The 71,591-nt window shown below is 46.5% G+C and overlaps 1 protein-coding gene across 3 annotated transcripts; it reads right to left on the bottom strand.

Annotated features, from left to right (window-relative positions):
• Window positions 1-30,569: 30,569 nt before the first annotated feature.
• Window positions 30,570-58,371, bottom strand: LOC146355938 (uncharacterized). 3 transcript variants are annotated; one of them, XM_084830772.1, is made up of 7 exons: window positions 58,159-58,371; window positions 53,241-53,339; window positions 43,379-43,893; window positions 43,061-43,181; window positions 42,809-42,879; window positions 42,351-42,477; window positions 30,570-40,406 (listed from the first exon to the last, which is right to left on the bottom strand). In XM_084830772.1, exons 3-7 carry the CDS (start codon window positions 43,790-43,792, stop codon window positions 38,947-38,949), a joined length of 2,193 nt encoding a protein of 730 aa, XP_084686898.1. In that variant the 5' UTR covers window positions 43,793-43,893; window positions 53,241-53,339; window positions 58,159-58,371; the 3' UTR covers window positions 30,570-38,946. The 3 variants fall into 3 exon arrangements, with proteins under 3 accessions (XP_084686898.1, XP_084686897.1, XP_084686899.1); XM_084830771.1 differs by lacking the exons at window positions 53,241-53,339; window positions 58,159-58,371 and adding an exon at window positions 47,391-47,451; XM_084830773.1 differs by lacking the exons at window positions 53,241-53,339; window positions 58,159-58,371 and adding an exon at window positions 46,669-47,336.
• Between the last annotated feature and the right edge of the window lie 13,220 nt (window positions 58,372-71,591).

Here is a 71,591-nt window from a genome sequence, read left to right as displayed (position 1 = left end):
TTAAAAGACGCTTGCTCCTTGGGAGGAAAGCTATGGCCAACCTAGACAGCATAGTCAGAAGCAAAGACATCACCTTGCCGACAAAGGTCCACATAATCAAAGGTTTTCCCAGTAGTAATGTATGGCTGTGAGAGCTGGACTATAAGGAAGGCTGAGCGCCGAAGAATGGATGCTTTCGAAGTGTGGTGCTGGAGAAGACTCTTACGAGTCCCCTGGACTGCAAGGAGGTCAGATCAGTCCATCCTAAAGGAAATCAACCCTGACTGCTCATTGGAAGGACAGATACTGAAGCTGAAGCTCAAATATTTTGGCCACCTAATGCAAAGAGAAAACTCTCTGGAAAAGACCCTGATGCTGGGAAAGACTGAAGGCAAAAGGAGAAGGGGATGGCAGAGGATGAGATGGTTAGATAGCATCACCGATGCAATGAATATGAACTTGAGCACGCTCCGGGAGAGAGTGGAGGACAGGAAGGCCTGGCGTGCTATGGTCCATGGGGTCACGAAGAGTCGGACATGACTTAACGACTGAACAACAACAGATGAATTCGAACCTCGCTGATTCTTCCATCCCTTGTTGTTGTTGTTGTTCAGTCGTTCAGTCGTGTCCGACTCTTCGTGACCCCATGGACCATAGCACGCCAGGCCTTCCTGTCCTGCGCTCTCTCCCGGAGCGTGCTCAAGTTCATATTCATTGCATCCGTGATGCTATTCTTCCATCCCTATTTGAGCCTAAAACTGGTGCCTTACTTTTAATTTTTTCCTCCTCCCTCCCTATCGGTTTACCTTTTGTATCATGTCTTCTGTATTGTAAGCTTCAGGGCAGGGACTGTCTCATTATTTCTCTTTGTAAGCTGCTCTGGGAGCCCTTTTTGGTTGAAGAGCCATGTTAAAATGCATAATGCATAAAAAAAAAATTGATGTACAAGAGGAAAGTCAGATACCAGATAGCAGTTATGGGCAGACATAGAAGCTGCTGTGTTAGAGAAAGATATCACATAATTCAAGAATCTGTTGGCATACCTGACTAATACAGTATCTGAAGGATTAGAGGCCCAAAGTATGACAGAAAGGCCACATTTCACAGAAGTCTTTAACTATAGAGACAAATTGGAGCCTGTAATATTTCCACAGATAGAAGTCTTTTGGCCCAGTGAACTCAGTATTGCCTACACCGGGAGAAGGCGGCCTTTTGGGGCCCATGGCCACATTTGGCCATTTGAGAGGCTATCCTGGGCATCACCAGAAAATGTGTGTCCTGCAGATGAAAACATCAGTCTGCAGCCACCCGCCATCTTCTTTTCCTGAGAATGTCTCTGAGTCCCACGTTTGGCCCAGGGAATTTGCAGGGGAAGAGAATGGGGGCTGCCAGAGGCCCACACTTACCTTGGAAGTGATCCCAGCTGCTGCTAAGAAATTTTGTTATTAAAGAAAGGAAAAGAAAAAGTAGGAGACGTAAGGCACCGCAGCAGGAACCAGGAAAGCTGTCTAAGGGTGTACAGGGGCCAAGGGTGCCACATCCTGCCTACCCCTGGTCTACACTGACTGCCAGTGATTCTCCAGGATTTCAGGCAAGAGCTTTTCCCCATCCTAGCTGGAGATGCAGCAGATGGAAGCTGGGGCCTCCTTGCAGCAAATTGTGTGCTCTGCCACTCAACTAAGACCCTTTCTTGCCCACCTGCTCTACTAGCTCAGGTCATCATCCATCCTCCATCCTTTGTGACCGGAGGTTCCTATCAGTGCCTTGACTCCTGAGATGTGAATCTTGGATTTCGGTGCTCAGCTCCACGCAGTCCCAAGGGCAGGTCCTGATAACAAAGTCAAATGGATCTACTTGACGGTGCAGTGGTGGCCAGGGAGGAGGCATTCTTCACGGCCAGGAGTGCCACATGGGAGGCAGGATAATGTCTTCTCAGCTGTGTTCCGCCGCATTTTTCCAGTTCTCGTGCCACTGGAGCTCTAGCTGCTATCCAGTCTGCTCCGTACCCTGAAGCTCTCATGAAACCCAGGTATCTGTCTGAGCTCCACAGCCCCAGAGAGGATGCTTAGGCACAACCGTGAGAACAGGGCCTCAACAAGGGCACCTGCTGGGCCCAACCAACACCCGCCTTAAGTATTCAGGAATCCCTTGGATTCCACAGGTCTTCAAGGGACGACCCAATGCCCCCTGCAGGATGTTATAACTGCAGACAAACCAGTCATTTCAACCAGCAGTGCCTTAGTGGTCACCCGCGCACTGCTAGAATCAGGTGCCAAGCTCTCCCTTTCCTAGCCATCACTCTGGGCTAATGCACTTTGGCACAAGCCCAGACTCCATCTTGGGAAAAGGTGCTCAGATTTGAACAGGTCAAAGGTCAGAACCTGACGACTAAAGTCAAGTCCAACTGGCCCACAGAGAAACAAAGAGAGATGCAAATCTGTTTTTCTTCCTCCAGAGTGCCAAGGGAGCCCAGCGCTCTGGGCCTGTGGTAATTTCGCTCCCCTGGAATTATCAAAATGACAGTAATTCTCGAGGAATCCCCCACGGATTTCCACCCAGCAGGACAATAACGAAGACAGCCTGAAGAAGACGTGCGATATATAGATGTGCCCTGAGCCGCTCTGTGTGGCACTTGGGTGGTGTCTGATCATTTGGTGTCTGTTCATCTCTTGCTAAGATCTGATTCCCCTGCTGGGGCCTGCAAAGTTGTCTTTCTTTCAGGGTGTCTTTGTCTCTGTCTTAGAAGGGAAAGTATCTCTGGGCTGCTGATGGTTTGGCTGTTTTCATTGTCGCTTTGGCTGCTGCCTCAAGCTTCCCAGGGGATGCTGAGGACCATGTGCCCCGGGACCAGGCCTTTTGTCAGGCACAGAGACTATTACAGGCCTGGAGACCTCATTGTTGGTGGGAATTTACCACTTGGCACCTATTACTATGCAAAGTCAGAAGACTTCCATATATTACCTCCATTCGTGATTGGTCCTATGCCAGCGTAAGTTTCCACAAGAGGAATCTGCGATAGGGGCTTGCCTGCTTTCCTCCCAGATTAGAAAGCTCCTTCCAGGGTGCTGACTGACACTTTCTTGGTTTCTTGGTTTGAGAGACGAGGCTCAGAGTCTTGCCAGGATTGGCTTTGACCCATAATGACAGTGAGAGACTTGAGGGTTCTTCTCATTCTGAGCAGTTTTGTGGAAGGACATAGGAAGAGCTAACCGGTACTTTGGTTTCACGTTGACAATCTGGTGATGACCAAAAAATGCTTCCCCTTCCAGCCTGTCCCTGCCCCAGGCAAAAGTCGTCTAAGACAGTGAAGGGGCAGAAGTTAGATTTGGATCTCCTGGTAGATCTCTGCAGTGGATCTGCAAGCATTTCTGACTCCCAGTTGTGAAATGACAGCAGCAACAAACGGCTCCCTCCTACCCTAAATTATACAGCTGAAATGAAGAAAACTTGGGGGTAACCTGGAGTGGGGTTTTGTGTCTAAGGCCTGTGGGTTCTGTTTAGTTCTGGTGCTCAACACAGACTTCTGAGCTCAGAATATTTTAATTCAAAGCTCATGTCTTTATTTCAAAGTGCAGGGTCCTGTTTGGGGGGGTCTCAGGGTGCTTGCAAAAAAAGAAGTAAATTCTGCAGGCTTGAAGTCCACCCACTCCTGATCTGGCTCCCACCCTGGTGAGTCTAGATGTTGTTTGGACCACAACACCCATCACCCTTGGGCAAATGCTGGGGATAACAGGAGTTTATCTGGGGACCCAAGGTTGGGAAACACAGAAAACATCCCCGTGGATGGATGCTGCACGAGTTGCGCAAGGTGCAGATGAGATTGTGTACATACACTCCTTGTGTGGTTTTTGCAGCAGCCGAAATAAGGGCACTGATAAAATAACACTGAAATGATTCAGGTGTTTAGTGAAAGGCATAACCGTCTGGCTAAAAATAAAGATACCAGTCCGCATTTCTGTGTGTAAAGGGATGCTTTAAATAGGAGCGCCGGGAGATGCCTCGTACTGAGTCCAACCATCAGTCCTCTCTAGCAGAGGCTCTCCAGGGTGAATAGAAGAGAAGAGAAGAGAAGAGAAGAGAAGAGAAGAGAAGAGAAGAGAAGAGAAGAGAAGAGAAGAGAAGAGTAGGGCTGGAAGGGGCCTACAAGGCCATCGAGTCCAACCCCCTGCTCAGTGCAGGAATCCAAGTCAGAGCATCCCTGACAGATGGCTGCCCAGCCTCGTCTTGAAATGGGGTCTCTCTCTCTCTCTCTCTCTCTCTCTCCCAGGGTTGCCTGTATGTGCCCAGGAGTGATCCTGGGACCAGCTGCATTCGAAGGATATACTCTGTCGTTGAATCATGGCCCTTCCTCTAAAAACAATAAGCCTTTCCAGCCCCCATGGTTCTGAATAAAGCGCTGACTGAAGTCATAAGCTGCTTCATGCCTGTGGTTTGCTTTGGTGCATTAGGTCAACATTGCCTGCGCTGGTTGGCCACTGGTTTACGTCTGCTTTAAAAAGGGTTAGATTCTTGGAGGACAGGTCTATTGGCCGTTTTTAACCATGGAGGCTAAACAGAGATCCAATTCTGAGAGGCGGTCGACTGCTGAATGGGAGTTGTTATATGGGGCAGAAGAAGAAGAAAGGAGGGGTGCTGCCTTCATCTCCTTCTTGTGGGGCTCCCAGGAAGCATCTTGTCTGAGCACAGTCAGAAAGAGCGACTTCCAGTTGGAGATGGCATCGTGATCAGCTTTTCGCTGCATCTCTCCCGAGTTTCAGCTTTAAACGTACCTCTTTGAGACTGTCGTGTTATCTGGGTATTTGCAATTAAACTTGCTTAAGCTTTTGTTTTCTGATTCTGCACTTATATTTGCTTGTTGTGCTTTTGGAGGTGAGAGGGGGATTGCAGCATCGAGAGGGAAGAAAAGCTTGGGAACACCGCCTACCCCTCCAACTGCCCCTCCCCCTGCAAAGGTTTCCAAAGAAGTGATTGAGGGAGAGGAGGTGCTCATTTTGATTAAAAAAAAAAATGTCCTCACAGTTATCTTTGCAGTCAAAGAAGCTCGAACAGCTGAAACAGCTGAACATGATTCAGGATTCCATCACTGCTCTTCAAGGGTCTGTGGACTCGATGAATATTTGTCTTCAAAAGATGGAGCCAAAAGTTAATGCACTTGAAGACCAGGTCACGAAACTGCCATGGATGCCTCTCACAGTGTACTGTCTGCTCAAATTTCTCAACTGGAGGCCTTTGCTCGGAGAGTTAATCTGCGTATTCTTGACCTCAGAGAGCTGGCTACAGATCTCTGTCTTGCTGAGTTCATGGATAAATGTCTGTGTGAGTTATTGGCTTCAGGATTCCATCACTACTCTTCAAGGGTCTGTGGACTCGAGTCCACAGACCCTTGAAGAGTAGTGATGGAATCCTGAAGCCAATAACTCACACAGACATTTATCCATGAACTCAAATTTCTCAACTGGAGGCCTTTGCTCGGAGAGTTAATCTGCGTATTCTTCACCTCAGAGAGCTGGCTACAGATCTCTGTCTTGCTGAGTTCATGGATAAATGTCTGTGTGAGTTATTGGCTTTGCCTTCTGATTTTTCACTTGATATTGAGCGTGCCTATCATGTTCCCGGTTCTACACCAGGCTCTAGAGCAGGGCCAATTATTGTTCAATTTCTATGGGCCTCCACTAAAGAACATCTGTTGCACATAGCGAGAGAGAGAGGAGAGCTTCAGTGGGGGGCCAGCCAATGACAAGATTATGCTCTTTCCTGATTATACTAAAGAAATTGCTGATAGAAGAAGACAATTTACCAAGGCGAGGAATTTGGTAAAGCAAATTAATTTGCAATACTGCATCAAATATCCTGCCACATTTTGCTTTTTTTTTTTTGAAGGCCAGATGAAGACGTTTTTAAGTTCAGATGTTGCAGAATCATTTCTCACTGGCATTAAAATTAAAATGAAAAATCCATCTTCTTCAGCTTCTTGAGTTGGACTCCAGCCATTTTCTATTTTTTCTCCCTCTGGCCGCTCTCAGGATTAAGTTTTGTCTGGGTTCTATAGTTGATAAGAAGTCTGGGTGACATGCCAGATCAAATACATTGCATACTGCTGCCCCCCCCTTTTCTTCTTCTTCTTCTCCTTTTGTATATGTATAACCATGTATATATAATTTCTGTTTTTGAGTGTGTTAATTTAAACATTTTGAGTAAATACAGGTTATATGTCACTCCTATATTAAATTTAGCTTAATAAGGTTATGTAGGTACATACGTGTGTGTGTGTGTGCATACACATATATGTTTGTGTGTATGTATATGTGTGTATGCATACACACACACATACACACACACACACACACACACACATATATATATATATATATATATATGAATATATATCCAGATAAAATATTAGTTAAAATAGTTGGCTTTTTCTATTTTTTTATTATTATTATTGCTGCTACTACTATTTCTTGTTGGTTAAATATGCATGTTTGTAATTTTGCTATGTATTCACTACATGGGAGGGGACTAGATGAGCCCTGTGGTTGCATGTCGGTCCAAACGGAAGGCAAAAGTTTTTATTTTTTGTTTTTGTTTTTGCTAAGGTTTTTTTGTTTTGGTCTGTTAGGGGTTTTTTTTGGCACTTTTTATGGTATGTGGGCACAAATTGGATTATTTGAGTTTTGTTTTTATTTTTATTTTCTTAATTTTCAACTATTGCTCATATTTCTGAATAATTTTAATTCTGAATAATTATTTCTCAGTTTCTACATAACAAGAACTACTTTGATGATGTCTGAAATGCTTAATCCTAAATGTAAACTAAGGATGTATTTGTTATAGCAATTATGGTATATAAATTTAGTAATTGTTTGTAAATTTGGAAAGATGTGTTTGGGCAGAGGGGCAAATAATTTGCTTTCATTTTTTCAATGTTTAAAGGGGCTGCCAAATGTAAACAAACAGAACAGAGTTCTTACTAAGTCAAAAGAGCTTAATGTTGACATGGCTTTCTTACAAGAAACACATTTGATGGCTGCAGATCAACAGATATTGAAAAAGGACTGGGTTGGTGAGGCCTATGTCACCGATACTTCAACATGGTGCAAAGGGGATGCGATTTTAATTCATAAGCGATTTCCTATTTCAGTTCAACAGGTGATTTTTGATACTAAGGGGAATTTTTTGATCTTGATAGGAAGGTATGTGGGTAAAGTAATTGTTATGATCCATGTATATGGGCCAAATATTGATTCTCCGGCTAAGCTTCATGATTGTTTTGCTAAACTGGTTGATATTACCCATGATTATTTGATTGTGGGTGGGGATTTGAATGAGGTCTTAGATCCTTTGTTAGATAGAAGAGCACCTTCTCCTAAAACTCAGTCCGCTGTGAGATTGGCACTCCAGGCATATATGATGGAATATGGTTTAATTGATGCTTGAAGAATTTTACACCCTGCAGGTAGAGAGTATACTTTATTTCACAATTGCTTTAGATTAAACTATTTTTTTTATTTGTAAAACTTTAGTATGTAAAATCAAAGACTGCAAGATTGACACGTTGGTAGTATCAGATCATTCCCCAGTATGTTTGGAACTGCAATTTTCTGGTACTCCTAGGGCCCTTGGTATGTTTCTCTTCTTTATTATGAGAAGTTTAAAACCCAGATGTTAGCTGAACTAATAGAGAATTTCAATACTAATGAGGGTACAGCAGGTTCATGCACCATTGAATGGGAGGCTAGTAAAGCTTTTGTAAGGGGCTGAATTATCTCTTCTGCTTCTTATCAAAAGAAGCTTAAAAGAACTCAACAGACACACTTAAATAAGAAGGTGAAATCTCTTATAAGTCAGTTTGCCACTTCCCCCACAGCACAACTTTATCAAGAGCTACAGAATACTAAGCATGAGTTGAATAATATTCTTTCACAACAGGCGGAATTTGCTCTGACCTGTCTACGACAGAAGTAGTGGGAAAATGGTGAACGTCCTAGTAAAATCCTTGCACATCGTCTTAAACAGCACCAACATCAAAATGTTATTTTAGCTATTAAAGATGAGAGTGACAAAGTATATACTTCTCCTACAGACATAAACTCACATTTTAAAAAGTTTTATTCTGATCTGTATAGTATTGGTAATAATCAAGGCAAGATATGGACCCTTTTTTTTTCAGATTAATCTTCCACATTTAGATTCTTCACAACAATAGCTCCTTTTAGCTCCTCTGCGTTTAGAGGAAATTATGACTGCAATAATGAAAATGAATACTGGGAAATCACCCAGACTGGATGGGTGGTACCATTACCATTCAGTTACCATTCCCAACTGAATGGTATAAAACATTCTCTAGTATTTTAGCCCCCAAGTTGTATTGCCTGTATAACCATATTTTCGAAGCGGGCTCCCTTTCTTCATTGTTAAATGATGCCTATATTACTGTGATTCCTAAGCCAGGCAAGGACCATTCCTATTGTGTTAACTATAGACTTATATAATTAATTAATGTAGATATCAAAATATTAACAGCAAACTTGGCTGATAGATTACAAGTCATGGCCGTATTGGTTAGACCAGACCAGGTGGGATTTATTAAAATAGACAAGGGGCTGATAATTTATTTATTATTTATTTATTTATTGCATTTATACCCCGCCTTTCTCCCTCTCGCAAGGAACTCAAGGCGGCTTACATTATCCTCCTCCTCACCGTTGTATCCTCACAACAACAACCCTGTGAGGTAGGTTGGGCTGAGAGTCTGTGACTGGCCCAAAGTCACCCAGTGAGCTTCCATGGCCAAGTGGGGACTAGAACCCGGATCTCCCGGCTCCCAGTCCGTCACTCTCACCACTACACTACACTGGCTCTCTTAGATTAATAATAATAATAATAATCTTAATAATAATAAGATCTTAATAATCTTAGATTAGTTGTTTGCTAATCTGGTTGCTTTAAACTCTGGTTGCTTTAAACTCTGGTTGCTTTAAACTCTGAAAGAACTGACCAGGTAGCCATCATTTCCTTGGATGCAGAAAAGGCCTTCAACAAAATTTGTTGGAAATTTATTTTTATGACATTGACTAATTTGGTTTTCCTATAGAATTTTTGAAATGGGTTAAAACTTTATATTCAGCTCCTAGAGTTATGATTAATGGTTTATTCTCAGCTTTTTTGTTTTTACTTGGACGGGGTACCAGACAAAGTTGTCCACTTATTATTTATTTATTTATTTATTTATTTCATTTCTATACCGCCCAATAGCCGAAGCTCTCTGGGTGGTTCACAAAAATTAAAACCAAACAACACACAATAAAACAATTTAAAATATATAGACCATTAAAACCACAATATAACAATACAACCACAATAAAACCTAGCAGCAGTACAGGAGTTTAAAATACAGATTTAAAACAGCAAAGATAAAAATTTAGAAAGCTAAAATGCCTGGGAAAATAAAAAGGTCTTCACCTGGCGCCGAAAGGCAAAAGGAGTACAATGTAGGCGCCAGGCGAACCTCACTAGGGAGCTCATTCCAGAGCCGGGGTGCCACAACAGAAAAAGCCCTCCTCCTAGTAGCCACCCGCCTCACTTCCTTTGGCAGGGGCTCACGGAGAAGGGCCACTGATGATGATCTTAAGGTCCGGGCAGGCACATATGGGAGGAGGCGATCCTTCAGGTAACCTGGCCCCAAGCACTTTCCCCATTGATAATTAATTTATGTTTGGAACTCCTGTAGTGTGCTGTTAGACAAAATAAAAGTATTCATGGATTTGTCCATTTTGGCTTAGAATTCAAAATTAGCATTTATGCTGACGACCTTTTGTTGTTTATCTTGAGACTCCAGTCGTTGGTTCCAGCTTTGATGAAATTGATTAATACCTTTGGTGAATTGTCCGGCTATTCAATTAATTGGTCAAAGTCGGAAATAATGCTGATTGGAGATAGGGTATACTCTAGTGTATTGGCCAATTGGCAATTTCGACGGTGCCCAGAGTTCACTACTTACTTGGGAATTATTAGTCCTAGGGATATATCTCAAATGATTAGGTTAAATTTAAACAAGTTGATTAAAGATATTTCATGAGATATAGATAGATGGGCATCTTTAAAGCTGAGTTTATGGGGTAAGGTGGATACACTTAAGATGAATGCCATACCTCAAATTATTTATGTTGTATGTGGGATCCCTATACTTATACCTGGCAAATATTTCCAAAAACTTAATGTTTTGTTTCGTAAATTCTTTTGGGGTTCCTCTCCACCAAGAATATCTTTAAAAAGGATGCAACTTCCAATTAATGAAGGTGGGTTCGGTTCTCCGGATCTAGCTATGTACCATCGGGCCTATTTGCTGACCTCTACTAAATTTTGATCTTTTCCACTCAGATTTGATCTTCCACTTTGGTCAGTGTTGGAATCTTCTTGTCTGAAGCCTCTCTTTGAATGGATGGCATTAGGTTCTCGGCATATTAACGTAGACAGAGCTCCTCCCACAATGTTGGCAGTTAGGGAAGTCCGGCGTATAATGTCACGTCAATTACAGTTTGATCCATTTCCCATGATTTTATGGGAAAATCCAGATTTAAGAATTGGCAAGATAATGTTTTTATGGAGGACCTGGACAAGTAAAACTATCATTACCCTGGATCAATTAGTGGGGGTTGATGATGAGTTTTTGTTATTTTCAACTTTGCGAGAGCAGTTTGATCAGCAGAATGGCAGTACTTGCAACTGAAACATTTGTTGGTATCTAGATTCGGTCCTGCTGCTTTTAGTGCCCCGGAGTCTCCTTCGCTATTGGAAATACTTATTGAAGCTGATCAGATATATCAACCTACGATTAATGTTTACAAACATTTATTATCAATGAATAAATATGATACAAGTGGTATACAGCAGAAAGGGAACAAGGAATTGGAATGTCCTATTTTGTTTAATCAATGGACTGCCATCTTGGCATCTGTATCGGACATTTCAGTGGATCTTTGGTTATGCCTCATTCAGCAAAAACTTTTGTTTCAGGTCTACTGGATGCCACAATGTCTTTTTAATAAAGGCTTGTCAAATTCGGCTAATTGTTGGAGGTGTAATGTAGTCAGCGCTTCTCTTATACATATATTTTGGAAATGCCCAATGGTTGCCTCCTTTGGGGAGGAAGTTATTATGCAGATAAATTTTGTACTGGAAAACTTTAATATTTATTGATGTAAATGTTCTTTTAAATTACTTACATGCTTCTTGGAATGTAACACATGTTCAGTGTAAATGGATTTTTCATGCCCTTTTGGTTGCTAAAAGACTGATACTACGATAATGGAAGGATAAAAGCTCACCGCCTATAACACAATGGACCGAAGACTTAACAACACTAGCAACATTTGAAAGAGTGGTATATAGGCGTAACTTGCAATTGGACTTACATGTGGATATTTGGTCTGCTTTTACTGAAGTCTATGTAACCTATTTTTTTTCCTTTTTTTCCTTTTTCTTTCTTGAATACTGTAATATTTGAAACTGGGGATTTTAGAACATGTTGCTGTATTTTTATTTCTTTCTTTGGTTTTGTTATGTTTTTGATTTGTTTTGTTTTGTTAAAATCCACAATTAAAAATTGGGGGGGAAATGGGAGCTGAGTTAGATGGAGCCAACTTGGTCTGATCCAGGAGGGCTCTGCTGTTGCTCTTCATACTGTATTCTTTCTCAACAAGTTTATGGCTGAGTCTGGTTCAGTGGTGATTAGCCATTGTTAAGCCTGACAGAGCTGCCCTAAGGTTAGGACCCTGGCAAACGTAGGTTTTTTTTTTTAAATTCTCTTACTTTGACTTTATTATTGCATTTTGCTTTTACCTGTAAGCCGCCTTGGAAGCAGCTGTATCCTGAAGCATAAATAATGAAAAAAGAAAAAAAAACATTATAAATGTGCCAATTTAGATCTCTGATCCAGCATGGCTCTTCAGATGTACCTGTGAAATGCATCTAGCAAGACTTTGTGCCTCTGTTTGTCAATAGACTGATCTGAAATTGTCTATGAATCCTTTGTGGAGATGTCTTTGGTCAAGATGGTTTTGTCTGTGTTCAAAGAGGGTTGAAACAGATGGACATGTTAGCCCCCCCACTGCTCATCGGTTCCATTAGGACCCCTAACCCCTCCCAATGTCACTCTCATCCTTGCAGGACAATAGTCAGGGACTACCAGCACTTCCAGGCCTTGGCATTCGCCATCACTGAGATCAACAAGGATCCGACGCTCCTTCCCAACACAACGCTTGGCTTCCGCCTGTATGAACACAAGGACCTTGCCAGATGGATGCATTTCAACAGCCTCTGTCTGCTTTCCACTCGGGAGCGAATGTCCCTCAATTATAAATGTGACCAGCAAGATAAACTGCTCTCCATTATTGGGGGTCTTGACTCAAAATCTTCCAGGGAGATCGCATCCATAATTGGCATCTACAAGATTCCGCAGGTAAGGGGGCTCGTCTGGGGGTGAGTGTGGGGGACCTGCAGAGCTCAGGATCACGAAGACGGGCAGGGCGATCCCTGAAAGCCGATCTGCCCCTGCAGTGGGTATGTTGCCTCGATTCTGGACGGCGGGGGCCGGGGGCTCTGGCTAAGCTGCCGCACGCCCACCTCGGTGGAAGCCCACAATCCCAGGTGGCTGTCGTGTGACAAATCCCAGCCAGCGATGGGCCTGTTAGGTGGGAGAAGTTTTGTACTGGGAGAAATAACAAGGGATCTTGTGGCGAACACATGAGGTACACGAAATTCTTCATTGTTCTGGCTGCGATCAGCTAAGGTGCCCTGCCTCCGACAACAGTGTAATGTTGGCCTGTCTTATCTGTATTGGCTACAACATGTCTGTCCATGGCTACTGGCCCTAATGGCCATATGCTCCCACCAGCAGTATCATATGCATTGCTCCTATGCACACTAGTTGACGGGGAACACGTCGGGGAAGGTGCTATTGCACTCATGTCCTCCTTGTGCATTTCCCACAGACAGCTTGTTGGCCAGCGTGTGAGCAGCATGCCAGAATAGAGGGACCTTTGGTCAGGTCCAGCAGGGCTCTACTTATGTTCTTATTTGAATATAAAATAGCTTGTGTTTCAGCCACATGCCTTTGGATGTAAACAGAAAGGATTTGGAATGGGGGCACTTCGGAGGTTTCTTATTAAGCCCTACCAAGGTTGCGTCACCTTTTCCGTTTTGTCTGTCCTGATGCATTTCCACACTGAATGCAACCAGTTACACCAAACTACAGCATTTGGGCAAGGGCCTTGTGCCAGAAAGCCCCCGATAAGCATACAGAAGATCACATTTCGTGACTATAGACACAAGGGCCTCTCCATTGCGATGGCTAGAAACTGTGCCAGTGCTGACTGCATGGTACCCCTGACTTTTGGGGTGATATCCAAACGGTGGAGGGGGAGTATGAAATACATCACAGAGCTTCAATTTATATTTAGATACCCTTTTTCAAAATGGAACATCTTCCTCCTGGATAGCACTTCATGCATCCGACATCGGATATAGGGGTCTGAGTCCATGGAAGCTGATGCCATAAATGAGCTAGTCTTTAAAACGCCACATAATTCTGCTGCAACAGACTGACAGGGAATTCCTTCCTTCAGCTCGGTTACAGCTTTTTCAACCATGCTGAGGGAGAGAAAAGGGAAATGTCTTCCTTCTATAGGATCAACCCCAATGAAATGCCTCAGTATGTGGGCTTGGTCCGGCTACTCCTGCATTTCCACTGGAACTGGATTGGGCTGGTTGCTATAAGTGATGAGCGTGGTGAGAACTTCATCCAGACACTGACACCAATGCTCAAGGAGAATGACATCTGTGTGGCCATCACTGAAATGTTCAACCCAACAGACCCGCTTCATCGGCATCAAGTGAAAAGTGGCTCTGTTCCTAGTTCTTGGTTTGAGCCCCAGGTGATGGTTGTCTTTGCAGACAACACAGTCATGGGACAATTAATGCTGATGTTGGATATTTATGAAGAAAAGACCAAGACTCCATTTAGAAAGGTCTGGATCCTGACATCCCTCTGGGAATTTGCTCAAACGCGATCCCTCTTTGGCAGGCAATATCCTAAAACCATGCATGGTGCTTTGCACTTCAGCGACCGCAGAAGGGATGTGCCAGAATTCAAGCATTTTCTCTCAGCTTTAAATCCATACCAACCACAAGGAGACATCTTTCTCCGTTCCTGGTGGGAACGGGCATTTCGTTGTCAGTTTCTGATACCAGGCCAAACCTCTCCGAGTGGAAATGGGAATTGTACTGGGAAGGAGAATCTAGAGGACCTGCCAGGCTCTGTGTTCAAAATGACCATGTACCACCGCAGCCGCAGCGTCTACAACGGTGTCTATTCCATGGCACACGCGCTGCATGCTGTGTCCACATCTGGATCCAATAATGCAATAAGATGGGAAGGCAAGAGGCTTAGGAATCTTCAGCCGTGGCAGGTAACCTCCTCCTTCAAATTTGGCAATTGTATAAAAGGTACCCCTATGGTTTTGCAGTGGTCTGATCGTGAAAGCAGAGGGTGAGTCTGGGGAAAGAAAGTCCATTCTACGGCTGCTGAGGGAGCAATGCTATGGCCACTAGACACTGTCTAGAGGGCCACAGGATTTTTCGGTTCCCACAAACCACACTCCCCACCCCCGTCCCCTCCCCCTCACAGCCAGCACAGTTCTCTCTGAGCCGGCTGCTTCTCCGTGCTCCCAAACAGAGCACAGAGAGGGTGAAAAGGGGGCGGTCCCAGGGGTGGGGAGGGAAGGAGACCGCCCAAGCCTCTTTATGAGGCTTCCTATGCCCGCGCAGCCTCTCCCCCTCCTGCTACAACATCCCGGCTAGACGCACGAAATCACGTGTTTAGCTGAAAATACTGGGTGGCTGGAGCACAGAGAATCCCCCCTGAGCTCCAGCCGCTCTGCATAGGATAGTCAGCAGCCTCAGGGTTTGGAAGCTGGCAACTATCTTCATAGGGTTACGCCTTAAGAAAGACATTCCCCAGGGATATATACTTCCATGGCTGTCATTTCTCTTAAAGAGCATGAAAAGTAGATTCAGAACTAGAGGAGATTTATATTGCTTCTGTAAGACCTATGCATTTCTCACTGTGGATATTGAGGACAGAGAAATCAGGCAAGACTCTACCCCAAACACATCGTTCTAGTTTATAAAGCAGTATTTGTACCACTGAATGCTCAGAAGGAAACAGCAGGCAGATGTTGGTCTATTTCCTGCTATGAACAGACTCCCTCCAGCTCCCGCTCAAAGATATGAGGGTAGGTTATAGCAAGTAGACACCAGGAAAACATTCCCCAAACCACTGGGCAATCATATTTGAGCAGACAGTGCCCAAAGAAGATGCATCTTAAGTATTAAACTGAACAGCAGAGTCCCAGGGTGTGTGGGAGAAAGACCCTGTCTCCTCACTTGATGGCTGTCACAGTATGTTAGAAGACACCAGAACGGACTCCTGTTACACTGTTTTCTAAATCTGTCTTCCATTTCAGATTCTTGCCTCTTTGGCAAATGTCCGGTTTAACAACAGTGCTGGAGATGAAGTCTCTTTCAGTGCAAATCAGAGGAGATATGATATCCTGAACTGGATCTTCTTCCCAAATTACTCTTTTGTTCCTGTAAAAGTTGGAGACGTGGATCCTGGAGTTCCCCCTGGCCAGGACTTCACCATTCATTCTGAGTTAATTGTCTGGGCTGCAGAGGTCTGGCTGAAGTGAATGTTTTCAAGTCATGGGGAAACGAAAGGGCAGAACAGAAGCAGTCTTTCTAGATGAAGCCAAAGGCCTATTGAGTCCAGGCAGGGGTCAGAGCCAAGGGAAAGGAATGATCTTTGCATGCAAATGTCCCAGATGTGGTCCCCAGCACCGCCACGTAGGGATGGAAAAGGGTTCTGGGCCTCCAACCCTAGAAGGCCCGCCAGTCAGTGCAGACAACACTGGGCTGGGTGGACCAAAAGTCTGCCTCGGCAGAAGGCAGATTCCCAAGATCCTGTTTCTGTCTCAGAACGTATTTCATATCAGATTTGCACCCCAGTTGGGACATAAGGATTGTGGGAAGGAGGCACCTAGCTCAGATAGGGCTGCAGCATGAGTGCAGAATATCTGCACGACAGACTCCCTGGCCGAGGTGCTTGAGGTGGTCTCTGATATGTGTGCAGTCCCCTAACTTATTGCGGTTGGGGGACTTCAATGTACATTCAGAGGCTGTCCTCATGGGGGCACCTTGGGACTTCATGTCTTCCTGGGAGCTGCACCCTATTCCAACTGGGCCCACCCATGTCAGATTTGCACCCCAGTTAGGACATAAGGATTGCGGGAAGGAGGCACCTAACTCAAATAGGGCTGCAGCACGAGTGCAGGATATCTCCATGCAGAGAGAGGCAAGGAGCTCCATGCCTCTCTCTGCATGGAGGAGGGGAAAGAAGGTTGGGTGGGCTCCCTGATGTCATGGGAGGGGGAGGGAATTTGTGGTGGGGGCTGGTCCCCTTGGCATCATCAGGATACAGCAGCTTCCAACATTCCAATTTCTGTCTTGCATGAAAAACACATTCTATATGACCTCTTTGATGAAGTTTCTAACTAACTTGCAGACATCCAGAAGGTATTTGGCTCTCCTAATGGATGATTCTATACATCATACAATTGGAAGCTCTCTTGAGTAAATCTGATGAGTGCATTTTCTCTCACCTGGAGAGTTTGTCTGTTTATCTTTTCCATTTTAGAAGAAGCCCTTTGCGAGGTGTGTGGAGAGGTGCTCTCCAGGGCACCGGAAAAAAGTTCCAGAGGGGAAGCTGGTTTGCTGTTACAGATGTGATCGTTGTCCAGAAAGGACAGTTACTAACTGGACAGGTACATCAAACATTGGGAGGCATATAAAAGTGAAGAACATAGTGGCATAGGAGTTGAGTGGGGACAACGGAAAGATCATAGATAAGGAGAAGTGTCCACCATTTCCCCTATCAATATTTTCTCTTTAAATACCACTTTGGCTTGCATCTTTGTGGTTTACTTGTTTGCAAAGTATTCCCAATTTCCTGCAGAAATCTTTGGTTTAAATAGTATAATAATGACTCCCAGGAAATTACCATAACTCGCAAGTAAAGAATCTGTTGAGTTTTCTTCATATTTGAATTGACTCATATTTTCATGCAAAATTATTTAAATTTCCAACCTAGGTTGTTTTGGAATCAGAGCTGAAGTGATTTGGACAGATCAGTGGTCAGGGCATGTGGTTGGTCATCCTTGTAACCATCGCAGCACGGTACCCCATCGTCAAACAAATTGCCCTTTTCGTCCACAGTGATTGAAAAGGACTCTGCCCCGTGGGAGAGAGAGTGTAACCGGAGCTGGACTCAGGCTGTTTAAAAGTTCAATATATTTGAAAATATCTTTTAAAACTTAAGCAGGAAAACAGTGAATGCTCTTTCAGCTTGTTAAACAAATTAAAACATGCCACACAGAAAGTCTTAAGACATGAATGGTTTATGGAGAAAAGTAAATGCAAAAGAACATCACCTGCAGAAGTAGATTGTGCAACATGCAATGATTACAAAGAAAATACATCTGTACTTATGAACCACAGAGGTTACATACAAAGATCACTCTATGTAAAATAAACTATATAGTTTAACTTTTACTAAGGCCTATTAGAAAGCAATGTTAGGAAAACTATCAGAGTATCAAATGGAATAGCTGTGACATATAAAACTTATTGTGGGCCAATAAGTGCCTCTCACTCACTGGATCATCACCTTGCTGTGGTGAGTGGGTTTGTGTGTTCCAATGAACCCTGTGAGCGAAGCCGTTGGGAGTCATGTACTCCCAGCAGGGTCACCCATGGCGGTAAGGTCAAGGGGGAGGAACCAGACAAAGAACGATCCAAGAAAGTCCTCAACGGCAGAACAGGCAGACGATAACAAGGTGTATGTTACAACGGCTGAGAAGGCGGATGAAGGCTGCAGCAGATAAAGGACTACCAATTGTCATGTTATTCATGCCATTGGATTTAGAGCCTTTTTCTGTGAAGACTGTGTGTTGATCATTGTGCACTGATCTCCACACATAAAACAAATTCACGCACAGGCATCTTCCAATCCAAACCAAACCCAAACAACCAAAAGTCCCATGGTGATTGGCAACAGGGGCAGGACTGTGAAATCCGGAAGCCCCTAGTCATGGACCGGCACATGGGTGGTGGATACAGATTCAGTCGTCCTGACTCAAGGACCGAGGCAGTTGAGTAGTTTGGCAGCTGTATCCACGACTGAGCAGTCCTATTTAGGATCCACTCTGCTCATCCCGTATGGGGAGGGGGCCAGAAAAGGTGCCCTAAACATAGTCTGCCTCATCTTCTCCCTGACTGGATTACCGCGTCCAGCGGGGTCACCACTCAGCGGTCGCAAAAGACAAATGAACTTTGGAACATGGAATATATGGACACTGCTGGACAATACAGATAGTGAACGCCCTGGACGTAGGACTGCCATCCTTGCAAGGGAGCTGAGACGTTTTAACATTGACATAGCAGCACTCCAAGAAACTCAGAGCAGGAGAGGGACAGCTGAAGGAAGAAAAAGGAGGTTACACCTTCTTCTGGAAAGGACTGCCTGAACAGGAACGACGAATACATGGAGTAGGCTTTGCTATTATAAATGATCTTATGAAGCTCTTGCCAGAAGTTCCTACTGGCATTAACGAACGACTCTCAACCCTTCAAATAAAACTCGCCCAAAACCAGCAGGCATCTATTTTAAGTGCTTATGCACCAACATTAGATGCTGATGAAGACATCAAAGAAAAAATTTACTCCCAGCTGGACACCACCTTATCAGATATACCTAAGGAGGACAAAATTATCCTCCTGGGTGATTTCAATGCAAGAGTTGGGCGTGATTTTATTTGTGGTCGGGGACCATTGGGAAAGAAGGAGTTGGCAATAGCAACCAGAATGGAATTCTACTTCTGACTAAATGTGGAGAGCATAATCTTGTTATTACCAACACACTCTTTCGCCAGAAAAATAAATTTAAAACATCATGGAAGCACCCTCGGTCGAAGCACTGGCATCTCCTAGATTATGTGATTGTCTGCGCTAGAGATCACTGCGATGTACTCCTCACCAGAGCCATGACGAGTGCTGACGACTGCTGGACAGACCACCGATTAATTCATTCCACGATGGCCATTAAGATTGTCCCTGAACGTAGGCTCCAAGGAAGAAAACTAAGACGTAAAATCAACACGCAAGCCCTTCAAGATCCTATTAAGTGAGCCTGCTTTCAAACAACTCTTAAGGAACAGCTACCTATGGAAACCCCTGAAAATGTCAAGGAACACTGGAATCAACTGAAGACCTCCATTATCACAGCCTGTGAACAAACTATTGGATACCAAACTAAGAAACATCAGGATTGGTTCGATGAGAATGATAGGGAGATTGAACATATTATTGATAAGAAAAGGAAAGCCTTCCAAATATGGCAAAAATACATCAACTGTGCCGCTAAGAAAAACATCCATGCCAGTGCAAAGGCTGAGGTCCAAAGAAGAACTAGAGAACTTAAGAACACCTGGTGGATAAAGAAAGCTCAAGAAATCCAGCATTTTGCAGATGCCTATGATGTATGGAGCTTTTTTAATGCCACAAAGGCAATCTACAGACCAACAAATCATGGTACAAACCCCCTACACTTAATAGATGGTGCCAAATAGGGATGTACGAATCCCTTACCTGGCTCCGCACAGGGGCATCCGCGATGGGGGGGAGGCGGTCCGTCCCTCCCCCCGGAATCCTCGACGGGGGGGAGGCACTCCGTCCCTCCCCCTGGAATCCTGCCTGGCCAGCTCCGCTCCGCGGCCAAGCCGTGGAGCCACCGGCCGGCTCCGGCCACCCGCAGCCAGACATCCAGCCGCTGGGCAGCCCTGCAGGGACGCAAATGGCGGCTGTTGTAGCCGCCGCCATTTGCGTCCCTGTATTGAGCCGTGATAGGCTATGTAAATATTTATGTAGCCTATCACGGCAGGGGGAAAAACCCCAGCGTACGCAAATGGCGGTAGCCACTGCCATTTGGGTACACTGGGTTTTTTCCCCCCTGCCGTGATAGGCTATGTAAATACTTACGTAGCCTATCAAGGCAGGGGGGAAAAAACACACCAGCGTATGCAAATGGCGGTAGCCGCCACCATTTGCGTTCGCTGGGGTTTTCCTCCCCTGCTGTCATAGGCTACGTAAATACTTAGTAGCCTATCACGGCCTCCGCAGGGACGCAAATGGCATCCCTGCATTAGCCGTGATAGGCTACATAAGTATTTACGTAGCTTACCTGTCTCCTGAGAAACCTGTATGAGGGTCAAGAAGCAACAGTAAGAACCAGACATGGAACAACCGAGTGGTTCAAAATTGGGAAAGGAGTACGACAAGGCTGCATATTGTCACCCTGCTTATTTAACTTATATGCAGAGTACATCATGAGAAACGCCGGGTTGGATGAATCACAGGTCGGAATTAAGATTGCTGGGAGAATTATCAACAACCTCCGATATGCAGATGATACCACCCTAATGGCAGAAAGCGAAGAGGATCTCAAGAGCCTCTTGTTGAGGGTGAAAGAGCAGAGTGCAAAAGCTGGTTTGAAACTCAACATTAAGAAAACTAAGATCATGGCATCTGGCCCCATCACTTCCTGGCATATAGAAGGGGAAGAAATGGAAGCAGTGACAGATTTTACTTTCTTGGGCTCCAAGATCACCGCAGACGGTGACTGTAGCCATGAAATTAAAAGACGCTTGCTCCTTGGGAGGAAAGCTATGGCAAACCTAGACAGCATAGTAAGAAGCAGAGACATCACCTTGCCGACAAAGGTCCGTCTAATCAAAGCTATGGTTTTCCCAGTAGAAATGTATGGCTGTGAGAACTGGACTATAAGGAAGGCTGAGCGCCGAAGAATGGATGCTTTCGAAGTGTGGTGCTGGAGAAGACTCTTACGAGTCCCCTGGACTGCAAGGAGGTCAAATCAGTCCATCCTAAAGGAAATCAACCCTGAGTGCTCATTGGAAGGACAGATACTGAAGCTGAAGCTCAAATATTTTGGCCACCTAATGCGAAGAGAAAACTCTCTGGAAAAGACCCTGATGCTGGGAAAGACTGAAGGCAAAAGGAGAAGGGGACGGCAGAGGATGAGATGGCTAGATAGCATCACCGATGCAATGAATATGAACTTGAGCACACTCCAGGAGAGAGCGGAGGACAGGAAGGCCTGGCGTGCTATGGTCCATGGGGTCACGAAGAGTTGGACACGACTGAATGACTGAACAACAACAACAACAACAACATCAAGGCTATGAAGAGGAGGAAGCGAATGGCGGCCGCAGGATGGCCGCCATTCACAAAGCAGCGTGGACAGAAGCAGGTAAGTGCTCCGTTTTGTGCGCCTTTCGTGGGGTGGGGGTGGTGGGGACTTGGTCCCGCGCGCCTTTCGTGGGGTGGGGGGGCGGGGGCTTCATTCTGCAATGGATTTCGGGGGGCCGAATGCACTGGCATTCGGCCTCACTGAGATCCGTCGCGGAATTCTCTGACATGCCTAGTGCCAAACTCCTAAAGGACAAAGAGTCTATTGCACTGCGTTGGAAAGAGCATTACCACTATCTCCTTAACCTCAACTCTATTGTGACTGATGAGGTCTTCTTGTGAATCCCACAAAAACAAACCAGAGATGAGCTTGCAGTATCCCCTAGTTTGGAGGAAGTCAGTAAAGCCATCAACCAAATCAAAAATAACAAAGCTAGCGGACCCGATGGGATCCCTGTTGAAGTCTTTAAAGAAGGTGGGCCTGAAGCTACACGACAGCTTCACAAGCTCATTGAAAAAACCTGGATGAGGGAGGAGATCCCAGAAGACTTCAGGGATGCCATAATTATCACTCTCTTCAAAAAGGATGATAGAACAGATTGTGGAACCTATCGCGGCATCTCCCTTCTAGCTACGGCAGGCAAAATCCTGGCAAGGATCCTCGCAAACCGCCTTTTATCTATCTCAGAAGACATCCTCCCTGAATTCCAAAATGGCTTCCACCCCTCCAGGGGGACAGTGGATATGATCTTCACTGCACGACAGCTCCAAGAAAAATGCAGGGAGCAAAACCAACCTCTGTACATGGCGTTTATTGATCTGACTAAGGCTTTCAACACTGTAAACCAAACTGCTCTCTGGACCATCCTTCTGAAAACCGGATGCCCTAATAAATTTGTGAACATCTTGCGGCTCCTCCATGATGGCAACAATCTTGGATAACAATGGCTCTCAAACTGATCCATTCAAAGGGGGATCAGGCGTTAAACAGGGATGCCTCATTGCTCCAACCTTATTTGCTATCTTCATCACTATGATTCTACACCTTGTTGAAGGGAAACTTCCCACTGGTGTAAAAATCATATATCGAACAGATGGAAAACTTTTTAATCTCAGTAGGCTGAAAGCAAAAAGTAAAGTAATCACAACCTCTGTCATAGAACTTCAATATGCTGATGATAACGTAATCTGCGCACATTCAGAGGAAGATCTCCAAACTATCCTAGACATCTTCGCAGAAGCATATGAAAAGCTCGGCCTCTCGCTTAACATCAAAAAAACCAAAGTGCTTTACCAGCAAGCTCAAACCAACCCCTCTGTAGTGCCATCAATCCAGCTTAACGGTGTGATGCTGGAAAATGTCAATCACTTTTCTTATCTTGGCAGCCATCTCTCCACAAAAGCCGACGTAGACACGGAAATTTGGCATCACCTGAGCTCTGCGAGTGTAGCATTCTCCTGAATGAAGCGTAGAGTGTTCGAGGATCGGGACATTCGCAGGGAGACCAAAATGCTTGTTTACAAAGCCATTGTAGTACTGACCTTACTGTACGCCTGTGAAACATGGACTACCTATAAACGCCACCTCCAACTTCTCGAAAGATTTCATGAACGTCGCCTCCGAAAAATTCTGCAAATTACTTGGGAAGACAGACGGACTAACGTCAGCCTATTGGAAGTAGCAAAGACCACCAGTGTTGAAACAATGATTCTCCAACATCAACTGTGCTGGACCGGCCATGTTGTTTGAATGCCTGATCATCGTCTTCCAAAGCAGCTACTTTATTCCCAAATTATGAATGGAAAACAGAATATCGGTGGACAGCAAAAGAGATTTAAAGATGTTCTCAAAGCTAATCTAAAAAAATGTAACATAAGCATTGAGAAGTGGGAAGCTCTAACCCATGAGCGTTCCAACTGGAGGTCAGCCTATATTAAAGGCGCTATGGACTTTGAAGAAGCACGAGTACAGGGCGAAAGGGAGAAGCGAGCTCAGCGGAAGGCACGTCAAGCAAACCCTCACCGTGACCGCCTTCCACCTGGAAACCTATGTCCTCACTGTGGGAGGCTGTGTGGATCCAGAATTGGCCTTCACAGCCACCTGCAGACCCACTGCTAAGACTCTACCCCTGGAAGACAATCTTACTCGGTTACAAGTGATCGCCATGATGATTGTAGGCCGAACTAGCAGCACTTTGAATTGTTACTTAACTCCGCTTAAACTTCCACCAGTCCACACTAGTTAACCACAATGTCTGAAGCTTTCAACTATATAGCAGGATGGTCCAAACCTTTAGAAGGAAGGAAGGAAGGAAGGAAGGAAGGAAGGAAGGAAGGAAGGAAGGAAGGAAGGAAGGAAGGGGGGCATTAAAAAAGAATATGTAGTTATCTATCCCAAGCAGAGATCTGGAGAACAGGTTTTTGTGGACCCAAAGGAAGGCTGAAAGAGACCTCACCTAGGGGTCTCCCCAAAGTAGTCCCCCAACTCCAAAGTAAGCACCCCCTGGTTGCACTGAAACCACAGGCTTCCTCCCTCCACTTCCCATGTAGTGCTACAGCAGGCCAGCTGGGCTGCTTTCCTGAGCTTCACCATCCTTCTCAGCAGGAGATGTTTGATGGCTAGCCACACCTCAGCCACAATATGCGCTGCAGTGGCTCTTCTGATGCCAAACTGATGAGCAGCCTCCCTGTAGGTGCACACATTAGCCGGGCGCCACATACAGATTGCCATGCATTTCACCACCGGAAGTGGGTCCCTCATGTTGGTGATTTGCCTTTCCACAGTGCTGGCTAAAGAGCCCCTGCAATTCCAAAGAGGGTCCCCTGTGTCATCTGGAAATTTGCAATCTACTGCTCGTCATCCCAAATTTGGAGAACAAAATTCTCCCACTAACCCTGGAAATGCCGCCACCACCATTCTGTTTTGGGTCTGGCTGTGTGGAATGCAGCAGGGTTCCCCTTCCCATACAGCCATAAGGCTGCTCTCTTCCTATGCCTTCACATCATATCCCCCCTGAGTGCCTTCAAACGGGACTCCCAATCCTGTAAGAGCAGCAGAAGGGAGAGCATAGCCTGAATGTTGGACACCAGCATGCAGATTGCGGAGATGCACATCTGCAGGCATTGAGGATCCATGTTGGAAAAGCTGCTCTGCAAGTGAGCAGGACGTTTCCCCACAAATGTAACAGACCAGAAGCTACTTGTGCGGCGCGGGGGGGGGGGGGGGAGTTTGCTCCAGGAGCATCCATAGAAAGCAGTGATGTACTGGCAGTGTCTTCATTCTTCGGAACAATGCACTACAAGGAGTATGGCATTGCATTACATGGAAGTAGCACATTTGCCCATCTTTATATTATTGATGCACTATAGCGAAATTACATCGTAGCGTTCAGTATACGCCACCGAACGCAACTGACTCCCACATACGGGGAACCAAAATAGCGCTTTAAGCACACCTCCTTAAGTGCTATAAAAGGGAGACAGGCAGCCCCGAGAGCTAGACATGGCAACGCGCCCCCAACCCCCAGGAAAAAAAATACTCTCCAGCGCGGTTCAAGCAGCCCAAATATACAGGACTCAATGGGTCTGTACATTTGCTAAGGCGCTAATGCACCTTAGTGAAATTGTGTGATAGTGAGGACCCCAGAGAAGGAATCAAGCTGCCTATGTGAAATTGCGGTTTAGCGGCCATAGAAATCTATGGGATTTTCAGCTGTGATCACCATTGTGCTACTGCGGTATTACAACTTAGTTTTTTTCTTTAAAGGGTCCGGGAGGGTTGTAAACAGGTTGGGGAGGAAGGGGCACTAACACAGAGAAAGCAGAAGGGGCAGAACAAGGTGAGAGTGGGAGGGAGGGAACAGCCTCTCTAAACGATGATGGGACTCGACTCTACCCAGTAGCCACCCAAAACAATTTGCAGTAACCTGCGTATGACCTGCCTAGAGCCCCAGGCTAGTGCTTGGATAATCTGGGTGTTGGACCCCGTGTGCCCCCAAATGGAGCAGATTCAACTGCGGTAAAAAATGCAATGAAGTGGAGACTGACCCAAACCCATCGCCATGGAGATTCCCCACTGGAATCCAATGTGTAGAACTCAGTGAAGTCCAGATAGTAAAATAAATCCAGGTAGAAAGTGAAGAAAATGTTTTAAAATGAAAAAGGCGGTGAAATCTGAGGCTCTCCAGTGAGTAAAATAAAAAAGTAGAGGAAAACTGAATCAAGCTGCTAAAGAGCTAGGCATCTAGCCCCCCCAAATTAGCTCAGAAACTATGGCCAGCTGCAGCCTTAGAAACTGAAGAAGAGACAAGGTTAAAGTAAGAATTTCCATGTACTCTCAAAAAGCAGGTATGTGTGCAAACTATGGCCTAAAAGGGCCCCAAACTAGCAAACACCTATTATCAAAAACCCGAGCTATGCAAAACAGAAAAAAGAAAGAAAGAGTAGAAAAACAAAGTATTTTTCCTAGGGTTCAGTCACTTTTTGATTTACTGACTTCTCTAAACTATCCAGACTTTTGATTGACCTTTTCCTTTCTTTTCAGTTGTCAGCTAGAAATTTGATTCTGGGTTGGTGAAAGACATATTGAGTGGGGAGAAACCTGCAAAAGCAAGTCTTTTTTTTTTCATAGTTTTAGGCCGCCAATTTTAATCTTAGGCCTTATCAGGTTATACGGGAACATTCCAGACTCATGGAGCTGCTAGTTGTGAGGAGTAACAAACATTGTGACTTCTTTTCATACTGGTCCATTGTTCCACGACTTGATCACAGCTTTGTCAGCATAAGTGTCTGCATCTTAGACTCTATGCAGCAAAACTTTCTGCCCTCAAGGAAAGACAGGCCTGCTTGTGAACTAACTATTCCACGCCATGCCTTCCTTCTAATATCTGTGTGGCCAGCAACTGAACCCCAGAAAGGGAACTGAATAACAGTGATTTCTGTAACCTCTTCGCCAGCCTCTGCACCAACACATCTCCTCAGAGGGCAATGCATAATCTTAAAATGAAATGACAGATAGTAAGGCACTACAGGTGACAAATATTCTTCAACTCCCCCGCATTTCATCCCTAGTTACAGAATTTGTTCCTTGCAGAATACTGAACATGTATTCTGTTCAGGAGGCTGTCATGTGGGAGAGGGGTGGGGGGAGATATTGTGTATGTTTTCTGACTTATGGTTGCCGAAGCTTAAACATAAAATAATCAAACCTGTAAAATAAGCTACAGTATGGTATTTCCATCATTTTCTTTGAGGGCTGAACTGGCCACCACAAAAACAATGTCTGTGTCATGGCTGAGATACTTCAATAATTATTCCTCATTCCAGATGCAGATCGCTGCATCCCATGCCCAGAAGACCAACACGCAAACAAGAACCAAGACCGGTGTATCTCCAAGAAGATCCACTTCCTTTCCTATCAAGAGACACTGGGATTTGTTTTAGCTTCTGTGACTCTTTCCCTCTCTCTGATCACATCTCTAGTGCTGGCAATCATAATTAAATACCATGACACACCAATCGTCAAAGCCAACAATCGCGATCTCACCTATGTTCTCCTCATGGCCCTGTTGCTCTGCTTCCTCTGCTCCTTCCTGTTCATCGGTCAACCCACAAAGGTCACCTGTCTTCTCAGACAAGCTGCATTTGGCATCATCTTCTCTGTTGCTGTTTCTTCTGTGTTGGCAAAAACTGTCACAGTAGTTCTGGCCTTCATGGCCACCAAGCCAGGAAACATGGCAAGGAAATTGCTAGGGAGACAACTGACAAACTCCATTGTCCTGGCCTGTCCCTTTATCCAAGCTGTTATCTGTGCTGGCTGGCTGGTTACTTCTTCCCCTTTCCCAAACTTGGACTTCCATTCCCTGGCTGGAGAGATCATAGTGGAATGTAATGAGGGCTCAGTCACCATGTTTTACACTGTCCTGGGTTACATGGGTTTCCTGGCTCTGGTCAGCTTCATTGTGGCCTTCCTCGCGAGGAAATTGCCCAATAGCTTCAACGAAGCCAAGTTTATCACCTTCAGCATGCTGGTGTTTTGCAGTGTTTGGATCTCCTTTGTGCCCACCTACCTGAGCACTAAGGGGAAGTCCATGGTGGCTGTGGAGGTTTTCTCCATCCTGGCCTCCAGTTGTGGTCTCCTGGGTTGCATCTTTCTCCCCAAATGCTACATTATTATACTGAGGCCCAATCTCAATACCAGGGATCATCTCATAAGGAAAAACAACTAAGGCATCTAACACTTTGGACCATGCCCTGTTAGCCTAAATTCCTGTCATGTATATCTAGTTAGGAACACGCATAGAATTACTCAAGATTTAATGTGCTGAGGTATTTTTAAACAATACCTTTCACATGGAAGGTACCTTTCACACAGAACCTTTGCCCACAGAGGAGAAATGTGCTCTTTCCCAGGCAACTTGTAGTGGATTTAAAATGTTTGTCTGTATGGCAGTATAATCCACATCAAAATCCTGCATTGGCTGAAGTGTTCCCAAATTATGACCGTGCTCTATCAAGAATTAGTATTAAATGTGACACATGGCACTGCAATAAAATGTTGCAGTTTATCTTCACCTCATAAGGATTCAGGTTTCTTAGAAATCAACTCCCCTGTAAGGAAAGTGTTCTTCTCTCCCCCATGACAAACCAATTTTCTGTTTTTTTCTTCCATTTTAACTTCTATTTTTTTAATTGAAAATGTGGGGGTTCTTCTGCAAATGTGAGATTTCCCTCCAAGCAACCTCCCTCTTGCTTTTCTGGAGCCCTAATGCTGCTTGATTACTGTTGGAACTCACCACCTGAGCTCACTATTTTGTTGTTTATTCGTTCATTTGCCTCCGACTCTTCGTGACTATGACAGCAAATATATATATTATGCTAAATTATGGAAAATATCGCCTATGCCCATGTTTGCAGTGTAAAATTATGAGTATGCTATGCCAGAAAAATGGATAATTAGTTTGAAAGAAGGGACAACAATATAATAGGTTCCTGCAAAATTAGGGATCCTTTATTGAATGTTAGGGAATAACAATGCAATGATACCTATGTCTACCCCAAGGGAAGTCCCATTGAGCTCCGTGTGGCTGACTGGCAGGAAAGTGGGTACAGGATTGCAGCTGAAGTCTCATCCTTCAACTGCATACTTAATATGTTCCAATTACTGTGACTTGCATAAGATAAATCAAAGCTGGCAGAGGCAGTCTCAAGTGTGTTGCTGGAGGAACTCAGGATGGTGCTTCTGGGTGACTTCAACTTCCATGCTGAGGCTGTCTCTGGAGTTCCAGCTCGGGACTTCATGGCCTCCATGTCAACCATGGGGCTGTTTGGCTTGTCATCACCCCAACACATGAAGGGGTCCCACTCTTGATTTGGTTTTTGCTCCAAATTGTGAGTTGGGTGGTCTGAAGATTGGAGGGGTCCATGAAACCGCATTATCACGGTCAGGCCATTTTGTGGTGAGGTTTGAACACACAGTGCTCCTTCCGTCCTGCAGGGGTGGGGGACCCATTCGGATGGTCCACCAGAGGAGACTGATGGAGTCCAATGGATTTCTGAATGCTCTTGGGGACTTTCTAGTGGAGAGAGCTGGTGATCCAGCCGAGTAGAGCCCGCTCTGCTCCTTGGTATACTGGGAAGCTGAGGTCAATGGAACAGGCTGGACATTGGCTAGACTTATTTATTTATTTATTTCTATACCGCCCAATAGCCGAAGCTCTCTGGGCGGTTCACAAAAATTAAAACCAAACAACACACAATAAAACAATTTAAAATATATAGAACATTAAAACCACAATATAACAATACAACCACAATAAAACCTAGCAGCAGTGCAGGAGTTTAAAATACAGATTTAAAACAGCAAAGATAAAAATTTAGAAAGCTAAAATGCCTGGGAAAATAAAAAGGTCTTCACCTGGTGCCGAAAGGAATACAATGTAGGCGCCAGGCAAACCTCACTAGGGAGCTCATTCCAGAGCCGGGGTGCCACAGCAGAAAAAGCCCTCCTCCTAGTAGCCACCCGCCTTACTTCCTTTGGCAGGGGCTCACGGAGAAGGGCCGCTGTTGATGATCTTAAGGTCCGGGCAGGCACATATGGGAGGAGGCGATCCTTCAGGTAACCTGGCCCCAAGCCGTTAAGGGCTTTGAATGTTAACACCAGCACTTTGAATCGGGCCCGGAAATGGACTGGCAGCCAGTGCAGCTGGAAAAGTACTGGCGTAATATGAGCTCGCAGGCCAGTCCCTGTTAACAATCTTGCTGCCCTATTTTGGACCAGCTGAAGTTTCTGGACCGTTTTCAAAGGCAGCCCCACGTATAACGCATTGCAGTATATAGAGCGTGAATGACGTAAGACTCGAAGAGAAGATGACCGAGCCCGCTCTAGAGCACATAATCGTGCCTATTGCATGGCAGTGTGGGCAGCAAAGAAGGCTTATTTTGCTGCCTCCATTGCATCCTTGAGTAGCTGTCCAGTGGAACTCTTCCAGGTGGTCCAGGGGTTGTTAACGCCCACTCTGGACCCAATGGCGCTAGGCAACTACTGCCCAGGCGCAAATACCCCTTTCCAAGGGAAGGCACTTGAGAGGGTTGTGGCAGAGCAACTGCAGGCATTCTTGGAGGACACTGATATTCTAGACCCATTCCAGTCTGGGTTTTGATCTGGTTACGGGACTGAATCAGCCTTGGTCGACCTGCTGGATGAGCTTTATCGAGAGAGGGACATGGGGAGTGCAACCCTGTTAATTCTGCTCCATCTTTCATCAGCTTTTGATACCATCGACCATGGTGTTCTCCTGGATTGACTCTGTGGGGTGGGTATCGGAGGCACTGTGCTACAGTGGTTCTGGTCCTACCTACAGGGCCGACTTCAGAGAGTAACACTGGGTGACTATTCCTCGGCCCTTTGGCAATTGAGCCTGAGAGAGCGCCTTCTTTTCCAACCTGCCCGGTCACTGAGGTCATCGGAGGGCTTGCGCCTGGTGGTTCCACATGGACCTGTGGCCCAGTTGGAGTCCACCAGGAAGACAGCCTTCAGCATAGTGGCCCCCTTCCTGTGGAATTCCCTGCCTTTGGAAGTCAGGCAGGCACCAACTTTGTGTTGCTTTCGGCGCCTCCTGAAGACATTATTCTGAGAGGCTTTCCCGGAGTGACCAGCTGTGGTTTATTATGTTCAGTATCTGTTCTTCTAAAATGTTTTTATTATGGGGTTTTATTCTTTGATCTTGTTCACCACTCCGAAATCTTTGATGTGGAGCGGTATATAAATATTGATAAATAAATAAATAGCTACATAATGCTAACATTGCTTTGTTCATTATGCCTCTTTATTTTAATTGCCAGAAACTTCTTTCATGCCTCTGCTTTTTCTTCTTTTTTTCTATTTCTGCACTTCTGCCCCAGTGCCTTCAATTTTGACCTATTTCATCTGGCCACTAGACGATTGCAAAAAATGTAGAGACTACGACATGTCAGTAGTTGTACCTCCTCTGCTGTAAGACTTGCATTTTTAAATGCTGTCTTTGTACAGACCTTAAGCTGAGCCTGGCTAACCAAAAAGCAAACAAGCCAAAAACAAAGCCCAGACAACCGAACTTCAAGCCCCCATCAGCTACTTGGAAAGGCATGACAGGAACAGAGAAGCACATGCTGGACTTGACGCAGCAGGCTGTGACTGACGTTGTCTGCAGGAGTGGCCTTTTCAGGAACAAGGGAAGTGGCCTTATGCCAGGTCCAAAGGCTGGTCCTTCTTGTTCAGGTCTGACTATGCATGGACTGGCAGGGGCTCTCCCAGGTTTCAGATGTCTGTCTTTCACAGCCCTACCTGGAGATGCCAAGGAGTGAACCTTGGAGGTTCTGCATACAAAGCACGTGCTGTACAACTGAGCTTCCAAAAATAATGTAAGGTTCCAGTCCTTATGGAACTGAATGAAGGGCTGATTTGAATATGAACATAGGGAGATGCCTTATACTGAGTCAGAACTGGGTCTATCTAGCCGAGGATCCTCTACGCTGGACTGGCAGTGGCTCTCCTGGGTTCCACAGTCCATTCTGGAAATGCTGAGGATTGAACTTTGGACTTTTTGCTGGACCAGGCTTAGCTATGGGGAAACACAGACACAAATGCACACACACCTTAAAGTGGTTTTCACTCATCATAGCTCCCCAGCCCCTACAACAGTCCTTGTGAAACTTGGCATGTTTACTGCATGGAGACACTTTTATGATGTGCACCATTCTCCTAGAAATTACCCAAAAATTACAGGAGGAGGGAAGGGGAAGCAAATCGCTGTTCCCCTCTGGAAAAACAAAACCATTGAGGTCTGCCCTGCCATGTGAAATACTGCACTTCTTCTGCGACTTTGCAGGTTTCTCACGCAGGCCACCTCCATGCTGTCTTTGGTTTTCAGAAGAATTCCGTAAGGAACGCAGGGGTGGGGAGACATGTCCTCTATTTGGATGTCCTCAAAATGTAACGTCTGCTCTTGCACAAAACTCCTGGGACCCATTCATCTGAAACCTGACAGAGTGGGTCCCCACAACAGGGAAAACTATCCCTGAAAATATCACCCACTTCTCCCAAGAATAAAATTATTGGTAGTTTCTGTATACCAGAAAGACCCAAAATATAATGGGGTATAACACAAACAAAAAGCACGATGTCACAGATTTCCAAATCTCAAGCTTGGTACTCATGTTGAAGCAGAGTGTCAGGAGTGCCCCAGCTGCCTCTTGCAGTCCCCTCCAATAGCCAACTCAGGACACAGACGACGAGGATTCTTTCCGAGACTTTATTACTTTATGACTCTTTCAAATACTAACCGCTAGTGACTAAGCGAGGAACAGCACTGGGGAAAGATAGCAGAGTAGCCTAAGCTCCAGGTAAGGCAGTTGGTCCCCGTTTGAAGGGAAACCACGGGAAGACCCTGAACTTACGGGCTAGGGAGAGATCCTCCCTCTTTCCCTTGGGTCCTCGGGACGCGACCGTTGTTTGCGCGCCAAACGAGTGCTACACCTCCTTTCCGCGCCCTCCATCTGTCGCCGCTCCCTGCGTCTGTGCCAAGCGTCCAGCAAGCCCCCCTCCAGCGCTCTCTCACTGCCAGGGTCACTATCTATCCCAGGAATGCTGGCAGGAGGAATCTGCCAGCTGCTGTGCTTGTGAGAGATGAGCAAGCTCCTCTCCCATGGATTGCTGTTCCCCCTCAGAATCAGAACTGCTCTGGGGCTCTATGGGCTCAGTTTCCACCCTGACACAGAGAGCCTCTGAATCAGAACAAGCAGGATCAACATAATATTACATAAGCAGTTGCTACAAGGGGGGGGGGGGAGACCTCCAAACTAGTAGTGTGTAGTGTCTCAAGCCTACCAGGACCCGTTCCCTGAAAGGGTATGCAAAAAAAGCTAATTGGGACACACACACATGAAATAGGATGTATTGAACAGGTAGGAAGCAAAACTTACTTTCAAACAAATAAGCAATGTAAAGACTCCAAACAATAAAATAGAGGGAATGGACTCTGGGTTTTTTTTTATTTCTTATATATTTCTTATTTATAATATTTATATGCCACTTAGAGACTAATCTATGGCCCCTATGGGGGACCATAGCATTTTTCAGATTCCTGGATCCAAGGTCAGAGGCGGCACTGTGCCTTCGGACCCAGGGGTCCGAACTCCCCACCCCTCCCCTCACTGCCGGTGTGAAGAGAACCACAACGGTGGCCTCCCCAAGCTCGCAGAAGTGCCCTCTGAAAGGATGGGAAGGGGGCAGTTCAGTGGGTGGGGAGGAGAGGGCCCTGGGAGGTGGGGAGGTGAGCTCTGCCCAGCCTCCCCCAGCCGCCTGCTCTGCATAGGAGCCCATCAGCCACTCAGCTTGGAGGCAGATGGGCATCCAGGTGGGATTGTCCCCTCAATATTTTAAAAAACCTCCTCCACTCATATGTGACCAGAGGCTGTGCACAGAGGAAATGGGGAGGGCGACTGGTGTGGAGTTCAACTGGCCCACAGAGAAGGAAAGGGTGACAAGAACCTGGTTTTCTCTCCCTCCAAAGGGTAAAGGCAGCCTAGCGTTCTGGGGGTGTGGTTGCTTTGCTAACAGGGAATTTCCAAAGTGACAGTAATTACTGATGAATCCCCAGTGGATTTCCACCCAGAATGTCAGTAACAAAGACATCCTGGATGAAATGTGCTTCATATAAACATGCCCTGGGGCCTCCCATGCCGGACTGGGGCGGTGTCTTTTTATTTTCCCAGGCATTTAAGCATTTTAGCTTTCCAGACAGCTTTGCTGTTTTAAATCTGTATTTTAAATTAATGCACTGCTGCTAGGTTTTATTCTGGTTGTATTGCTATACTGTGGTTTTAATGTTTTATGTGTTTTATATTGTTTTATTGTGTGCTCCCTGGTTTTAATTTTTGTGAACGGCCCAGAGAGCTTCGGCTATTGGCGGTATAGGAAGGAAGGAAGGAAGGAAGGAAGGGAAGAAAGAAAGAAAGAAAGAAAGAAAGAAAGGGTTAGAATGGGCAGTTTTGACACAGATGTGTAAGAGAAGCCGCCATTTTCAGCCCTCACAGGTGGGCCAAGTGGCGCCTCTCCACTCTCGCTCGTAGTGTTGGCCTTGGAGCTGAGACAGTGTGCCATGTAGCCACACAGGGTTGTGCGTTGCCTGCAGAGCAGAGCCTAGCAGTGCGCTACAAGCTGGCCAGGTCACCCCAGCCCGATATTGCCATGCCCCTCAACTGTGTAATGGCCTTTGGCCTAAAGGGCCATTTCAGGGGTGAAAGGGGGCATAAAAAGAAATGTGGGTTTCAGCCATGGGTGGGAACACATTGTTGGGACACCAGGTCTACCCATTGAGAAACCACAGGGGAGTAGACCTGGTATACAACTGTCCCAGAGGCCCCAACTGCCTATTTGGTAGACCTGGTGCCCAGGCCTTATTGCTGCATAGTGACCTGTTTTCTGATGCTACTGGGGCTTTCTAAAAATGCACAGCCAAACATGAAATCTACAATTCAAGGAAAATTGTAGATTACACCATTCCAAAAGAACATAGCTGCAGTTCAAGATTCAAGTCCATGCAGAAGTTGTATTGTTCGCTGATGGGAAAAGTGGCTGATCGAAATGTGAACAGTAAAGTGGGTCGTCCAGGCTCCTATAGGTCCCTGAAACCTGATCCAGCAGACTATTTCTCCTCCCATGGCTAAAGACCCTCTGCACGGACACCGCCGCCACTCTCTAGAGCTGCCTCCCCCCCCCCAGTGCCCTTCAGATGTTTCAGACTTCAGCCCCAATCAGCATGGCCAACAGCGTGGGATGCTGGGGTTGCAAGCCAAAACAAATGGAGGGGACCATGTTGGGGAAGACTGTTCTAGAGAGAGGTCACCAACGTTTCCGAGATGAAGGAAATCATTCTAGGACGAGTCATGTGACGTTGTCCATGTCCATAAGGGCAGTGATGCAGTAAAAAATACAAAAGGATATTCTTAAGACAGCTGTACTGTGTTTGCCATTTGGGTTTTTTCCTCTTGTTCCTAGATATTTTCTTTTATCCCTCACTCCAAATAAAGTTTTGGTGGAGTTCATGATACTTCTTGAATAGAACATTCTTCTGCATTAGTGCTGTTCGGTTCCCAGGACCTCCTACTACCATGTATCAGCATCTACAGTCAGGGCCAGAAATATTGGAACAAGGATAACTGGGTGGTTGGCCTCTGTACACCACCACATTGAAGTTGAAAGGAAACACACCCAGATGGGAGTGAAGTCAGGACTTTCAGCTGTAATTCAAGGGGTCTGACAAAAGTGGGGCACCAACCATTCAGGAAGTACAGCCAGTGGCATACACACACACCCATCATTGGTGACGCATAAGTAATGGAACAAACCAACATCATTTCAAACTTAAGGGTTGCTTGTAATACCTGGATGAAAATCCTTTGCAGTCAATGACTGCCTGAAGTCTTGGACCCATGGACACGACCCAATGCTGAGTCTCCTCCCTCGTGATGCTTTGCCAGGCCTTTACTGCAGCTGCCTTCAGCTGCTGCTTGTTGTGGGTCTTTCTGCCTTCAGTCTTGTCTTCAGTAAGTGAAAAGCTTGCTCTATTGGGTTCAGATCAGGTGACTGACTTGGCCATTGAAGAACATCCCACTTCTTTGCCTTGAGAAACTCTTGGGTAGCTTTTGCTGTATGTTTTGGGTCATTATCCATCTGCAATATGAAGTGGTATCCTATCAGTTTGGCAGCATTTGGCTGAATCTGAACAGAAAGTATAGCCCTATACACTTCAGAATTCATCCTGCTGCTTTTATCAGCAGTCAGGTCATCAATAAACACCAGTGACCCAGTTCCATTGGCAGCCATACATGCCTATGCCATAACACTGCCTCCACCATGTTTGACAGATGGTGTGGTATGCTTTGGATCATGAGCTGTTCCTTTCCTTCTCCATTACTTTTCTCTTCCCATCATTCTGGTACAAGTTAATTTTGGCTTCATCAGTCCAAAGAATCTTATTCCAGAACTTTTTTAGGTGTTTGCTGGCAAAGGCTAATCTGGCCTGTCTGTTCTTGAGCGTTACCAGTGGTTTGCACCTTGTTGTGAAGCCTCTGTGTTTACATTCATAAAGCCGTCTCTTGACTGTAGGTGTTGACAATGACATGCCTACCTCCGCAAGAGCGTTCTTGACCTGGCTAGATGTTGTGAAAGGGTTCCTCTTCACCCTGAGCAGAATTCTGTTCAGTGTAAAGTGGTCATCCACTTTAGTTGTCTTCCGTGGTCTTCCAGGCCTTTTGCCGTTGCTGAGCTTGCCAGTTAATTCCTTCTTTTTCAGGATGTCCCAAACTGTTGTGCTGGCCACTCCCACTGTTTTTGCTCTCTCTCTTGAGTTTATTTTGTTTCCTCAGCCTAATGATGGCCTCCTTCACTCGCATGGACACCTCTTTGGACCTCATGTTAGGGGTTCCAGTGAACAGCTACCAAATGCAAATGTAACACTCAGAACCACCTCCAGGCCTTTTATCTGCTTGATTGGTCATGGGGCATGCAGGAAACAGGCCCCACCTGGCCATGCAGCTGCTTCTCAGCCATTCATTCCATTACTTATGAGCCACCAAGGATGTGTGTGTGTGTATGCCACTGGCTGTCCTTCCTGAATGGTTAGTGCCCCACTTTTATCAAACCCCTTGAATTACAGCTGAAAGTCCTGACTTCACTCCCATCTGGGTGTGTTTCCTTTCAACTTCAATGTGGTGGTGTGCAGAGGCCAACTGCCAAAACAGTTATCGTTCCAATATTTCTGGCCCTGACTGTAAGGGCGCAATCCTATCTGGATAGTTACCAGCCTCCAAAATCCAAGGCTGCTGACTCTCCCAAGCAGGGTGGTTGCAGCATGGAGGGGATCCTCTCCTCCATGCTGCAGCTGCCCTACATTTTTGCCTGGTTGGGCGATTTCGCCCATCTGGGCAGGTCTTTGCGGGGGGGGAGGAGCCTGGAGACCTGATAGGAAGCTGCATCAAGCAGCTTCAGCGGTCTCCTTCCTCACCCACAGGACCGCCGCTTTTCCCCATGTCTGCGCTCCATTTCTGAGGGGTTGCCTAGCTTACCGTGCCTTTGAAGGCCACTGCCTTTATCCCACCCAAAAGGATGCTACCTGGGACCTCCATAGAACTTGAAGTGAGACAATGCAACTCACAAACTTTAGCTCACACACTTATTTTGTTCTGAAGTGATGCTAGGAGGATGGAATTTGAAGGAAAGACCTCCTGTGCGGGAAGAGGGTGCTTCATCCTTCCACCTATCGCTGTTTAGTGTGTGACAAATCTGTCTCTGCCCAGGAATTCTGTAAAATGGAACTCTGGGATTTAGCTGGCTCTACACCACCAGGTAACCAGTCCCACTCGATTCTCCCCATGGACAAGTGTCATCGGGAATGCAGGTTTTTACTGAGAAAGTCTTCTATAGTCTTATTATCAGACTTAAAAAATAATTCACTAGGAGATCAACCAGAGAGCGATCATTATCCTATTAAACTAGTTATCCAGCTGGCAACTAACTCAAATCAGATTAAAAGCATATATCCCTTTGAGATGGCTACTCCTGCTAAGAGACAGCTTAAATGGTCCGAGACCCCGAGCACAGAGATCACAGATTTGCTACATAGCCCTGTCTTGCAAGAGCTAAGAAACAGAATCTGGGCAGGTAATCTGGAGATCATGAAGGGTTTAGACCAACTGAAACCCCATTTAGTGCACTCAGGACATTCACAGACCGCCAGGATGCATATTGCAAATTGGTACGATGGGGAAAATAGGGCTATGAAAAAAGAATTATCTAGGCTCATTTGTACTGCTAGAAGGACTACATCAGAGGATCGAATTCAGATCCTGATCAAGAAACAATCATTAGAGAAGTCCTTGTTGAAAAGGAAGAAGGATGCATTAATGTGAGAAAGGTGGAGGGATCTGGGTTTGGCCGTGAGGCAAACGTACGATGTTACTTTTTGGAAGATGGTCAATTCAGGTTTACAGACTTCCAAGCTTCATCTAGAAGCTCGAATCCCTGCCCATAAATGGCAGCAGGATTTTCAGTCTCTTCCAAGGCCCCACACCTGCTGGGGATGATTCATTGGCTGAGGACCTTCCTGAGTGGGTGCCTGCCTCTGCACAGGAGATTTGCTGCCTGCTTAAATGGCAGTTGTGTGGACGTCTCTAAAGGTGCGTTCTTTCATCAAGGGGGAGCAGCGTGGTGGATTATTTTCTGATTTCCTTGATCTCATTCTCAGGCTTAAAAAAAATGCAGTACAAGATCGACCAGAGAGGAAAGAAATTGAGCTCCCAGGAAGAACTGAAAGCTATGATCACTGCACTCCTTGAAATACAACAGAAATATCAACACAGTACTAAATCTACTCTAGAAAAATCCTGGTCTCAAAACAGAATTTGGGGAAAGCCAGGAACCCGTCCTCAGCCAGAATAATATGCATCCATAGTTTTTACCCAAGTTTGACAAAAATGTATGATCTGTCTTTGGAAAACTGGAGTGAAAACGATACCTGTGTCAATCATAAGCTCTTCTTAACTAGCTGTACCCGTTCCAATATTTATACCAATTTGAAATGTGGCACAATGATACACTTCACGAAGTACACCCGTGATGATGAGGTTCACATTATTAGCTCAAGAGGTATCCTTTTAAGAATGAATACAATTTTGAGGCTTATCCTACCAGAACATGTCCACTTGCCTTTACTAAAAGAGAAACCCCTTCTCTCTTTAATGAAGCAGTGTCTTAGGCTTGCTAATTCCACATATTTATTCAGTATTGGCATATGTATTTTTCTTCTTCTTAACCCTCTTACAAAATTAAATAAAATATTTATTAAAGAAATGTGAAATGCATGTAACTGAGAAAACCCATCTTGCCTGGTATTCTGGGAATATTTATGGTCTGCACATCATTATTTTCAATGTGTGCTGTTATAAGAGAAAAGATTCATTATTGAAATTTCTTGGTTGTCTTAGTTTCAGAGTATTAATGGACTCCTTAGCTGGCATTCCTTTATGCAGTGTATCTCCTATGTGGGTCCCTTAATGTGAAATATGGCTTGACTGTAAATGAATTTCATTCAGTCCTCCAAATATTCCTATGGCTTTTCCCCTGTGTGAGTTTTTTATATTGTTTCTTCCTGTGTGAGTTTTTTGATGTGAATTGAGAGTTCTCTTGTCGCTGAAGCTCTTTTCACACTCCAAACACTGATATGGTTTCTCCCCTGTGTGCGTTCTTTGATGATGAATGAGGTTTATCTTCCGACTGAAGCTCTTTCCACACTCCACACAATCGTACGGTTTCTCCCCTGAGTGAGTTCTTTGATGACGAGTGAGAGTTGTCTTCTGCCTGAAGCTCTTTCCACACTCCAAACAATCATATGGTTTCTCCCCTGTGTGAGTTCTTTGATGAGTAGTGAGATTTATCTTATGACTGAAGCTCTTTCCACACTCAAAGCATTTATATGGTTTTTCTCCTGTGTGAGTTCTTTGATGACAAGTGAGAGTTCCTGTATGATGGAAGCTTTTTCCACACTCCAAACACTGATATGGTTTCTCCCCTGTGTGAATTCTTTGATGACAAGTGAGATTTGCCTTGATTATGAAGCTCTTTTCACATGCCATGCATTTATATGGTCTCTCCATTGTGTGAGTTCTTTGATGTTGAGTGAGGTATTTCTTCTGATTGAAGCTCTTTCCACACTCCAAACAATGATATGGTTTCTCCTTTGTGTGAGTTCCTTGATGACAAGTGAGAGTTGTCTTCTGCCTGAAGCTCTTTCCACACTCCAAACAATCATATGGTTTCTCCCCTGTGTGAGTTCTTTGATGAGAAGTGAGAGTTCTCTTGTCGCTGAAGCTTTTTCCACACTCCAAACAATCATACGGTTTCTCCCCTGTGTGAGTTCGTTTATGCTGTGTAAGAGTTCCCTTCTCGCTGAAGCTCCTTCCACACGCCAAACATTTATATGGCTTCTCCCCTGTGTGAGATCTTTGATGAGAAGTGAGCTGTGTCTTCTGCCTGAAGCTCTTTCCACACTCCAAACAATCATACGGTTTCTCCCCTGTGTGAGTTCTTTGATGACGAGTGAGAGTTACCTTATGACTGAATCTCTTTCCACACTCAGAACAATGATATGGCTTCTCCCCTGTGTGAGTTCTTTGATGATCAGTGAGATGTGCCTTCTGACTGAAGCTCTTCCCACATTCCAGGCATTCATAGGTTTTCTTCACGATGGGAAGTTCGCAATGAGCTTTAATGTTGGAGTCAGAATTGAAAGTTTTCCTGTGAATATGGAACCTATTCTTTTCCAGTCTTTCATGCATTAATTCTTGGATTGTGTTATGATGGTAGCCATTGACCTGAGAAGCAAAGGAATTCTTCCTCATATTGCAATTTATTTCAGTTTTCCTTCTCTGCTGTTTCCTATTTTTGCATTTTTCTCGATTTGGGGACATCACACATGCTTCTCTCTTATTCTCCCCATCACACCTGTCACCTCCTGCAATGAAACCATGAAATTGCTAAAAGTTAGCAATAGAACTTCAAATCATAGAGCACCCCCAATTAATGATTTCGATAAAGGAAAGAATGAAAAAGACTTAGATGGGATGCACTTCTTACTATGGAAATTACCAGCTCTGGTACTCAACTATGAATTTCTGAGCCTTTCAGGAAAGAAACGATCCTGAATCACTGCAGGCTTAGCATCTCCTTTACTGAGCACCCATCCCAAATCGCCCACTGTTACATTTGAGATGGCTCTGGCAAGCAGTTGTCCGAACCTCATCGTTTTCAGCCCGGAACCGCTCTTGTCACCACCCAGGAATCTTCTTCTCCCCCTTTCTGGCTTTGTATCATCAGACCTGGGTCCATACTACTGTACCCTCCTTGGTCTCCTGGCCTGTCCACTTGCTTTTCAGGGCATGGCAAACCCCGGAGTTCTGTTGCTAACTTCAGTTTGGGTGCTGGCTGCTGGGAGTCTAAGTTCTGTTGCTCTCAGACAGAGGGAATCTGCTCTCTTCTGCATCCCTCCACCTTAGCTAAGGAAGATGTGAGCTGGATATCTGGGTATCTATATGTGAAGACAGACTGCAGTTTGATAGAAAGAGACTGAGAGAAACAGCTGCATGTGGGTTCTGTTAACTAACTTCAGTCTGGGTGGCTGGCTGCTAGGATTGCATGGTGGGAAAGTTCTGTGTTTGTATTTGTTGCAGCTCTTAATGTTTCCCGACCATTTCTTGATCGGATACTCACTGATGTTTTGATTCTGTTGTGGTGTTTTAATATTTTGTATTGATGTCTTACCAGTCCTCTGTAGATTGCTATTTAAGGACTGGCAGGATTATGAATGATTTCGTACATAAAAAGAGACCAGCCCTGGTGGACTGAGAAAAGTGATTTGGAGGTGCTGAAACATGCAGGTGAACTGCTCAGGGCCCCGGCACACCAGGCCTTCGACTATGCCTGGAAAACGTCTGTTCTGGGCTGCCTGTCCCTAATGCGTGTTGTGATGCTGCTATTTTCTGGGACTGAGCTGACTTAATATGTCTTGTGAACATTCTGTGGCATGATTTCTTTCAGCTGTTGCCTTAAACTGGTATTAATTATTTGTTGGTTTAAATATGACTCCATGTACCTTATTATCTTTCTGAGCTCTGCCTTCGGAGGGCACTTTCCTAAGGGGCAGCCTTAAAATGCTGACCAATATCAGGACCCTGTGGCTAAGAAGGAGGAGCGAGGGAGGCAGGAGCAGGCAAAGGGGACTTCAGGGCCTGCTCCAGCTGGACTGCCGCTCCTTCGGGAGAGAAGGAGAAGGGCAGGCAGCAGGGCCATCCCACCTGCCCTTCTGGGAGTCTAATAATTTCTCCGCTCTCCCCTCCCCCTTGTGTGTCATGTCTTTTTCAGACTGTAGCCCAAGGGCAGGGACTGTCTTCTTTGCTCATGGATTGTCAGCCGCTGCAGGAGGCTTTTTTGGCTGAGGAGCAGAATAAAAATGCTACAAATAAACAGAATACAAAATAATGAATAATATAGGATATGAGCCCAAAATTGGTAATATTATCTCCCTCAACATTATTGCCTTTTGAACCGGATACACTCATGATCAGGAAAACAGGGAGCCTTACCAATATTGGCCACGATCCCATGGTGCTCCGCCACGCTTTGCTTCTGCAGGACCCCCGTGGCTTCTTTTCCCCGCCCTGCGCGTGCTGCACGAGCAACAGCCATTTGCCTAATTACCCGCAACGCCGTGAAGGTTACCGTGTTGCCCAAACACAGCACGGCGCATAGTGGGGGTGACTTCTTACCCACCCCAAAATCCCTACTGCAAGGCATGGCTTCTTTAACGCCCATGATCGTCCGAACCAGGTTAGTATCTTCCTCATCATGATTGCACTTGGAAATCCAGACTATCCTTGAGGAGGAAAAGAAGGAGCTTTACCCAGAGAGGCCACGATCCCACGGTTCTCCTCCATGGTTTGCCAGTGCAGCGCTCTCTGGTGAGGATCCAGCAGTGCCCACTCCTCCTCCGTGAAGCACACAGCAACCTCCTCAAAAGTCACCAGAGCCTGGAGGAAAAAGAAAATGTTTCCTTCTCAAGGATAACATAAAGTGAGGTGGCCGGGCATTATCCTGCAGGATTGAAACCTGCTTGCTCTGAAAACCAGGAAACTGTCCTGCTTGTGGGCTTCCCAAGTGGTGTATGGTCAACCACTGATAGAAACAGGAGATGATGGAGTAGATGGGCCCTTGGTCTGGTCCAGCAGGGCTCATCTCACGACCGTGGCTTTGTCAGAAGAGAACGTAAGGAGACAACTACATTCAGCCCTAGGAGGGGAGCCGGGGATGGAGGCACCCAAGCTGCTCCCTGCCTGTCTCCCCAGGGATCCTTCCCCCTACCTGATCCGCTTCCACTCCATCACAACCGAAAAGAGATGGCTGAGTACCCACTGCTGGCATCATTCCAGCCCCTGCGAGAGAGAAAAAGAATGAGAAGCTAGGAGCAGACGGTGTCTCAAAGATTGAGATTACAGTCCTAACCTCCCTTGGAACACCGTAGGAATGGACTCCTAGTCAAATAGATAGAATTGCACTAGAAATAATGCATTGGAAGACCAGTTGAAATACAGCCACCATCAAATTAATCCTCACCCTGCAAGGTGACATGTCCAGCCGCATCCTGCCTGGTCCCTCTTTGTGGGGGGCTCTGCCTGGTGTCTGATGGAGCCTTTTCAGCTGCAGGCAAATCCGGTCCCACTTCTGCAAACAGACTCTGTAGGTGAAAGAGCAACGGAGATGCAAGAAGTGGAACAAGGAGGATTAGTAAAGGAATGAGAGGCAGAAATGTCGTAGGGTGGTATGAGACATCTCTCCTTGGTAGATTTCCAGAATGGGCTGGGCAATTAGTAGAGAGGTTTGGAATACCCCCCCCCCCTCACATTCCTGTCCCCTTGGATAAAATGCTCTCACCTGCTGCTCTTCCTGCTTCTTCTCCTCTGCCCGGCTCAGGAGGAAGCCTTCTGCCAGGGCCACTGCCTGGGAACTGGTCTCCACGCCACATTCTCTCACCCAGCTCGCGATTTCCACAGGCAGGATGGCCAGGAACTGCTCCAGGATCACCAGGTCCAGCATTTGGATTTTCGTGTGTCGCTCTGGCTTCAGCCACCGATGGGAAAGTTCATGGAGTTGGTTGCAAACCCCTCGGGGCCCTTTGGTCGCCTCATAGCAGAACTGCCTGAAACACTGGAGCTGCACATCTGAGCTCACCATGTCCTCACCAATAACCTGCTGGGCCTTTCCTTCCCAGAACGCTTCTATGCTTCTGGTCTTCGTGGCATCAGGGTCCCTTGGTGCTTCGGTGCCGGCTGAGTCTGTCTCAACCATCTGTCATCCGTGTTCCAGCAAACCTCCAAAGGGGCTGAAGGATCTCTTCCCTCTTCAGTATCAGGGCAAAGATTGCAACAGGAGGCAGTGCAACTAAGGCTCTGTAAAGGCAGGACATGGTTCCGGTAAGCAATTACCATATTGTCAGTGCAAGAAGAAATGTGCAGGACTCCAGCTAGCAAGCAGGTCTTGTCCCGGAAGGAAAGGCAGCCAAATGCAGACTGCAAGAGAACCAGGGACTTGGGGAGGGTCCTTCACCTGAGAGCCACTGACTGCTGGAGAGTCTGAAGATCTCTCATCCCCTCCCACCGCACAAGTCCCCCTCTAACCATTCATCCCACGGAAAGTCCCTCCCCCTCTCGGCCTGCTCCTGAGGCCTTCTCTGTTCTTCAAGGAAGCACCTCTGTGACACCCCCTCGCGGTGTCACCTGCTGCTGCTGCCATCTTCTCCCCAAGCCACCCTCAACATAAACTAACGTCACATCGGTTCAAGTTAAGGCTGTCGGTCATTTTAAGGAATCTTTGTTGATTCGTCATCTGATTCATAAAAGGCCAACACAGGATCCTGGGAAGCTGCCTCAGGCTGAGCCAGACCCTTGGTCCATATAGCCCAGTATTGGCGGCACTGACAGGCAGCAGCTCTCCAGGGTTTCAGGCAGGAGTTCTTCCAGCCCTGCCTGGAGATACCATTGATTGCCTGGAGATACCATTTATTGAACCAGGGACTTCTGCATGCAAAGCCTCTGCTTCTGCCACACAGCCATGGCTCACACAGGCCCATGTATTAATCAACCAAATTCCCTTATGCATAGGAGACAGACATTCTGATCGACACATACCTTTGCTTTAGTTAGGAAGACTGTGTTTTACATTACACAATTTAAAAAGTCCCAAAACACGTCCCCCCGATTTTCTGAGCTGTGCTGCCTCAGCAGACAGAGGCTGCATTCCTAACATAGCTGGGAGCTCCCTCACTGGAAAAGAGCAAGCGTTCTCACAGGACAGCATCCTCCATCCGAGGAGACCACAGGTTTTGTGCCCCACAGAAACTAGGACTCACCGCTTGTGCTCTGTTGAGATTGGTTTTTTCCCTGTTCAGGAATTTTAACACTCCTTTTCCACTCTGTATCATTCCTCCTCCCCATTTATATATTGATTCATTATTATCAGCCTTCAGCTCCTTCTCGAAAGGACTCCTCTCCCGCTGCCTCCAGTGGCGTTCTGCCTGTTACCAGTGAGAATTCCTCCTCAGAGGCCTTTCCCACAGCAGGAAGCACCTTCCGCACACACAGGAACGCTGCCACCAGGACCTCTAGGCTCAGGCCCAACCCTTTATTCTCAAGCAGTGAGGACACACTGGCTTGATTATAACCTGTAGTATTTCCGTTATTTCTTAACCCTTACGTAGCCAAGAGCAGAAGGTGTACGAATTTATGACACAAAGAAACTTTTATTATTTCCAGCATTGAGATGGTAAACAGCAAATAAGTAACTGGATATAAACTCTACAGGAAGGATAGGGAGGGGTGTACTGGGGGACCAGTTGCCCTTGATGTCAAAGAGGGCATAGTGTTGCGCAGACTAGAACACCCAAAAAGGCTAGGCTCCTCCACAGAAGCACTGTGGGTGACAATACCAGGCTCCAAAACTCATTTAGTGAAAGGACCATGCTATCGTCCCACACGCCAGAATGCTCAGACTGACCTTGAGATGGAAAATTTAATCAGGGAGGCCTGATTAACAAGAAAGTGTTGTAATAACGGGCGACTTCAATCACCCCCACATTGATTGGATGAATGCACGGTCCAGCCATGATGAAGAGGTTAAATTTCTCGATGGCCTAAACGATTGTGCCCTAGAACAGTTGGTCATGGAACCGACCAGAGGGGAGGCAACCTTGCATTCAATCCTAAGTGGTGTCGCCCAGGATAAGTACGAGGTGTAAATGTTGTTGAACCCGTTGGAAACAGTGATCATAATGCTATCAGGTTTAATATATGTTGAAGTGGAAAATTGCCCAGGAAGTCCGACACAGTTACATTTGACCTCAAAAGAGGAAACTTCTCTAAAATGAGGGAACTGGTGAAATGGAAGTTAAAGGGGAGAGTCAAAAGGATTTAATCCCTTCAAAATGCTTGGAGATTGCTCAAAACCACAATAATAGAAGCCCAGCTAAAATGTATATCACAAGTTAGGAAAGGTAGCACCAAGTCCAGAAGGGCGCCGGCATGGTTAACCAGCAGTGTTAAGGGGGCTATTAGAGAAAAGACAGCTTCCATCAGAAAATGGAAGTCTTGCCCAAGCGATGAAAACAAAAGGCAGCAAAGACTTGCACAAAGGTGATGCAAGGGGGCAGCAAGAGATGCAAAAAAAGCATTTTGAAGAGCATATCGCTGACAACATCACGGCCAACAATAAAGAATTCTTTGAACATATCAGAAGCAGAAAACCAGCTAGGGAGGCAGTTGGACCACTGGATGACAATGGAGTTAAAGGAGTACTGAGAAAGGACAAGGAGACTGCAGAGAAGCTGAATGAATTCTTTCCATCCATCTTCACTGCAGAAGAGACAGGACAGATACCTGTGCCTGAACTGATCTTTTCAGGACAGGAGTCTGAGAAACTGAGGCAAATAGTGGAGACAGAAGAAGAAGTTCTTAGCCTTATTGATAAATTTAAAGCAAATAAAATCACCGAGCCCAAATGGGATCCATCCTAGAGTTCTCAAAGAACTCAAATATGAAATTGCTGATCTTCCAACCAAATATGAAATTCCTCCTGTCACTCATCCTACTCTCATTCTAGTCATACTCGCCACAGACACATAGAGTTATAACAGGAGTATGCCTAGAACCACAAACTCGTAATACACATACCTGCAACACCTCCCTTCTTCTTAAGACCAGCATCTAGGGGTGGCGGAAGATCATTTGCTGCCTTTAGCAAGCGAGCACCTGCCCCTCCGCCCGGCCCCGAAATGTCAGCCAGAAAGCGAAGCACCTGCTTCCCGCTCGGGGCTCCCCAGATCAGCTGCCCCACGGGAAGGCCGGCCGTGCTGGGGCCCTCGTCTCCCTCCGCCCAGTGTTGTTTGCTGCTGTCAGAAGAGGCCCAGGGCAGCGTCTCAGCCCCACGCAGAACTGCCTGGGGACCCACACCTGCGCGGGGGGGGGGCCCGTCCGATTAGCGGGGGAAGAATCATAGGACCACAGAATGGTAGGGTTGGAAGGGGCCTACGAGGCCATCGGGTCCAGCCCCCGCTCAGCGGGATTCGGGCCGGTGCAGAGCAGCTCCCTCAGCGGATGAAGGAGATAACTGGCTCCGCGCAGCAGCGCCCTCGACGTCCTCCCTCCCGCTCGCCACGTCGAAGGCGCCGCCTGGGATGCTGAACGGAGGAAGGGCGCAGCTCCCTGGAGGGGGGTCCCAAGGGGGTCAGCCGCAGGGGTGAGCGCATCCAGCCTCCCCCCGCCCCGAGCGCAGACCCGCCCCGACACGCTGGGGTTGAAGTAGGGCATCCCCCCGCACGTCTTCCTCCCCCCTCCCGCTCCCCCTCCCCCGCCCCCAGGAGCCCCTCCCCGGCTGCACAAGGCGGGGGGCTCACCTGCCCCCAGCCAGGAGGCGCCGAAGCCGCACCGGGGGACGCGCCAAGTCCGCCCCCCTCTGCCGGGGAAGGCGGGGCAGGAAGCGCCCTTGGCCGAAGGAGGCGCGTTTCCGGGGGACGCGGCCTCTCCCCTCCTCTCTAGGAATCCCCCGCTTCAGCGCCTTTAACCCTTGCGGGGCCACGCAGCGGGATCCCCTCGGCAGCTCCCCAAGCGGACCCGGGGACCCCCCCGCCGCGCCACGCTGGCGCTGGCTGCCCTCGGCGCTGCTGGCGGCGGGTTCTCTGTCCTGTTCGGGACGTTTCCCCCCGCGCCGGACGACTCTGCTCCGCCGCGGGCGTGTTCGTGGTGCGGGAAGGGCCGCGGCGCGTCCGCGAGCAGCCCCGGACACTGGCCTCGCGGGGGGGGGGGAGCCGCCGGGCCGCCCCGCGCTCCTGCCCCCCGGCGGGCCCGCTCGCGCGCGAGGGGCGCAGCTGCCCCCGGGCCCCCACCGGCGTCGGGCGGGCCCCCACCGGGCTCCCTCTCCCGCTCCTGGCCGCAGGGGCAAAGCGCAGTCAGTCGCCGCGCCTGCCCCCTCCGGCTCTCCTCCCGCGTGCCCCACATGGGCAGGGAGGCCTGGCCGGAGCGGGACAGCGAATTGGGCCGGGGCGGAGAGTCCTTCGCGCTCAGCGGGGAGCGGCTGCGGCGCGAGCGGTAGAATGTGGACTGGAGGGGCGGCGAGGCCGGGTTTCTGGCGGGCCCAGCCGGGCAGCGCCGCGGCCCGCTAGGCGTTCGTTTTGGTAGCCCGTGGGAGCGCCTCGCTCACCGGCCGGGGCTGGGGAAGCCACTGGCGTCCCCTCCTGTCCCGGCTGGCCTGGGCCCCCGGCTGAGTTCACTTCGAAGCGAGCCGATGTGCGGTTTCCCAGCCCACAGGTGAAGTGCGGGCAGAACAGAGGACCAGTGCCCAGCCGGGAAGTGGGGGCGGAGGGTTGCTCGAAAGGGCAATCCCTGCCAGCCCCCCAGTCGCGGGGGAAGATGCGCAGCTTTCACGTTTTTAAGAAGCGAGGCTCCAGCCCTTGTCGAAACCACGATATGGGGCAAAATGTGAAGCCACCATTCCGCCTATTCAGTTTCCGAGAAACTAGTCAGCTCCCACCTTTTGGTGCTTTTAGCCAATGCGCGAAGTCACAGCAATGGCTAACACACCCACTGGCTGGGTGTGTGAAGCCTTCGGGGGCCCTCCCCTGTTAGGAAGCAATTGCAGCCTCATAAAAAAAACAATTTAGAAATCCAGGAGCATCCTGTAGCTGGGTTTGGACAGTAGTGTATCTACCAAAAAACAAAAGGAGCAGAAAAGACAGGAGTCCGTGATCTTTCTAACTTGGGTACCTGTTAATGTTTTTTCTGAGTTTATAAAGGTTTTAAAAATACCTGGATGTGTGCAGATAAGGCTCATCCTTATTACATCCATGTTGCAGGAGGCAAGGCTGTGGCCGAGAAAGTGTGGGTTACCCAAGTCCTGCAAAGTAGCCCAGTGTTGTTTTTATTTTGTGGAGGGTGTGTGTGTTAGAGTGGTCTGTGACAACTCTGCATTGTAGTCCATCAGTGTAGCTGATGATTTAGAGAAATGCAGATGGGGCTGTCAATTGATTGTAGCAGCAATGCAATGTATTAAGGGTTAGACTGGGCAGTTGTCACACGGATGTGTAAGAGAAGTTGCCATTTTCAGCCCTTGCAGGAGGGCCAAGTGGCGCCTCTCCGCTCTCGCTCATAGTGTTGGCCTTGGAGCTGAGACATGTAGCCACACAGGGTTGTGCGTTGCCTGCAGAGCAGAGCCTAGCAGTGGGCTACAAGCTGGCCAGGCCACCCCACCCCGATATTACCATGCCCTTCAACTGTGTAATGGCCTCTGGCCTAAAAGGCCATTTCAGGGGCGAAGGGGGCATAGAGAGAAGTGCGGGTTTCAGCAGTGGGTGGGAAGAAGTTGGGACACCGGGTCTACCCGCTGAGAAACCAGAGAGGAGTAGACCTGGCATACAACCATTCCAGAGGCTCCAGCTGCCTATCTTGGTAGACCTGGTGCCCAGGCCTTATTGCTGCATATTGACCTGTTTTCTGACCCTATTGGGGCTTTCTAAAAATGCGCAGCCAAACATGAAATCTACAATTCAAGGAAAATTATGCAATTCCAAAAGAACATAGCTTTAGTTCAAAAGTCAAGCCATGCAGAAGTTGTATTGTTAACTGATGGGAAGAGTGGCTGATAACAATGTGAAAGGTAAAGTGGGTCGGCCAGGCTCCTCTGTGTCCCTAAAACCTGACCTAGCAGACTCATTTTGCCTCCCACAGCTAAAGACCCTCCCCACAGACACAGCTCTCTACAGCTGCCTCCTGCTGCCTCCTGCCCCCCGCCCCGTGCGCTTCAGATGTTTCAGACTTCAGCCCCAACCAGCATGGCCAACGGAGTGGGATGCTAGGGTTGCAGTTTAGTGGCAAGAGAGTTGGACTGGGAGCTGGGAGATCCGGGTTCTAGTCCCCACTCGGCCATGGAAGCTCATTGGGTGACTTTGGGCCAGTCACACACTCTCAGCCCAACCTACCTCACAGGGTTGTTGTTGTGAGGATAAAATGGAGAGGAGGAGGATAATGTAAGCCGCCTTGGGTTCCTTGCAAGAGGAATAAAGGCGGGATATAAATGTAATAATAATAATAAAAAAAAAAAATGGAGGGGACCGCGTTGGGGAAGACTGTTCTAGAGAGAGGTCACCAATGTTTCCAAGATGAAGGAAACCATTCTAGGACGAGGCATGTGAAGTCCATATTCTGATAAGGGCAGTAATGCCATAAAAGATATGATAGGATATTTTTAAGACAGCTGTACTGTGTCCATTTGGGGTTTTTTCCTTGTTCCTAGGTGTTTTATCCCTCACTCCAAATGAAGTTTTGTCAGAGTTCATGATGCTTCTTGAATAGAACATCCTTCTGCATTAGTGCTGTTCGTTTCCCAGGGCCTCCTACTATCATGTGTCAGCATCTAAGGGCGCAATCCTATCTGGATAGTCACCAGCCTCCAAAATCGGAGACTGCCAACTATCCCAAGCAGGGTGGCTGCAGCATGGAGGGGATCCTCTCCTCCATGCTGCGGCTGCCATGCATTTTTGTCTGGTTGGGCGATTTCGCCCATCTGGGCAGGCCTTCAGGGAGGGGGAGAGAAGGGGCCTGGAGGGAAGGAATCTGATCAGAAGCTGCATCAAGCAGCTTCAGCAGTCTCTCCCCCCCCCACCCCGCCCCAAGGACCACCCCTTTTCCCCATCTCTATGCTCCGTTTTCGAGCTCGGAGAGATAGCTGATGCGGAGAGAACCATGCCGACTGTGAGGGCGAGAGAGTAGGGGGGGCGGTTTCTGGAAACCAAGGTTAGAGCTGTCCCTTCCTATGGCCCTCTAGGCAGAGTCCAGTGGCCACAGGAATGCCCCCTAAATGTCAAAGAATGTGATGCTCAGCAGCAAAGAGCACACGCAAGGAAAGCGCACGAGCATGTCGTAGCCCCACACACTCTGCGCGCAAGCTACAACCACAGATTGTTGTGCACCTTTGCCCCCCTGGAAAAACACTGCCAGCTGCTGCTGTCGGGTTCTTTGCTCAATAAGGAATGAGGCTGGAGATAAAGGTTGAGTTGACACAAATCCTTTCTTCATGCATGAAGGTTGGCCGCCAACAAAGGGGAAACAACAACCCTCCTTCCAGAACAACCTATTCATCTACCTGAGGAAAAACCGGCCCGAGGACCAATCACAGTAGATCACCATATATGGCATCTCATGTCCGTTATTCACAGCAGTTTCTTAATCATATGATAGTTCTAAATTAGGACTGCTTTACTGCAAAGCTTTTGCAGACTCAACAATTAGCAAATTTAGGAAGCAACAGTTGACAAAGTGAGCAAATGTGTTCCAGGAAATTTCTGGCACATCATGGAAGCATCCCAAGTTTCTTTTCTTACGTTCCCCTTTTTTTAAGGCCCGTAGCTAGGGTGCGCCTGACCCTTGCTCTTAGTTACAGCAGACAAGCTACAAATGATCTTTTAGCAAAATAAAAATGATTCTTATTACTGCTATGGGCCTTTTTGGGGCAAGAAAACCGTAATAACGTTTGACCTGCTGCTTAGAGTCCTGCCAAACGCATGAAAGACACCCTTCCTCCATAGGCCAGTAACATGTATCAGTAACTTTCACCAAAGGTTGCCAAATACGATCTGCCTTTCCAAGAATTGGAGTAAAAAAGACAAATGTGTCAACCATAAGCACTTTTGAACTTGCTGCACCTGTGCCAATTGTTATCACACCCATATTACATTTGGCATAATTGTAGACTTCATCAAGTAGGTCGCTAAACTAAACGGTCAACAGTGTCATTCTTATAAGCAATGTCATTTTGAGGTTTATGCTGCTGGAACATTTCTACTTGCCTTGACCAAAGGAGCAATCCCTTCCCCTTTAAAGAAGCATTGTCTTGTTTTAGCTAACTGCATATTTCATAGTGGAATACATATTGTTTCTTCTTAACTCTTACAAAAATAAATGAAATATTTAGCAAAGACAGTTGAAATGCATTTAACTGAGAAAATTCATCCCGCCCTGTATTCTGGGAATACTTATGGTCTGCACAACATTATTTTTCAATATGTACTAATATATCCTTTATCATGCCTGCCTTTGCACAAAATGTTCCCTTGAGATCTCCAATTCTCTTGAAGAGATCTCTATTCTTTCCCATTCTGTAGTTTTCCTTGATTTCTTTGCATTGTTCATTTAAGAAGGCCTTCTTGTCTCTCCTTGCTATTCTCTGGAACTCTGCATTCAGTTGGCTATATCTTCCCCTTTCTCCCTTGCTCTTTGCTTCCCTTCTTTCCTCAGCTACTTGTAAAGCCTTATCAGACAGCCACTTGGCTTTCTTGCATTTCTTTGGGATGAATTTAGTTGCTGCCTCCTGAACAATGTTACGGACCTCCGTCCATAGTTCCTCAGGCACTCTGTCTATCAGGTCTAATCCCTGAAATCTATTCCTCACCTCCACTGTATATTCATAAGGGATTGAGGTCATACCTGAATGGTTTAGTGGTTTTCCCTACGTTCTTCAATTTCAGCCGAAATTTTGCAAGAAGCAGCTCATGATCTGAGCCACAGTCAGCTCCAGGTCTTCTTTTTACTGACTGTATAAAGGACAAAGAAGGCAGGGACCTAACAGAAGCAGATGAGATTAAGAAGAGGTGGAAAGAATACACAGAAGAACTATACAGGAAAGATCTTAATGTCCCTGATAGCCATGATAGTGTGGTCACTGAACTTGAGCCGGACATCCTTGAGAGTGAAGTCAAGTGGGCCTTAGGAAGCATTACTAACAACAAAGCTAGCGGAGATGACAGTATTCCAGCTGAGCTATTTAAAATCCTAAAAGATGATGCTGTTAAAGTGCTGCACTCAATATGCCAACAAATTTGGAACACTCAACAGTTGCCACAAGCCTGGAAAAGGTCAGTTTACATTCCAATTCCAAAGAAGGGCAATGCCAAAGAGTGTTCAAACTACCATACAATTGCGCTCATTTCACATGCCAGCAAGGTGATGCTCAAAATCCTTCAAGCTAGGCTTCAGCAGTATGCGAACCGAGAACTACCAGAAGTACAAGCTAGGTTTCGAAGAGGCAGAGGAACTAGAGATCAAATTGCCAACATTCGCTGGATCATGGAGAAAGCAAGAGAATTCCAGAAAAACGTCTATTTCTGCTTCATTGACTATACTAAAGCCTTTGATTGTGTGGATCACAAGAAACTCTGGCAAATTCTTAAAGAGATGGGGGTACCAGACCACCTTACCTGTCTCCTGAGAAACCTGTACGAGGGTCAAGAAGCGACAGTAAGAACCAGACATGGAACAACCGAGTGGTTCTGTTGCAGAACCCAGAGTCAGAGAGACTACGGAGTGAAGGAAAAAGAGATTCTTTATTTAACGCGCGGGCTTAAGGCTGGAATCGTTTCCAAAGAGCCAGAAGCCCCGATTTACATTAGCACATTGGTTTTATAGACATTGTGACACATATGAAACGGCTCCTCCTCCCCCTCCCGCATGGGGTTGCAATCCTCAACATTTTTCCTCCTAGCACCATTGTTTATAATACAAGAACTGGGTTATAGGGTAGCCATGATAAGGAGAGAACAGCAGAGAACAAGATATACAATTGTATGACCTTTGACAAGATAAGGAATTCCTGTGTCTCGTCAGCTTACAACAATATATTCAAGGGAGAAAGAGCTCAGCAAGAACATGAAGCATGAGACTGCATGAGGCTACTTAGTCTGATCCCCGATATGGCTGCTACATTCCCCCCTTAAATGCATAATTTCATTACAATTATAGCATTTCTGATAACTATACAAAGCTTTTTGTGACATACATATTACTTAGCCTCTTGTTGGGCTATTAGAGCGTAGAGGGCAGCAGTTTTACTAGCTGAGACATAAACCAGATGGGTTAAACAGCGCATAAGACAAGGAATGCAGAGACATAACAGAACTTTTATGAACAACACTGGTAGAATTAGGATGAACAATGCTTCAAGCCAGCTAAGATCTGGAAGCCAAAGGGTCAACTAATTGAGCTAATTGTTTTGTCTTATTGTTTTGTTAGCTACTATATTGTGCAGCTTGTTGATCTGTTCATCTACAGCATTGCCATTATCAGTTAAGTTAAAACAACAGAGCTTTTGGTGTGCCTCACAACTTAAATGATGAAGAAGGAAGAGGTAATATATACCAGCTCTGTTTTCTAGAACTGCACCTTTTAGATCACACAGCTTTTTATTTAACAATGACAATGCTCGTGAGGTGGCATTTATGCTTTTGGCTAAGCTGCAAGCTAACCGGTTGATTTCCAGACCATCAGCCAAGGCTAAACCTGGAACCTTAACCAGTGACATTGCTAAGGCCAATTTTTCTGAGTCAGAATATAACTGCACATGACTATTACAATTTTTAGTTAGTTGGAGTGCTCGAGGCTGCCGTTGACGGATTTTCTCGGGCTACAGGGGAAGAATTGGCACCAGTTCAATTGGCGGCTGAGGCAACATAGGTGGTTATCAGACAAGTTGGCAGGAATGAATGACCAAGTGCAGGAATTACATGTCTAAAACCATCCATGAGGCAAAAGTATGTGGGCATCATTAAAAGATATGTTTTGAATTTTATTACAGTGGAAGGGGGCCAGGGATAGCTTTGTATTTTCTGGAAAAAATTTTGACAATTAAGCATTTGTGCACACGTAGCATTTGTTTCAGCAATGATGGGGGTGTGTAGAGTGAACTCTGTAGGGGGTAGGATCTTTGCAACCACGCCCCAATTAGCATTTTGGGAATAAGTTAAACTTACACCATAAACTCTTAACATGGTATCTTTTTGAATTTTCCCAGGATGTCTACAGACAGGTATTAGGCAAGAGCTAATAAGCCTGTTTGCAGGTATACCTCTTGGCAAACAAAAATGTTTTACTCTCGTGATGTTAGCCAGGTGAAGCCAGTAATTATCAGCAAATCACTGGGACAAACTTCTTTTTCCAGGGGCAGACCCCCCTTTTTGCACCTTATTAAGGAAACACAATGCAACACTACTAACACTACAACACGCATGTTTGATCTTCTTTGGGATCTGACCGTACGCTGGGCAGCTATTCACCTGGCAAGCTGCAGTAGGGTCTAGTCCCCTTCTTCAATTCTCCAGTTGCAGGTCTGACCATACGCAGGGGGACAGTTTCCCGGTGTGTCCACAGTAAGGTCTAGCCCGAGTCTTCTTACTGCTTTTTCAGAATGATTTTTAAAGGATTTTCAGGATTTCTGTTTACAGTCTACTCTCCCCCTCTCGCTCTCTTGACTCGTGTCCAATGTATCTAGGGTTTAACTCTAGCTGCTTTCATAGCTGCGGGGGTGGAAAGTATGACAGTTTTCAGTCTTCTCCATCTGGGAGTCAAAGGGTTATTTTTCCCTCTTTAACTCATACTTTAACTCTTGGTTGGAAAGGATGAGCTTCTGTGATGGGAATGGCTTATTTTTTTAAGACAAAGCGACGCTGGGCTTGAAGAACTTTGTTCAGTGTTTGGACTTCTTGTTTAAGGTTAACGTTTGCTTGCTTTTGATGCTGCTCCAGGGTCAATTATGAAGTCAATGTCACTGCCCCTCACAGTCAATGTCACGGCCCCTCTCAAGCTGTCTCCCTCTTCGCCCATTCTGGCCCCTTTGGTTTTCTCCTTTGTGTATTTGATTTATTTTATTTGGGCATTCATGCCACTAATGTCCATCTTGTCCACACTGGGCACACTGGTTCTTTTTTTAAGAATCTTCTGCCTCTGCCGGGTCTTCTTCTTTTCTTTTTTCGTTTACGTCTTCTTGGGCCTCTGGGTCGAGGGGGGTGTACTGGCGATAGGCATTTGAAAGATGCTCCAAGTACGCTCTGGGGCCTCGGTGGCACCTTGCAGCACTTTAGACACTTTGGTCATATTAATTGACTTCTTTATACCTGCCTTTCATGGCTTCTAACAGCAGGGTTTGATACTGGGTGAGGCGCTCTAGCCCAACTTGTGTTTTGGGATTCCAGCAGGGGGGGTTACTTACAAGGAGACTTTATTGGGTAACTTACAGCACACAGGCGTACTTAATTTTTGGATCAGACAGCTTCTCTGAACCACGAGCTATTGCGCTAAATGGGTTTTTATACTATACATGTTACCCATAACACTAGCAAGCATTTTCAGCATAGGCTAGAAGTGTTTGGTTCTCAGGCACAGCTTCCTGTAAACAACTTCGCTTCTCAAAGTGCTTGATAACACTTTTATTCATTAGTATGGGAAGACAAATTTTTTCTCTTTCTTTTGCTTTCTTTTTCTTTGCTGATCTGTCTGTATTGCAGATCATGTTTCAAACTTTTTATATAAAACTTTCTGCTCCATGCACCAGCCTTGTCTCTTTATTTGTCTTTTTCAAGTTAAACTTACTTAAACTTTTCTGCCTTACACTAGTCCCACTGACACACATTTGGGATAGGCTCTTCTTCTCCTTCTAGTTACATTTTCTTCATTTTAAAGAACTATTACATTATTGTGGCTACTTTACCCCAGGTAATAAGCTCCAGGCACAATCAGCTGCTTTTAATTTACCCTGGGGGCAACTATGGCCACGCTTCTTTTTTACAAATGTTTTTTCTTTGCCTTTTGCCTTTTCTTTTTTCTTTTTTCCCCCTTCTCTATCTGTCTGCTACTTTCTCTATTCCTTCTTTTTTACTTGCTTTTGTCTTTCTTTCCTTGTCATCCATTGGGAACCACACTTAGTATTATTTGGAGTTGCAACTAACACTAATCTGCAAATATCACATATACTTTATGATATCTAAGAAATCATAAAATATATACAACAAACTTTTTCTGCAATTTAACACAATGAATGGAAAACACTTCTTGCATGGTAAGGCATGATGGAGCAGATCCAGCAATCATACTGGTCTTCTGGCTGAAAGCTCAGGGCTCATTAAAATCAAGGGACGGGCATACCCACACACGCAGAGTTCTAGGTCACCATTTTTGCATCGGCAACTCTATGCTGCATGAGTTCTGGCAGAAGGAAATCTAAAAGTTATAGATCAAACTCAGCCTGCTGTACACTGAGCTGACTACAAACATAGACACAAGGTCTACAGCGATGAGAGTTCAAGTTTATCAAAAGCTTTATAGCACTGTCCATGGCAAGTTTGTGACAATTTAAAATTTTAGTTCATGTGCAGAGTGTCTCTAAAAAGCCCAATGATGGAGGCAAACAGAGAAGGCTCTGGGCAATGAAGATGAGATGTTTTCAGCAAAGGCTCTCCACTTTTGCATCAGTTTAAAAAGGGAAAGTGTGGCCCTACACCTCTTCTGACAGACAAGGGCCTTTAACTTTTTAGCAAGGCCTCTGTCTAAACAGAGCGGCACAGCTCAGCTCTTTAGCCGTGACACTTTAACCTGGGCAACTCTTCTGTAAATTTTATTTTACTTCTGTCAGGTTCTCTCACAGACATTTTAAAAACTTACTCTTTTTTTTTTCTCTTCTAACCTGGTACACGAAAGCACTGAAACACTGAGTGCCGAAACTCAGGACGCTGGGGGGTGATGGGCATCGCCTTATACTTGCATTTTTCAGGCAGCCATTAAACTTCGGGGAGGCGGTGGGGTGATTTGCAGGACTTCAAAGGCAAGCTTCTCAGTTTGTTTGTATTTGTAAATCCCAAGCTCAAAACAGGACACCATGAGGTACAGGGCCACCAAATTCTTGCTTTGGCACGGGCAACAAATAACTCAGGTTAGCTTTCTTCGCTGGGGTCTCAAACAGGAAAACAGTCTTAATTTAAAGTTGTAACATCACTGACAGCGTCAGCCAGCCAGCTACACAGATCTCACTGTTTTTTAAGACAGTTGCTCCAATATTTTCTTCTCAATCAGGTTGGGTCTTTCAGCTTACACAGTTTATTGCAGCTTTCAGGAGCATGGCAGTAGCGTGATTTTGGCTTGGCCAGGAACATGCTGTCTGGTTTCTCGGTCTCTTTAGCACACACACTTAGGCAGTGTAACACTGGATACTCAAATCAGTGAGATTTCTTCATTGCAGGGAATCCCACAGCAAAAGCTTAATGGTTACGCTCTTCAGAAATCATATAGCTGATGGTCAGTAGCTACAGGCTCTATGCAATTCTAACACAGTTCAAAGCTAAACACGGTTACCTTGACAGAGATCTTCAATGTGGTCTCTCCGCTTCATTCTGCTTTGGGACAGTCTTATGGCACACTTTTCACTCGAAGAGGGGTCTAGCCTGTGCTCTGGGGGCTGATTCTTCACCTTTATTTTCTATTTTGCCTTCATCTTCTGGGTCTTCATTTTCAGTTTCCATTTCTTAGGGATTTCATCTCAATTAGGCGAGGTGATGATGTTGCACAACTCAGAACGTTGTGGGCAATTTTCCTGCCCCCCCTCTCTTGGCGCGCTAGGCTAACAGCTACTTCTTCGGCCTTACACTCTCACGCTCCCACGCTTTGTTAAAAGCCAGACTGTCCTGCAACATTTTTCTAATTAACAGCCTCAGATCTTGTTTTTTTTCCTCTCAGCTCGACCTTGAGCTTTTTGCTGTTTTCTCTCTCTATTCTGAATCTTTTTTTAAAAAAACCTTTTTCCTTCTTTGTTTGACATACATCTCAAGGGGGTGCAAGGTTTGCTTCCCCCACCACCCATAGCCTCCCTCCTAAATTGAAGACAGACACAATTAGGGAATGGGAATTGGTCAGTGAGTAAGGGGTCTCACTGGCCGACACAAGAGGATTTTACACACCACGCACTTTGCTACTGGCCTGGGCACCAGGACGGTCAACGGTATGCGTCAGAAACCGCAGTAGCCACTCACACAATCATCAATCTCTCCACTACATCCATATGTCCCTGCCACCCACTTTTCCCACTTTTTACCAGAGCGGAAAACGGCTTCCCCAGCTTCCTCAGCTTCCTACTGAGTACTGGCGTGCTGGGTACTGGCGCCCACTCGGGGGTGTGATCAGGCCCCCCTTCTACCCGCAAGGAGAAGGTTCTTTTGTATACGTATACCACCAACACTGACCTTCTTCATAAGGCGGGGCCCTCTTTTTTTCTGCCCAGTGGCCTTTCTCCCTAAAGGCAGGGCCCTCTTTTTCCCATATACTTGCCTTTCTCCTGAAGGCTTCCAATGTGGGTTTCAACTCAATTGCAGCTGCGATACAGGCAGGGCTCAAGTTCCTTCCTCCGCTTCTCAAGGTTCTCTTGCCGCTCGCTGCCGTTTGGGCGATCCCGGTGCAGGCTTTCTCCCATTCACTCGACAAAAAGGTCGGTGGCGCCAAGAAAGGGAGGCATGCGCCGAGCTCGTCTTCCCGGTGTGGCGATCAAGAGCAGGCAACTGCCACCTGTCTGGCTCAGAGCCTGCCACATCCGAGTCACGGCACCATTTATGTTGCAGAACCCAGAATCAGAGAGACCACGGAGTGAAGGAAAAAGAGATTCTTTATTTAACGCGCGGGCTTAAGGCTGGAATCGTTTCCAAAGAGCCAGAAGCCCCGATTTACATTAGCACATTGGTTTTATAGACATTGTGACACATATGAAACGGCTCCTCCTCCCCCTCCCGCATGGGGTTGCAATCCTCAACATTTTTCCTCCTAGCACCATTGTTTATAATACAAGAACTGGGTTATAGGGTAGCCATGATAAGGAGAGAACAGAAGAGAACAGCAGAGAACAAGATATACAATTGTATGACCTTTGACAAGATAAGGAATTCCTGTGTCTCGTCAGCTTACAACAATATATTCAAGGGAGAAAGAGCTCAGCAAGAACATGAAGCATGAGACTGCATGAGGCTACTTAGACTGATCCCCGATATGGCTGCTACAGTTCCAAATTGGGAAAGGAGTACGACAAGGCTGCATATTGTTGCCCTGCTTATTTAACTTATATGTAGAGTACATCATGAGAAACGCCGGGTTGGATGAATCACAGGTCGGAATTAAGATTGCCGGGAGAATTATCAACAACCTCAGATATGCAGATGATACCACCCTAATGGCAGAAAGTGAAGAGGATCTAAAGAGCCTTTTGTTGAGGGTGAAAGAGGAGAGTGCAAAAGCTGGTTTGAAACTCAACATTAAAAAAACTAAGATCATGGCATCTGGCCCCATCACTTCCTGGCATATGGAAGGGGAAGAAATGCAAGCAGTGACAGATTTTATTTTCTTGGGCTCCAAGATCACCGCAGACGGTGACTGTAGCCATGAAATTAAAAGACGCTTGCTCCTTGGGAGGAAAGCTATGGCAAACCTAGACAGCATAGTAAGAAGCAGAGACATCACCTTGCCGACAAAGGTCCGTCTAATCAAAGCTATGGTTTTCCCAGTAGTAATGTATGGCTGTGAGAGCTGGACTATAAGGAAGGCTGAGCGCCGAAGAATGGATGCTTTCGAAGTGTGGTGCTGGAGAAGACTCTTACGCGTCCCCTGGACTGCAAGTAGGTCAAACTAGTCCATACTAAAGGAAATCAACCCTGACTGCTCATTGGAAGGACAGATACTGAAGCTGAAGCTCAAATATTTTGGCCACCTAATGCGAAGAGAAAACTCTCTGGAAAAGACCCTGATGCTGGGAAAGACTGAAGGCAAAAGGAGAAGGGGACAGCAGAGGATGAGATGGCTAGATAGCATCACTGATGCAATGAATATGGACTTGAGCACGCTCCGGGAGAGAGCGCAGGACAGGAAGGCCTGGCGTGCTGTGGTCCATGGGGTCACGAAGAGTCAGACACGACTGAACAACAACAACTAATATGTCAGAAAATATTGTTTCTATATGTTCCTTTGTTGTCTTCGATCCAGCATATATTAATAGAGTCTTTTGTTTAATAGTCTCCTATGTGTTCTTAGTTTCAGCACATTAATTGATTCCTTGGCTTGGCATTAGAGTGCATCTCCTAAGTCGGACAGCTCATGTGAAATATGGCCTGACTGTAAATTAATCTCATTCCATACTCCCAAGTATTTCTATGGTTTCTCCCTGGTGTGAGTTATTAGATGAGTTTTATTTATTTTTTCCACACTCCAAGCAATTTAAAAACTTCTCCCCACTGGGATTTCTTTGATGAGAAGCAAGGTTTTTGTTTCTGCCGCAGGTCTTTCCACCAAGCATTTACATTGTTTCTCCCCTGAGTGAATTCTTTCACGCAAAGTGAGATTTCTCTTTGGAGAGCAGCTCTCTCCACACTCCAGGCAGTGATACGGTTTCGTTCTTTCATGTTGAGAGAGAGTTCCCTTCTCACTGAAGCAATTTCCACACTCCAAACAATGACATCATTTCTCCTTTATGTGAGTTTTTTGATGTATACAGAGATGTTGCTTCTGTCTGAAGCTCTTTCCACACCCCAGGCATTTATATGGTTGTTCCCCTGAGTGAGTTCTTTGATGAGAAGTGACATATTTCTTCTGACAAAGCTCTTTTCTCACAATAAGCATTTATATGGTTGCTCCCCTGAATGAATTCTTTGATGAAAAGTGAGAGTTATCTTTTGACTGAAGATCTTCTACACTGTGCACAATGATATGGTCTCTCCCCTGTGTGAGTTCTTTCCTGAGAAGTGAGATGTGTCTTCTTTCTAAAGCTTTTTTTACACTCCAAGCATTTATATGGTTTCTCCTGAGTGAATTCTCTGATGAGAAGTGAGATGTGCCCTCTGACTGATGCTCTTTCCACACTCTAAACTGGGTTAAACATGCCCAGTTCTTTCAGTCTCTCCTCCTAGGGCTTTGTTTCCAGTCCCCTGATCATCTTTGTTGCCCTCCTCTGAACCCTCTCCAGTTTGTCTGGATCCTTCTTAAAGTGCGGTACCCAGAACTGGACACAGTACTCCAGATGAGGCCCAACCAGTGCTGAATAGAAGGGAACTAGTACTTCACATGATTTGGAAACTATACTTCTATTAATGCAGCCCCAAATAGCATTTGCCTTTTTTGCAGCCACATCACATTGTTGGCTCATATTCCGCTTGTGATCTAGAACAATTCCAAGATCCTTCTCTTTTGTAGTAATATTGAGCCAAGCAGGGGTGTTGCTAGGTTCTTAAAAGATCGGGGGCACAGGCCCATAACACAGATTTGCATATATGAGTCTAAGCGCACATCTCATATATATGTGTGTGTGTGGTATGTACATGCAGTGTGCTTGTGTATGCGTATATATGACAGACAGACGAAGTGTGCACTGACCCCCCCACCCCACTTCAACTCAGACCCCGATTCAGCATTTTGGAAAACATCCTACTACTCTGGCCAATTTGTAGTTGGACCACTTCAGCTCAGCACCAAACCTGAGTCAGTGTTTGGAAAAATGAGTCTTTATGCTTCCTGTTGACTACCATGGGAAATTACAAAAAAAACCTGTCACTTTTTTCTCTTGGTCAGAACTGGATGGTAATTTCAGGCATAGTAGCCCCCTAGAAGGGGATTACACCTGCCACATGTCAGAAAAATAGGTGCGGGGTTTATATTTTGATTTTCTTTTAAAAGGAACTGCCAATCACATTTTAATGCCTTGGAAGAATTGGATAAAAATTTCAGGATTCATTGCCCCATCAGAGGAGATATTGTCTGCCAAATTTCAGAATGCTAGCCACAAGGGGGTTTGAGCAAGGGTGGCCTTGACATTGTGAGTTCTCCAAAAGAGGACATACTTATCTCCCTATGTTCCTTGTGGACAATTGTTTTGAAAATTACAGACAGCCTACAGTTATCCCTAAGTAAGAAACCAGCAAAGTTTCAGAAGTATAGGTGCAGCAGTTCATGTGGAAGGGGAGTTCTCCAATTTGGGGGAGGGAGTGATTTGCTTTCCCTTCACCCCTTCCCCAATAGTTTTTGGGTACATTTGTATGAAAATGCACAGGTCATTAGAGGTGTCCCTGAGGCAAGAAAACTGCAAAGTTTCTAAAGGGTATACATGCATTCTAATTTAGAATTACTAGAATTTATGTTTCACCAATGTTAGCAGCAGGGGAACATGAGTGGGAAGGTGCTATTGCACTCATGTCCTGCCTGTGGGTTTGCTATGGGCATCTGGTTGGCCACTGTGCGAACAGAATGCTGGACTAGATGGACCTTGGTCTGATGCAGCACGGCTCTTCTTATGTTCTTAAACATAGAGTGCCTCTGAGCATGTGCAGAATGTTTTTCTTTCACCACTGGCCACTTACATTCTCCCCCTACCAACTCTATTCCCCTCCATGCAACCATCCCTCCTCATCCTACCATCCCCCATCAACTCTTCATAAAAACAGATGTCTTGTTTTGTGTAACTCCTCTCTATGCACAAGCTCTCATTGTATCTTCCTCCCCATAACTTCATTTGTGCCAAGACTTCACCAGGATTCAGCCAATGAGTCTGTTTTCAAAACCAGGACTAAGTTCTGGAGGAACTCTGTAGTAAGTGCTTTTCTCTCACCACTGAAGCTAGATTTCATGAAAAAAAAAAACCCATCCCAAACCCACAAATGACAAAACATGCATAGGACTGAGCTGAAAGGGTAGTCAATTCATTAGACGGAATTGGGTAGGCACTGTATTAAGCTTGCAGTACCATGTTCACGACTTATTTCTGAGTGAACATGCAGAACATCAAGGTGCAAACCTTCCTGCAAAAGTAACTTGTGCTGGAATCCTATGCGCACTTTCCTGAGGGTAAACCTCATTAAGCATAATGGTGTTTCTGAGTAGGCATACATAGGATGGCATAAATTAGCAATATTTATCTCCCCTCCACTTAAAAAACAAACCAAAGACTCCTCTCTTTTTTTTTAATTAAAGCTTTCTGTTGTTCAGAGGAACGTAGGAAGCTGCCTTGTACTGAGTCAGACCCTGGGTCCATCTAGCGCAGTATCGTTGATGCTGACTGGCAGCAGCGGCTCTCCAGGGCTTCAGGCAGCGTTCTTTCCTGGCCCTACCTGGAGATGCCGGAGATTGAACCCGGGACCTTCTGCATGCCAAGCGTGTGCTCTGCCACTGAGCTGCAGCCCTTCCTATTGCTGGGTAATGGCAACTGACAAACAGAACAGCCCCAGATTTGTTTCTCTGCAACCACGTGAACCCACTTTTCTCCAAGGCTTGAGTGAGAAGGAGAAAAACCAACCCTCTTGTCTGTTTTATAAAGTCAAATACAGTTCAGAACTTCTCTTGCCCACCAAAGAGAATTCTCTTTAAGAATTCCCCAAGTTATGCTCTGGGTGGAATAAAGAAGAGAAAGAATGAACGAACGAATGAACAGGGGAGGGGAGAAGAAAAGAAGAATGGTGATCGGAAATGTGCGTGGGGATGGGGGGTAGAGAGAATTCCCTAAACCATCTGGCTCCTTTCAGGGAGGTAGTACTTAAGGCTGTGCAGAGTTTGCAAGGATTGCACGTACTGAAATGAGCTTTATGAGGTGAGGTGGCTGAGGGCTTTTTAAAAAGCTATTTAAAAGCCCTAGCAGTTTCTCGATCATGACGCCACATAGTCCTAACTCTCCCTTTGGGATTATTTGAGTCCTGCACCTATTTAGGAGAAATTAAAGTGGAGGGGGAGAAAGAAGTTTGTGGAGGCTGATTGGATCCTTTGCTGTACTGAAGTTACTAAACTTCTGCAGAATCCAAAGGTTCCAGGTTGGGGCAGTAAAATCAGATGCTGTGTGAAATACCACTACTTCACATGGAGCTCTTTCTTCCCTTCCTTCTCCCTCTTCACAATTTCATTGCAGGCAAGCTCCCAACAGTGGGCATGTAAGAGCAGAAAAGAAAAGTAGGGGGAGAGGGGTTTCTTGCACCTCAAAAAAACCTACACCAGAGATTAGCGATAGTGACCTCCTAATGGTCACTTTAAACACCTTCTGATTAGGATTGCTAATCCCCTGGGTGACTTGACAGTTTTTACTTTTTTAGACTTCGAGAAAAGGAAACTTTACGCATGGCTAGCGCAAAAACCACTAGACCTAACTGTCTGAAACTTGGTAGGTTCAGTCAGCTCCACAGGGCCTGCTAGGTCCCCAAATGCCATGAATTTATGTGGAAGAACAAAAAAATTATAGCTCTTTACTTTGACGGATTTCCTTGGAAAAAGCAAATTTTACCTGTGGGTAGCACAAAAGCCCCTAGGCCTAACTGTCTAAAATTTGGCAAGCTCAGTCAGCTCTATGGGGGCTGCCAGGTCCCCAAATTCCATACTTGTAGGTGGAAGCACAAAAAAATTATAGCTCTTTGCTTTGACAGATTTTCTTGAAAATAGCAAATTTTACCTATGACTAGCACAAAAGCCACTAGACCTAACTGCCTGAAATCTGGAAAATTCAATCAGCTCCATGGGGGCTTCCAAGCCTCCAAATTTCACGAATTTATCTTACAAAGTAAAAGATTATCTTACAAACTAAATTTATGGCCATTTTTGTATTCCGATGCAAGTCAATGGGAATATGTAAGAAAATGGCAATTAGGACATCTCAAAAGATCTGGGGCACAGCTCATAAAGATCCGGGGCCCGTGCCCAGGTGGGCCTGCACCTAACGATGCCCCTGGAGCCAAGTATCCCCCATCTTGTAACTGTGCATTTGGCTTCTTTATCCTCGGTGCAGAACTTGGCATTTTTCCCTATTAAATTTCATGCTGTTGTCTTCTGACCTGGCACCCACTGTGTCTTTGAAGGTTTTGTGGGAACTAGATTAATATGCAGAGTTCGGTGCACTCAGTGTGCCAGCTTAGCCGTTCAATTCATAGCTCTTGTGCCAGCACCTACCTGGATCCAGACTATTGGAACCACCTTGGTCTCCTGGGCTCCCCACGACTGGCAAGATTCTACCTGCTTTCCAGAGCGTGGCAAAACCCAGAGTTCTGTGGCACTCCGACAGAGCGAATCAGATCTCCTTCCCACCCCTCTACCCCAGCTAAGAAGGATGTAAACTGGGTATCTGGGGGTCTATGTGTGAAGAGAGACTGCAGTCTGAGAGAGAAGGAGAGAAACAGCTGGATTTGGGTTCTGTAATCTAACTGCATTTTGGGCTGCTGGCAGCTGTGATTCTATGATGGGTCAGTTCTGTGTTTGCACTTGTTGCAGCTCTTAGTGCTTCCCAACAATTTGTTGATCAGATGCTGATAGTTGTTTGGATTTGTCGAGGTTCCCCTTATGACCTGGACCCCCTGGACTTCTTAAGGATCTCTTGCTTCCTTAAGAGTCCCACCTTCCTTCTTTTAAACTTCCCCTTCCCAGTAAAGTGGGGTTTAGGCTGTAGATGTGGGGTGACTGACAGTCTAGACACAGGGTTTAACCCCAACAGTTAACTAGTAGATTTAAAGCAAACAAATTACAACTAAAGTTACTTGCACAATAGAGCTAAGAGAGACAAAAGGCATTAAAAGAAAATAAAGTTGCAAAATGCAAGTTCCTTTATCCTAGCTGTCCTGCTTCTTCCTGCTCACTCTTCAGACTCTGCTCTCGCTTTAGGCTCTGGCTCTCTTCTCTTGCTGCTGCTATTGCCCTCCGCTTCTCTCTTTTTCTACCCTCCTCCCCCCAAACCAAAAGTACTGCTTCAAACCTGAAGAAATGAAACTTACCAGGGGAACTGAAACAGAAAGTAAACTGGAGAAATTAAAGTACTCCTCTCAGGGTTACCCCCGGCCAACAAAAATTCCGGGCCTCTAAACCTGACCTTTTCCACCTTGCCTCTGTAGGCCTCAAACCTTCACATAGATTCTGTTGTGGTTTTCTAATATAAATACAATATTTTGTATTGATGTCGCACTGGTATTCGGTCATATGTGGATTTTTCTTTAATGGAAAGGCAGGAGAATAAATGTTTAAAAAATAAAAATTGACAGATCCTGGAAGACGGGATCTGGAGGTGCTGAAATACTATTATTATTATTTACTACATTTCTATGCCACCCCATAGCCAAAGCTATCTTGGCAGTTTACAAAGATTAAATATACAATCGAACACCACATGGCCGCTGCAGGACAGGCCTTCAACTGTGCCTTGAAAACCTGCGTATTCTGTGCTGCCTTTCCCTGATTAGTGTGTTGCTTTTTTAACACTGACTTCTGAGGACTGTGCCCTAAAAGGGAGCCTAAAAAGAAAAAAAAACTTCCTCACCATTATTGCATTTGGAATGTGACATTATAAATCAACAAGAAAACAGGGAGTCTTACAGGGAGAGGCCACAATCCCACGGGTCTCCTCCGTTATTTCCCTGTGCAGGGCTCTCTGGCCAGGATCCAGTAGTGCCCACTCCTCCTCCATGAAGCACACAGCAACTTCCTCAAAAGTCACCAGAGCCTGGAGGAAAAGAGAAAATGTTTCTTTCTCAAGGATAGCATAAAGTGAGGTGGCTGGGCATTATCGTGCGGGATTGAAACTTGCTTGCTGTGAAAACCAGCTGCTGGCGGGAAAACAGCAAGAAACAGCTATGGCCCTCCTGTCCTGCTTGTGGGCTTCCCAAGAGGCATCTGGTTGGCCCCTCTGAGAATCAGGATGCTGGACTACACGGGCCTTTGGTCCCATCCAGCAGGGCTCTCCGTAGGACCTTAGCTTTGCCAGAAGGAAACAGGAGGAGAGAGGTGTATTGGAAACAGAGGAGAGATACAGACACTTGTGCTCTAAACCATATCGGTCTTTAGAGATTCCAGTTTCCTGGCTATCATTTGGAGGTGCACTAAGTGGGGTCTATTGGGGGCTGCATCATAAAGAGCTCGTTGTGCCACAGGTCTGCACTCAGGATCCTGAAAACTGCCCAAGGCATGGTGACCTCCGTGAGTCCATAACTGGAACCCTTTGGATTGCCAGATAACCCAGATTAAGATTCTAAACTTTAACATCTACTGGACTAGGATGATCTGGCATTGCTTTAATGCTACATCTTGGCTTGTGTAGGGAAACCATCTAGACTAAGAGATCAGGAGGGCACAATCCTTTTGGCTCCAAGGACCAGATCCAGTTGGGGGGGCTCCTGGGGGGGCTCCTGGGGGGTCTCACGCAGCACACATAGACTTGAGTGGGGACACACAGGCCCACATTGGGTGGGACACACCAACACACGGATGGGGTGGGAGACGCAGGACGCTATGCTGGGACCCGGACACACCCCTGCTCTGGGGTCGCTCGGGAAAGGAGAAGGCTGCAGATCGGTGGAGGGACGCCCCGGCTAGCCCCAGAGCCAACAGGGGCACCCCTGGCGGATCTCCGGGGGCTCTGAGCGCAGGCCGCTAAGTGCTGCTGGGGCCGCAGACACAGGAAGGGCCTGAGGGGGGGATTTCTCTGGAGGACACGGCCCCTCCCCTCCAGGGATCCCCTTCGGTCCCCTTAACCCTGAGGCAGCCAAGCAGCAAGATCCTGGCTCTGCATCTCTCCACGCAGCTGCTCGCCTCAGCCCAGTGCTTTCCTACGGCCCTTCCCAGGGACCACCGCATGTTATGGCCCTGCGGAAGGAGGGGCGCGGCTGTGGAGCCTGCTTCTCCTCGGGACTCTCGGGCTGGTTCGGGGGCTCCCACTGCTTCTTGCGAGGCGCCTGGACTCACGCGAATGTGTCCCCAGGGCTTTCGGAACAACAGGCTGCTGGCCAGGGGAGGGGGGTGTCTGTAAGCATGCAAGTAACCCAAGGCAGTTGTTGGAAACTCTCCACCCTCGCATGGCTCCAGCAATTGAAACTGGTTCTTATAGATCATTAAGTAAAGCAGCTCTTCTTACGGAGCATCCTCTCCCACACTATTTCCTGGAAATCAGGCAAGGATAACAAAGGCGCTTTATGTAAAACATGTATAAGCTACCCTTCATCCTTCCTTGGATTTCCAAGTTTTGTACAATCAGCTGGGTCACATTACAAATATGAGAGTAAAAAAACAGATAAAATCCATAAGGGCACTACCCTATGCATGTTTAGACAGAAACAAGTTCTCCAAATCCCAGCATGGCTGTCTTGGGGATGCTGGGAGTTGTAGGACTTATTTCTGCCTAACATGCATATGATTGCTACCTGCATCAACTAAAACAAAAATACAAGTTAAAATGTCCGGATGTATAAGAATAGTTTGATCTAGTACCGAAAAGACTGCAATGTAGGCACCAGGGGAGCCTCTTTAAAGGAGGGCATTAGATAACTGGCTGAGTTCTGGCTGAGAAAAATCTTCTTATTGTAATTAGGGTACCTCTGATAAAGGAGGACTGTGGAGAAACTCTGTTTTGTAAGACATGGAGCTGGAAAATTGGAAAGGAAGCCTGAGGCCTTAACTGCCATGCCCTGTGATCAGTGATGATGTTGTGCAATGGCACAAACTGTGCTTGCATACAGCTCACCCTCCACACAGCCACTCTTTAGTCCGGATTGGGAGGGCGGCGTGCCTGAGACCAGCAAAGATGCTTCACATTGTCCTTGTCCTGTATGGCCTTTTAAACATCTGAGCCTTACTGTTTCTGCCCCCGCCAAACAGGTACTTAAGGCGGGGCTGCCAGAGGCATTTCCTCCGCCTCACTCACTCTTCAAGCGCATGGGGGAGCACAGGAAGACCCGCCCACCGCCTCTCCAGAGACACCAGCAGCCACAGATACCAGCAGCAAATAGCAGCAGCAGAGGGCAGCAGCTGTAAAGACCAGGGAGAAAGGGGCAAACACAGATTTTAGCTGCTCCTTCTTAGCTGCTGCTCTTTTATATTGCTGCATATTTTATATCTTTACATTTTAATTTGTGCCTGGGAAGTCCATCGAGCAACTCAGGGGGTGGGGGAGGTGCCACCATAACTGTGGTCACGGGCAGGGGGAGGTATGGCGTTGGGGGACTAACAGGCCAGCTGAGGAGAAGAGGGGCTAGACACCTTACAGCTGTCCCCTCTTCTGGTTCTTCCCCCAACCTGATGGTTCCTGGCAGCCTTACCAGTCTGCCTTCGGGTCTGGTGTTGCTGCTGCTGAATGCCAGGTCGGCCCAAAATAAAATCTCCCTCATCCATGATTTGATTGTGGATGAGGGGGCTGACCTGGCATGTATTACTGAGACCTGGGTGGGGGAACTGGGAGGGGTCACTCTCTCCCAGCTGCGCCCCCCTGGGTACTTGGTGCAGCACCAACACCGAGTTGAGGGTCGGAGAGGGGGGGTTGCCGTGGTCTATAGGAATTCAATCCCTCTCTCCAGGTTTCCTGCTCATTCAAGTGCAGATCTTGAGTGCTTGTAACTTGTGTTGGGTACCAGGGACAGATTAGGGATTCTGTTGGTGTACCGCCCACCCTGCTGCCCATCAGACTCCCTGCCTGAGCTGACGGAGGTGGTCTCAGACTTGGTGTTGAGGACCCCTAGGATGATGGTCCTGAGGAATCTCAACTTCCATGCCGAGGCCGCTGCATCCGGGGCAGCTCAGGACTTCATGGCTGCCATGACAACCATGGGGCTGTCCCAGCATGTCATTGGCCCAACGCGTGTAAAAGGACACACGCTTGATCTGGTTTTCTCAACTGGGCAGGAGGATGATGATCTGAGAATGGAAGAATTAACATCTGTCCCTTTGTCATGGTCGGATCACTTCCTGTTGAGGTTTAGACTCTTGGCAGCCTCCCCCCTCTGCCAGGGTGGGGGACCTATTAAAATGGTCCGCCCCCGGAGATTAATGAATTCTGATGGATTCCAGAGGGCTCTGGGGGATTTTCCTGCTGGTACGGCTGGTACTCCTGTCGAAGCCCAGGTCGCTCTGTGGAATGCAGAGATGACTCGGGCGGTTGACACGATTGCGCCCAAGCGCCCTCTCCCTCTGAGCAGAGCCCGGCCAGCTCCTTGGTATACACCTGAGCTGAGGGCAATGAAGCAAGAGGGGAGACGGCTAGAACGCAGGTGGAGGAAAACATGCAGAGTCTGACCGAACACAGGTAAGAGCTCACTATCGAGCCTACTCTGTGGCGGTGAGGGTGGCAAAGAGGCAGTTATTTTCCACCAGCATTGCATCTTCTCAGTGTCATCCAGCGGAGCTTTTCCGAGCGGTTCGTGGCCTGTTACATTCTGGGCCAGGGAGAGAGACTGTGGAACCCTTGGTGGCACACTGTGATGAGTTTGCAAGGCACTTTGAAGATAAAGTTGCTCAGATTTGCCATGAATTGGACACCACGATTAATGCAGTTCCATTGGTAGAGGTGTTCAGAGCACCCTCTGGTCCAGTTTTATTGGATGAGTTTCAGTTATTGAGGCCTGAGGGTGCAGACAAGGTGCTTGGCCAAGTCCGATCGACCACTTGTGTGCTCGACCCTTGCCCTTCATGGCTTATTAAATCAAACAAGGAGGGGATGTCCGGCTGGGTCCAGGAGGTTGTAAATTCCTCCTCGAGAGAGGAAGTGGTGCCAGCCCCTTTAAAAGAGGCGGTAATCAGACCACTCCTGAAAAAGCCTAACCTGGACCCAGAGGATGTTAACAGTTATAGGCCAGTGGCCAGCATCCCCTTCCTGGGCAAGGTGCTTGAGTGGGTGGTTGCAGAACAGCTCCAGGCACTCTTGAATGGATTATCTAGATCCATTTCAGTCAGCCTTCAGGCCTGGTCTTGGAACGGAAACTGCCTTGGTTGCCCTGTGGGATGACCTCTGCTGGGAGGGGGACAGGGGAGTGCAACCCTGTTGA

Source organism: Heloderma suspectum, chromosome 2, assembly GCF_057233095.1.
Source record: "Heloderma suspectum isolate Gila_16-S chromosome 2, 16-S_ref, whole genome shotgun sequence".
In the NCBI taxonomy this organism is placed as follows: domain Eukaryota; kingdom Metazoa; phylum Chordata; class Lepidosauria; order Squamata; family Helodermatidae; genus Heloderma; species Heloderma suspectum.
The sequence above is the reverse complement of the archived record's forward strand: the minus strand, read 5'-3'. Positions and strand labels throughout refer to the sequence as shown.

What these genes read in the sequence shown, in the direction of transcription:
- LOC146355938 (XM_084830772.1), bottom strand. Translation starts at nt 43,792, where the DNA reads ATGGTTGAGACAGACTCAGCCGGCACCGAAGCACCAAGGGACCCTGAT. An exon ending in AGAAGCAGGAAGAGCAGCAG is followed by an intron (nt 43,182 to 43,378) that starts GTGAGAGCATTT and finishes TTTCACCTACAG; the next exon opens with AGTCTGTTTGCAGAAGTGGG. An exon ending in TGGACATGTCACCTTGCAGG is followed by an intron (nt 42,880 to 43,060) that starts GTGAGGATTAAT and finishes TCTCTCTCGCAG; the next exon opens with GGGCTGGAATGATGCCAGCA.